Source organism: Bidens hawaiensis, unplaced genomic scaffold, assembly GCF_021521415.1.
Source record: "Bidens hawaiensis isolate Kalapana, Puna unplaced genomic scaffold, B.hawaiensis_p1.1 tig00018977_1, whole genome shotgun sequence".
Classification (NCBI taxonomy): Eukaryota; Viridiplantae; Streptophyta; class Magnoliopsida; order Asterales; family Asteraceae; genus Bidens; species Bidens hawaiensis.
In genome coordinates, this window is record NW_027492885.1 from 142,778 (window position 1) to 214,866 (window position 72,089).

General features: G+C 35.0%; 4 protein-coding genes across 8 annotated transcripts; 2 read left to right on the forward strand and 2 right to left on the reverse strand.

Annotated features, from left to right (window-relative positions):
* The first annotated feature begins 17,675 nt into the window (after nt 1-17,675).
* LOC143557461 (uncharacterized) lies at nt 17,676-20,337 on the forward strand. Of its 3 annotated transcripts, none has more exons than XM_077046524.1 (3): nt 17,676-17,763; nt 18,737-19,293; nt 20,068-20,337. In XM_077046524.1, the coding sequence occupies exons 2-3, from the start codon at nt 18,769-18,771 to the stop codon at nt 20,302-20,304; spliced, it is 762 nt and encodes a 253-aa protein (XP_076902639.1). In that variant the 5' UTR covers nt 17,676-17,763; nt 18,737-18,768; the 3' UTR covers nt 20,305-20,337. The 3 variants fall into 3 exon arrangements, with proteins under 3 accessions (XP_076902639.1, XP_076902641.1, XP_076902640.1); XM_077046526.1 differs by having other exon boundaries at nt 17,728-17,763; nt 18,741-19,293; XM_077046525.1 differs by lacking the exon at nt 17,676-17,763 and having other exon boundaries at nt 18,679-19,293.
* A 17,533-nt stretch (nt 20,338-37,870) lies between these two features.
* LOC143557472 (F-box/kelch-repeat protein At3g06240-like) lies at nt 37,871-38,884 on the reverse strand. Its single transcript, XM_077046533.1, has one exon. The coding sequence runs from the start codon at nt 38,882-38,884 to the stop codon at nt 37,871-37,873; it is 1,014 nt and encodes a 337-aa protein (XP_076902648.1).
* Nucleotides 38,885-40,354: 1,470 nt separating this feature from the next.
* Nucleotides 40,355-41,164, reverse strand: LOC143557473 (F-box/kelch-repeat protein At3g06240-like). Its single transcript, XM_077046534.1, has one exon. It carries the CDS (start codon nt 41,162-41,164, stop codon nt 40,355-40,357), a length of 810 nt encoding a protein of 269 aa, XP_076902649.1.
* Nucleotides 41,165-53,705: 12,541 nt separating this feature from the next.
* LOC143557488 (uncharacterized) lies at nt 53,706-65,590 on the forward strand. Of its 3 annotated transcripts, XR_013139587.1 has the most exons (9): nt 53,706-53,739; nt 54,713-55,269; nt 56,041-56,229; nt 62,626-62,717; nt 63,071-63,130; nt 63,257-63,326; nt 63,722-63,925; nt 64,044-64,548; nt 64,804-65,590. XR_013139587.1 is itself a non-coding variant. In XM_077046546.1 (8 exons), the coding sequence occupies exons 1-7, from the start codon at nt 54,745-54,747 to the stop codon at nt 64,437-64,439; spliced, it is 1,536 nt and encodes a 511-aa protein (XP_076902661.1). In that variant the 5' UTR covers nt 54,645-54,744; the 3' UTR covers nt 64,440-64,483; nt 64,809-65,590. The 3 variants fall into 3 exon arrangements, 1 of the variants encoding a protein (XP_076902661.1); XR_013139586.1 differs by lacking the exon at nt 53,706-53,739 and having other exon boundaries at nt 54,645-55,269; XM_077046546.1 differs by lacking the exon at nt 53,706-53,739 and having other exon boundaries at nt 54,645-55,269; nt 64,044-64,483; nt 64,809-65,590.
* Nucleotides 65,591-72,089: the final 6,499 nt, after the last annotated feature.

Below are 72,089 nucleotides of genomic sequence, written 5' to 3' on the forward strand. Positions count from 1 at the left end.
ACAAACGTTGTTGTATACTTTACTTGAATAATTGCTCGATTTGGTGTTCTATGCTTATATGCCTATGTGTTTATCGCTTTCGGTTGGTGGAATCTATAAATCCTAGATTACTTGGTTTCCCCTTGTAGCAAGGTGTCGTTAACGTAATGCAATTAACGATATTCTATTAAATCCTAGACTACTTGGTAATCCCTTGTAACTAGGTGGCGCTAACGTAATTCTATTAGCGATTGTCAATTTATCCAAGTAGTTAGCTATTATTTATGGTTTTGTATACTAGTTTTGTGGCTTTTCATACTATATATCTATTGTTCAAACTTATGAATTGCTCACCAACCTTTGTGTTGACAACTTTATTTTATGAAATGTTACAGGTTTGCATCTAGGTTGATTATGGAGTTCGGTGATGAAAATGACACAAATACCGTTAGGATATTAGTAAAAATGAACAATATTTGATTTGCTATATTTTGTTGTATTTGACTTATGAATATTTGGTTATGTGACATTTTCGATGTTGTGAAATGAAATGAGTTTGTTAAATATTGTCGCTTTAAATAGTGTCATGCGCTTATGGGCAATCGTTACACCTCGGCATGTTCCGCCGCCTTCGGTCGGGGTGTGACAACTGAAAGGATAATATGATACAATCAATACATCTTATTAATTAATATTTTCTAAACAATAAATTGTAATATGAATTCCTGATTCTATATTAGTTGTATGATGAAATCTTTTATTTCTATAATTATCCATGCATCAATATCATATTTATCAAAAGATTAAGAATTCCTAGAATTAAGAAATTAGAAACCCTAATAGGCTCGAATTAATTTGAATATAGTTACCCAGTATTCTCTTCTCAAATCCTGAAACAACTGTCTATCTTTTGGGATAAACCGTAGTTTTGTTATAGGTAGGATTATATATACTGAGTATGATTGATGGTGTTAACTTGTTATGTCTACGTAACAATACTAACAATAAGTAGAATAAAATTCAAACACATTGATACTAACAATCGATGTTAAGTATAAAATAATCACAAAAGTTAAGCAAATATGTTAGGTTTAATTACCTCTTCTCCAAGATGCTCTCTCACCCAATTTTTCTTTTTAGTGTTTTAGAGAACGAAATTATTTGATTTTAATAAGCTAATTAATGGGCTTACGTTCACATCATAACCCTCGGCGCTCCCACAAGCCCGTTTTCATTATTGTTGTTAAATTAATTACATTTTCCGTCCTCATATTTTCATAAAAATAATTGTATTATATCTCCGAAATTCATTTATTAGACCCAAGTGTAATGGACGGGCTTTCAATACTGTCACGTCAATGTCATATAGGAGGGGTATCTACTAATTAAACCATCAAATACGTATAATAGTTTAACTAATAATACAATTATTATCAAATGTTTTTTTAATATAAAAAATAGTGAATGTGATTAATTGGAGAAACATGTGGCCCCACATCCCCTTACCCTAACTCTCGTCACGACGTTGGCGCTGCAACTTAGGCGCCCTCCTTGTTGAGGGTTGTAACTTGTAACGGTGTATAACACTCAGAGTGTTAATGGCGCCTACAACTTTAAAGGCCACTACACTTGGTCTATAAAGTGTTTATGTATAGCATGCAAATGTTTTAACTGATTTGATCCTTTCCTTAAGACTAACATTAGTTTTCTATAAAAGGGGAAAAAAGAACACTTATATATAACTTTCTTAAAATCACTTTTAATTTATAAAGCTAATTTATGGCACAATTCTTAACAATTTAGATTTGAAAAGATTTAATAGTGACCTTAACTCCCTACAACATGTTGAATTTACCCAATAGACTCGTCATAAAGGTAAATCTACCTTTTCCACAAAGTTAGGGATGTGTTTCATAAAAAATGGGTTCATTTAGACACATGCTATACTTTTACTAATTTTTTTCTTTTTATAAATGCACTTTTGTTTCTTTTCTTTTTTTCTTTTTAGTGGATAACACGCCGTCTAATGTTACTTGGAATCTAAAGAAATAAAAACTTCACTCTTTAACAACTCCTCTTAATGAAAATTTAATTTTAATTGCTATGCAACTACTAAATCCATATATTTGTCCATATTTTGTTTTGTTATTCTCCTTTCAACTTCACGCTTGTATTGCGAGTCGTTTATAAACCCTCAACAAAAAAAAGTACTTTATTTAGGCTTGACAAGAAATTCATTTGTAATTCGAAAATTTGCTTATAGCAATACTCGCATTGAACCTACATATGTCTAAATGTATGTATATTTAAGCCACATCCAAGTCACTAAAACTTTCTCGTATAATTTGATCACTCATTCTCATGTTTTTACTTTTTCCTGTCAAATGGAACTTGAAATGTGTTTGTTATTAGAATTGTCATTATCACTTGCAATTTAACTATCAATACAAATTTCAAATGGATGATAACACTATCGCTGCAACTATTAATTTGATTATGAGTATCATTTGTGATCATGTGGATCCGCGGGCATTCTTATCATTATTCTATAGTTCACTAAAATCATTATTCATATAACTAGAATTCTGTTACAAAGATTTTCTTTAGTCACTAAAAAAGAATGATCATTGTCAATATTAAAAAAAAGGCAAATTGGATTTAAATAATCCAACATTTTCTTAATTGGCCGATAATAATCCCACCTACGTTATTTCCCACCAGTAGTCCCACATTTTCCATGTTTTTTGGTTTATGATCCCCCGTTTGAAATAGTTAACAGGGTTAGTTTTTTGCTAAGGTAGCGTGCTTTGTTGGCAACTAAAAATCTCACGTGGTTGTGACTTGGCTTTTTTATTTCTTATTCTAATTGTATTAACTCAATACTTAACCAATATAAGTCCATAGACCCTTCATATTTCCTAACACACCCTAATTCGAAGAAAACGATCTCCAGGCTTGCGATCAGGTAGGTATGTTCTCGAATGATTTGAACCCTAATTCGAAAAAGACAATCTCCTATCCCTGCTTGGAACTTCGTTTTCTAGCTACTCTTCGTATTGCAACCGGTTCATGGTTACAATAAACCTGTCCATTTGTGTCAAATCTAAAAATCTTGGGGTTCCGTGATTGATATGAGGAATACGAAGAGGATGAACTCATTTTGGATCCAATATTCTAGTTCTACAATTCTCAATTTTGTTGAATGTGTAAAATTTGGGCTCCATTTGGGGTTAAATAGGGGAGGGTTTTCACGTAATGACTAAAGTCAGAAAAAAAAGAAAAGCCAAGTCACAACCACATGGAATTTCTAATTGCCATCAAAGCACGCCACTTCAGCAAAAAACTAACCTCGTAAATCAAAAAACATGGAAAAGATGAGTATTCTCATCACAAGAAACACAAACTATTGAGGAAGTTTGGATACGTTTAGGTATCAACCAAAACTTAATCTCAAACGTAGTAATCATTAGCAAGATCAAACTTTTCTAAACATACAAATAAAACATATTAAACTCATAAATCCGACGCTGATATTGAACTCTTGACATATTCCACAACTTGCAGCCTCCCCACTCGCCCTAAACTCATCTAGGTGTTCACCTCCTTATATGAATCTTTAAGCATGTCGCTGATGACGAGTTGTTTTGACGAATTCAAATAAACCAAAACGCATGACGACCCAATAACTCATTTGAAAAAACATACCATGGACCGAGTTCACACATGCGCATGGCCCCTTAGTTATAAACTTTATATTGCGGATGAATATACCATTAGTCCATTAACAACAATTACAACTTTGATGTCAAATATGTGACTATCAAAACTAATAATAATATGAGGATCGATATGATTTGTGAAGTGGAAGCAAAATTATAAAAGCTGCGTTACGCACTTACGCGTTTAAGTTTGTATCACAATGATATAACAAATGATTAGAAAATAAAAATATAGCTAAGGATTAAAAAAATACTCAAATATTCATAACATTTTATCATGTGTAGCATACTCATTGTTTAAAGCAAAGAAAACATCTCTTCAAAATACCAACTTCATAATAAAATAAAAATAAAAATAAAAAACTACAGTCAAGGTCCTAAACTTTTCAATAATAATCAAACTTACTTTTTTTTTATTTGATTGTTTCTGCTGACATTTTGCTCCAGGTAGGTAACCTGTATCCAGAAAAATTTAGAAACATTAACCAAAGTTAAACTAACAAAGCAAAACATATGTCGGATTGCATAAAACGTATGTCGAATTGCAAAAAACGTTGATTAACGTTTAAAAAAAAGCCTCGGTGCATATTTATAAAAGGTATTGGAGATCTAGGTTCAAAAACAATCCGTTTTTGATCATAAAGTTTTCAGCTTTACTTAGGCCTGTAGACAAACCGAACGTTTAAAGAACCATTTTGCGAACTGTCAGTGAAAAGTTCATTTATGTTCGTTCATGTAGTAAATGAACGAACATAAATAAATTAAATTGTTCATATTACTAAACAAACGAACATAAGCACATGTCTGTTTATACCCATTCATTTATGTTTAGTTTATGTTTGTTTAAAAGTTCATGCAAATTATTTATTACTGCCATTAACTTCAAATCAATTTGGTTATTATATTTTTAAAACATTAACCCCAACTTTAGCTAGTGTCCGTTTGTCTTCATTTATGTTCACGAACCTTTCATTTATAATGTTAAGGAACATACATAACCGAACATAAACACATTCATTTTCTAAACAAACGAACATGAACAAGAAAATCTGTTCATTTAAGTGTCTGTGTTCGTTCGGTTAAAGTCACACGAACAACACAAACAATCTTTGTTGATGTTCATTCGACCTACTTGCACAAAGTAATAGTTCTTATATATGAAACAACGAAAACCAATAGTTCATTATTTAAAAATATGAAGTATACTGAATCTTCAATTGTGCATGCTAAAACAGAGCAAAATTCACCAGTTTCAGTTATGCACACACCAACACTATGTATTCAGCCTATTTTATATGGTTAAATACTAATGTTCTAATAAACCAGCTATACTTTTATATTCAGTTTTGGTTTACACAAACTGAAAATTTATAGACTTTCATTTCTTTATTTTATTTTATATAACTTACGAAAATTTAATAAACATGTTACTCAAATATTATATCCCAAATTTATAATGATCCCATTTAAGCCCAAATTTATTATTTTAGGCCAATCTAGAGGAGGCTCCGAGGGTGGGCAATGTGGGCGTCTGACCAGGGTACGTTTTTTCGTGGGCACAAAAATTTAAAAAAAAATCCCAATATTATTAAAATACCTGAAATCTAATGTTTGTTGCTATGTTAATTGCTATGTCATAAACTTATTCTAATACCATGATTTTGCTAATTGTTAAGTCTATTGATATGACTTTAATCGTCATTGCATATTTTTTGTGGCTACCGCCACGCCAAACTTTATTTCCGACTTCCTCTCCAAAATTTTTGAACTCAAATCGCAAAACCCAAACTGACACAAAAAAATATATGAAAAAAAAAACTAAAACCGAACGGTTTTAAAATTTAGGAAAATTAGATTTTAATAATCCCAAGTCCCAACTTAATACAATTGGCCCATAATAATCCTAACTTTGAAAATAGCTGTCGCTGGTCCCAACTTTCACACTATTTGTTTTCATTGGGCCTCCGTTAAAAATTATTAACGCGTTAAGTTTTTTTCAAATTTATGTTTTAAGGCTTTTGATCGGAATAAGAATACAAATCGATTTTTGTTAATTAAAAGTTTAAACACTAGAACTGAAGCATCAAAAGCCCTAAAAAATCAGTTTGAAATTTGGAAAAAACTTAACGTCGTTAATTTTTTTTAACAAATGTCCTATAAAAACAAATAGTGTGAAAGATGGTACCAGTTACAGCTATTAAAATCCAATCCGCCTAAAATTTAATAGTCGGTTAAGTTTTACCCCAAAACCGACACGAATCGAACCGAACATATAATTCCAATGCACAATACACATACTCAATCACCAACCTGAGCCTCTAGGCATTAGCCACCACCGGAGTACCAAGCAAACTAGCTTGTTGAAGCTCAAGCTCATTATACATAGCTTCACGGTCCATCTCAATGATTAACGGAACCACTAATATCAAAAAAGTGGTTCCGGCTATCCACGCCGCCTTGCCGGTGCTCTTGAGAAGTTTTTTTGCGACGAATCCGGCGTCGGCGGCGAGGGTTTTGCCTTTGTGAACGATCGGTGAGTCGGATATTGAAGATGATGAAACCCTGGTTTTGTTGCTTGATTTCCTTCTGGCCGCCATTGTTGTTTGCTAGGGTTTTAGGGGTTTTTCGATTTGTATTTGTATTTGTTTTGACTTTTGATTGTGAGGGTTTTGGGGATTATTTATTTATTTATTTGAGAGGAATGCTGTTTTGGTCCTTTTGGTTTTGATTTAGTTGATAAATTTTTAACGGTTTGAGTCGTTAAAGTTTCATATTGTAACAGTTTCAGTACGATTAATTAGCATAGTCGTAATTTTACATTAAACCTCGTTCAGATGAGAGGTATTTTCGTCAATTCATGATTCTTTTCAATCCCTATTTTTTATTCCCTTTCTCTTTCAACTTGATAAATAACTATAATAATTAGTAATTAATATTATAATATAATGTGATATATTATTTTAACATATAGTAAATGAATAATAATAATAATAATAATAATAATTGTTATATGTGTCCCTAATTTATTTCTAAGGGGTGTTCATCATAGGTTTTCTGGGTTTTTCAAGTCAAGTTGTTAAGATTTTTGGAGGGGAAAGTGATCTAGTAACCGGCCAATTTAAGGTTCGGGTTGGTCAGGTGCATGTTTATTAAGGTTCAAGTTTTTTGGTTGTTCATTAATTTAGTTTTGGATTCAGGTCGGGTTTCGGGTATTGAGAACACTATTTATTACTCAACTAGCACCGAATTTGTGCGGTGCTGGGGTATACGAGCTTACAGGCTTACAAGTATTACAAAGTAAAAACATTGGTTAAAATGATTAAACAGGTATTATAGTTGAACAAACAGGTGGAGACAAAGATACATACGACTTTAATAAGTGACATTGTACTATTGTTATGTGCTTTTATAATGACATTGCACTTTTATTATAGCGGTGTCTTTTATTAAATGACCCGACTGACTGAAAATTCTGAAACCTGGTTGTTAGAAATCCAAGCATCGAAAATTACTATCACCATAAGAAAAATATCCTCGCTCTAACACCGTTTACGCAATGTACAAACCTAATCTTGATCATCACAAACAACATATTGCATCAACTATTTCACGTTATCTGATAGTTATACATTACATCTTTTAGGTTATCTTCATTCTTGTATTCTACACACGGATTTGCAATAAAAGATATGTTGATATGACGATGAGCGCCTCAAACCATCCTTTCCAGTATGGAGCATGGGTTATAGCACCACCTTTGTGGTTTCTACGAGACCCTGCTGCACCGGCGGCATACACAGGAACCATCCCATTGCCGCCTCCTTGGGGAGAGGTGTTGACCTGACCACCATCTCTGCCTGACCGCCCACCACCTCCACTTCCTCTTAGAGTAGTTGTATACTTGCTTTCATTTACCATTGCGCCGCCACTACCAAATGTAGCATTGTTAGCGTCTTTTATGTTGTCTCCAATGTTTTTATTAGTATTCTCTACAAAAAGAAATGCTATTGATTGAGTGCATCTATGTGTTTTAATAGAGGTGGTAATATGGGTATGCTAGAATTTAGTTGAAAGAAGTCATATTTTTGCCATGTCTCAAAATGGACTATTTATATAATTCCTCAAAGACTAGAGAAATTCGGGGTTGGTATAACTAAACCAATATAAAACTAAAGCCAAAAGAACCTTTATGTATTCATGGTTACAAATCTTAGATAACAATAACTATCATCTTTAACATTGAGTCAGTGACAGACCCGTGATTTCTTGTTATGAGGGACGACCAAGGGGCTTAACCAAAATTTTAAGGGGGCAATCGGGTTTTAAGCGTATAAACAACACTATTTTTTTTGTGGAGGACACCCGCACCTTGCTTTAAATGTAACTACGCCCTTAGTATATTTAACCATAAAAGTAACAACATCTTAATTCAATATCAACTTTCCCAATATTTAAAAGATTTCTTTGAAAAATAAAAGACCTTTGAGGAGTCGTACGAGATGAAAATCTCGTGCACTCTTTCGCAATAGGGATGCTTTTCATTGTTCAGACAGAAAACTACGAGAACCACATGCACAATACAGACAATTATCGTTTTAAATGTGTGAAGAAACACTAACCGGACCCCGGGCAGATTACTGGTAACCTGGGGGTTAGATAGATGTTTCCCACGAGGGGTTAGACCCTTGGAAGATGGTTCTTCTGATAACCTGCAAAACAGACACCGTGAGCTCGTCACTGAGAAGGGGGGGGGGGGGTTCCTCCTTGTGACCACCCTCCGGCGTGAGAATCAGACTAGATTGCTCTTTAAATATAAAAGTATATTAAGAGATTGCTAGAGCAGATATCAGGTATAATATGATGATAATGTGGTAAGATATGATAGGATGAGATGGTCATACCATTTGTGGTATTTATAGCCGAAGGTAGGTTTCCAAAGAGGTATGGCCGGCTGCAACAGTGTTCCTGTTCCACCAACAGTAGCCTACGCACGTGCCCTGCTGGTAGTTGGTGGGTAGGTAGCGGCTGATAGCGACCAGGCCTGCTGTATACTATTCCTGTTCCACCAACTGACGGCTACGCACGTGGTATGGCAGTAGTTGGTGAGTAGGCAGCGGCTAATAGTGACATACAGTGCAGGAGCATGCTGCTCGCCATACTGTTGTCAATAAGCTGTCGTATCTTTAGTCAGATCTTTTTCCCATACCTCGTCAGGTACAGTACAGAAGATCTTCCTGTATCGTACGGACTGGCTTATTTGGGCGGGAGTATTCCCCCTCCCGCCCTTGTGCGGGATTGTTCCCGGCTTCGCTCATTCCTTCAGGTGACACTGAGTGAGAGCTAAGTGCCTTGTGCGTGTAGCCTTGCTGCGCGGGTGGCCTTCCCTGATGGCTTGTATCCGAGGCTGCGGGAACAGGCGGAGTCCTTCACCATCGGGAGGCATTTCCTGCGGGACCAGCTTGTGTACTGCGCGTAAGGACGTCACGTCTCTGAGCATGGTTGGTCCTGCGGATCCAGTTGGTTTTTGCGCAGACGTCCCTCTTTTAGGTGAGTCTTGCGGGTCCAACTGGGCTTTGCTGGGACCTACCTCTTCAAGTCCCCCCAGTCCAATGTTCTTCTCATGAGTGTTTAATAAAGTGAGGTGAACTTTTGGACTTAAGCAGAGGGTTTTGAAAAGGGTTTTTCTAAGGTTTTCCATGAGGATTCTTCCCGCGGAAGTCCTTGTCACTTGCAGAAATGCCCGAGTTTCCTGCTTGGTCTTTGGGTATGATGCGGGTAGGCTGTAATCTCCTCGCACGTCAGGAGCGTTGAGTCCTACTTGTGTGGATTCTCCTTGAGGTTTTGGTGGTTTTGAACATAGTGATCAATTATGTTAAGACCACCAATTCCATCCTGGAGCTTCGAACAACGTAGTTCTCGACGTTCCCGCTATGCGGGGATGTTATTTCCGTTTCCGCAAGCATTGCCCAGAAGATCCTTCTTGGTTTCAATTCCCAGCGGAGCGCTAGGTATGTGAAGGGTTTTGCCTTAACACTGTACCTGCGCTCGTCTTACGGTTATTTTACTTCCAAGGTATTCCTGGCGTCAATTCCCTGCGGGTGCTAGGTATGTGAAGGGTTTTGCCTTAACACTGTACCCGCACCCGTTTTATAGTTACTTGGTTGCCGAGGTACTTGGCTTCAATTCCCTGCGGGTGCTAGGTATGTGAAGGGTTTTGCCTTAACACTGTACCCGCATCCGTCTTACGGTTACTTGTTTGCCAAGGTTTTCTTGGCTTCAATTCCCTGCGGGTGCTAGGTATGTGAAGGGTTTTGCCTTAACATTGTACCCGCATCCGTCTTACGGTTACTTGTTTGCCAAGGTTTTCTTGGCTTCAATTCCCTGCGGGTGCTAGGTATGTGAAGGGTTTTGCCATAACACTGTACCCGCATCCGTCTTACGGTTACTTGTTTGCCAAGGTAAGGGGGGTATTTTCCCGCCTACTTTATGATCTTTTTAAATTTTGAATTTTGAAATTCGAAAGGTTGGTGAGGATAAGAACAGTCCCACGGATGGCGCCAATGAAGAAACACTAACCGGACCCCGGGCAGATTACTGGTAACCTGGGGGTTAGATAGATGTTTCCCACGAGGGGTTAGACCCTTGGAAGATGGTTCTTCTGATAACCTGCAAAACAGACACCGTGAGCTCGTCACTGAGAAGGGGGGGGGTTCCTCCTTGTGACCACCCTCCGGCGTGAGAATCAGACTAGATTGCTCTTTAAATATAAAAGTATATTAAGAGATTGCTAGAGCAGATATCAGGTATAATATGATGATAATGTGGTAAGATATGATAGGATGAGATGGTCATACCATTTGTGGTATTTATAGCCGAAGGTAGGTTTCCAAAGAGGTATGGCCGGCTGCAACAGTGTTCCTGTTCCACCAACAGTAGCCTACGTACGTGCCCTGCTGGTAGTTGGTGGGTAGGTAGCGGCTGATAGCGACCAGGCCTGCTGTATACTATTCCTGTTCCACCAACTGACGGCTACGCACGTGGTATGGCAGTAGTTGGTGAGTAGGCAGCGGCTAATAGTGACATACAGTGCAGGAGCATGCTGCTCGCCATACTGTTGTCAATAAGCTGTCGTATCTTTAGTCAGATCTTTTTCCCACACCTCGTCAGGTACAGTACAGAAGATCTTCCTGTATCGTACGGACTGGCTTATTTAGGCGGGAGTATTCCCCCTCCCGCCCTTGTGCGGGATTGTTCCCGGCTTCGCTCATTCCTTCAGGTGACACTGAGTGAGAGCTAAGTGCCTTGTGCGTGTAGCCTTGCTGCGCGGGTGGCCTTCCCTGATGGCTTGTATCCGAGGCTGCGGGAACAGGCGGAGTCCTTCACCATCGGGAGGCATTTCCTGCGGGACCAGCTTGCGTACTGCGCGTAAGGACGTCACGTCTCTGAGCATGGTTGGTCCTGCGGATCCAGTTGGTTTTTGCGCAGACGTCCCTCTTTTAGGTGAGTCTTGCGGGTCCAACTGGGCTTTGCTGGGACCTACCTCTTCAATGTGATACATAAGATTGGTGTTTTAGTCGTCTGTTTGTTATTTCTTTATGCATTATGATCAACATATGTGGTTCTATACTTAAAACTGGTTATGTATGAAACACACTCTGTGTGTTAGTGCACACGTTTGTGTAAATATATACATATATATATATATATGTGTGTGTGTGTGTGTATAGAGAGAGAGAGATAGAGAACCTGGAATCAAGTTCTTGCTAATAGGAGCAAATGATGCATGAGAACAAAAGGAAAACATGACTACTATCAACATAAGCTCTTGAAGACCCATTTTGTCTTTTAGGTTCTTCTTTTTGTTTGTGTTCTTAGATCCCACTTATATAACAACCACCACCTATTTACGTCTTCCAATCATCCTTAAACTCTATGATATATTCCTTTTGAGTTTTGACAAACCTTAAATTGCCTACAAATGTTGAAGAATTTATGTTGATCAACCTTTGCAAGCTTTCCAAGGAATCACGACACTTATGTCAAAAAGAAAATGATAACTGTGTGCCATGTAACATGTTAGTTAAACAAAGAAAAGACCCTCGTACACATTATATATGTGTTGCTGGTATATAACAGAAAACCTACAAACCACTTATTTGGAACCTAGTTTTCTTGGGTGTAAAGGCAAAAGAAAAATGCCCATGATTCTTATTCTACACTTCAACTAGAATAGATTAAAAGATATTGTTCTCCACTAATTAGTCATTCTAGTTGAATAGCGGGGTTCGGTAATTTAACGATTCGGTTTATGATTTGACCAACGGTTTGAAACTTATGTACGTGTATCGTTTTAATGGACCATCTTTATCGTTCTTAAAATTTGAATACAAACTAACAATTCAATTAAAAAGGAAAACTTCGGTTCACGCTGTCAAAACCAAATTGTTTTGGCCGGTTTGACCTGTTTGATTTTTTGTTTTTGAAAGCCATACTTAATGGTTTCAGTAATAGTTTTAATTAAAACTGGCTGAACTAGACCATAATCATACCACTATATTTTCGAACGCGATATCAATGATAGGATTATAAATTTATCAAACCTTTAAATCTTTTGAGTGTTAAGCGAATTAAAAAAGATTTTCTTTTAAAACTTTAAATTAAATCTATTCACTCTTAAACCATAGATGAACTGACTAATTTAGGTAAGTTTGAATCGTTTGAGTGGTTTTAAGTTTGAACTGTTTTTGTCCTTTTTGAACGCCCATATATAATGGGTTGATCAGAAAAGAAATCGAATAAAAAAGATAACTGAGAATTTCAACTCTATAAAAGTTGAGCCAATGCCTATTGTCTTTATATTCCATTTCATTAGTGGTAACCTTTATTGCTTTAGAATTTAAGGCGTTAGGTTACGTGGAGTGCAGGAGCTATGAAATGAGACATTTTGCATCATGTGATGCACAGTTAGTAAAAAGTTGGTTTTTATTTTAAGGGTGTAATGATGTTGTAGGCTTGTAGCCCATTATATATATAGGATTAGGTGAGAACTATTCTGAAATTGAAAACTATTTTGAATCACAAAAAAAAAATCTTTTATAAAAAATTATTAAACAAAAAAAACACGAAAATAAAAAAAAGTAAAAAACCAAAATTTTTTATTTTTCATCTCGGTTTTATAAAAAAAATATCGGTTTAGCAAAATTATACATACATGTATAATACGTATTTTTTAATTTTATATAAGTTTTTCTTTATACACATATGTACAATTAAGATAAATGATAATGTACATATGTGTACATTATGTAAATCGTTTTTAAATAAAAATATAAATATGTTTATAAATAGAGGGTTTTTTTTATAAAACCGGAATAAAAAATAAAAATTTTTGGTTTTTTTACTTTTTAAAAATTTTCGTTTTTTTTTTTGTTTTATAATTTTTTAAAGAAGTTTTTTTTGTGGCTTAAAATTTTTCTCAAAACTCTTAATTTTCAAAGAGTTCTCACCCTATACACACACACACACACACACACACAAATATATATATATATATATCTCACACACACAACATATATAATAATAATATTTCCCAAACACACCCATTGGACTAGAATTTGTCGCCCACTCCTCACCCTCAAACATTTTGCCCCTTTTGTAGCCCAGAGGGGCGGTGTTGTCGCCCCAAACCCTCATTATCGCCCCAATTCGTCGCCCAGTACACATACCTTATACCGAGGTTTGTACTGATTTATAATTTTATAATATGACCGATTATTATTTTAAAAGTATACGCTTTATATATGATGTATAATTAGCAATGCAATTTATATTTATAACTTATAATAACTGAAAAAAGTAAAATGGTCGTAAAATGTGTGTTAACAATATTATTAATCGATTAAAGTAGAAGAAACACTAAGCAAACAAACAAACTGATGGCGTTATTTGAAGTCAACTCGCTAAGAAAGAAAATCGACAAGGTAAAAGATCTCGAAAAATTAGTCGATTCGAATAAGCTGGATAACACTAAAGATTAATTTCTTCAGATGGAGAGTAGTGTTAAACGTGTTACCAAACTTGGAAACCCTCTAAACACACGATATCAATGCAAACTATTAACCTTTGTTGAATTTATGAGGATGTAAAGGAATCAATGGATATGTTTGGTTGGAGGTAATGGAATAAAGGATGAATGGAATGAGAGAAGGAATGGAATGAACAAGGTAATGAAATGGATCATTACCATTCCTTTGTCATGTTTGGTTAACTATGGGAATGAAATGACTTATTAGTTAATGTTGTTTGGTATCCAAAAAAAATTGTATGAATAAAATAGAAATAATAAAAACACTCTTATCTCAAAGTAATTTTTTTACCAAAAAAAATAAAAAATAAAAAATAATTGTAATGGCGACGGTGGTGGTGGTAACTCCGGCGACGAAAATGGTGGTAGTGGTTATCAGGTGGCAAGTGCGGTGGTTGTGGTGGTAGGAGGGGTGACTTTGGTCAAGAGATGGTAGCATTGGTAGTGATGGCGATGTTAGGATAGTGGAGGTCACGTGGTGGTGGCGGTGAAGGTCAGGCGGCGACGGAGACAATGGTTATGGTGGTTACGGTGAAAATGGTGGCGGCGACGGTGACAATGGTTGCAGTGGCAATGGTTGTGATGTTACGGTGACAATGGTTGCAGTGACAATGGTTGTGATGTTACGGTGACAATGGTGGTGGTGGCGGCGGTGGTGGTAGCGTTAGTGGTGGTGGCGGCAATGACAGTGGTGGTGGTGGCGGCAGCGACGTTGGTGGCGGAGGTGGTCGTGGAGACGACGACAATGGCGGCGGGGTGGTGGTGGTGGTAGTAGCTGTGCTTGATGTTGTTTGGTGGTGGTGGTGTTGAGAAAGTAGAGTGAATGAGGAATGGAACGAAAAAAAAGAAGGGGGGTGAGAATGAATGGTTTTGATGAAATGGGATTCCAAGTGTAATGGATGATTCCATTCCATTGAGCAACCAAACTCTACTTTTTTCATTCCCAAGCAATGAATCATTTTATTCCCCCTATAATTACTGCATACCAAACGCAACCTTAGTAATATTATTTAACTTTGCAAGAAATTTGTGGTCACATATTTGGAGTTGGTGTAACTTTATATCATATCCCTCTTTTATCGGTTAAGGAGTTGGTGGACATGCCTATTCAATTGCAATAGGGTGTCAACAGTAGGGGCGTGCATGAATAAGTTTTGATTAGTTTTAGTCTAAAACCAATACCATAACCGAGATATTTCTTAATGAATAATCGTCACGGGAAGTGATACAAAAGTAACTTTGGTATTTTAAAACATTGAGTCTCTTCTTTATCTTTTCCGGAAACCACCACCTTCCTCTCCAGCCGCACCACCGGCAAAAACAACCACCACCATTGCCAGAAACCCCTGCCGTCTCTCTCTTGTAAAACCCTGACGATAGAAAATTCATTAGAGTATGTAACAGAAGCAACAAATATTCAAACCAACCCACCACTGGCTAGTCTTAAAAACAAAGTTTGTGCTTATGTTTGGCATGTGATTATTGGTTCCAATTATCACTTGCAATAAATATAAGTTATAATACAAATAACATTGTGAAATCAAGTATAGTTAATCTATTTAAAGGTGGAATTAATCAATTAACAAAGGGTGTTTGTACTTTGTACCAACATTCTTATAATTTGGATGCATTAGAGTTGATCCCGCCGCCACCATTGCATAAACTTTGATATTCTAAAATGATTTTAATTTTTAAACATGTTTTTGAGCTTCGCCATGAATTTATTTCACAACTATTAGGGCACAAATGTCGTTTCAGTTGTTTTTTTTTTAAAACCTGCACCGTGACACAAACTTATATTAAATACAAACGTCGGGGCTAAAAAACGATTGTTTCAAACTTTTGTGTATTGATGTTGTCATTCTAAATCACTATGTTGTAAATATCCAAAGTAAAAAGTGTAATGTACACCTTCTAATAATTTCATTTCAAGTAATAACAATACAAAGATTTTGGATTATCCGACGATACACACATGTCACGGTTGCCAATTCTCTGGAAAAAAGAGAGAGAAAATAAAGTAAAAAGGAAAGGAAAAAAAGGACAAAGTAATAAATAAAGGATAAAAGACTATTAAGGGGTATCGTTTTATAGGGGAATACTTGAATTAAACTTTAAAGTCAGGCAAGTCATCGATTAAAACAACATAGTATGGTCAAAATAAGGTAATGATGTTCTCCTATTTGGAGAGTGCAGTGGCTAAACACAAGAAAATCACAATTCTAAAAAAATATTAATAAATTTATGTTGTCATAATTATTAGACGTCTCCAACAGTAGACGTTCACATTGTAACATAACTGGGTCTGATCAATCTATGCATCACGGGTCTCACAGATCTTTCTGCTCACACTAACTTTCACTTTTGAAATGGTGGGTATCGACACTGTCTTCCACGTCGGCACCCCACCCCACCATTTGGTCACCATACCACTTGGCCAAAAGTAAGACTATGTGTTGTGGGACTTCGTTGGTCCCGGATTCATACTTTAATATTATGCTCCATCATGTTGACTGGATGCTGACTATGCTTTGGATAAAAGTCATGCTCGCTCAGTTGACCCTGTTGTGGATATCGCCCATGCTCGCGAGCCATATATAACCAAACCTTCCCCTCCAACATCCCTTAGCGGCCACGAGCGGGACGAAACCCCCCGTTGAAGCCCATGTTCACTAGAAGGTGTTATGGTATTCGCGAGTGGCATGACTGAATGCCCCGTTGAAACCCCACAACACATTTTCTAAAAAGAATTACTTCATATAATAGCAACAAAGTTTTGGTTTTGTTTCAATCAGGTCACGTATAAAACTTTGTTCTATTTAAGATTAAAATAAAACTAAAACTAAACTTTGGCTTTATTATAATAAGCTTTCGAAACAATAGAAGCATTTGGATGATAAGGATGATGCCAATTCTCATTTATCGTAGTTGCTGCAACCGCCTGTGAAGAAACGTGGATCGACTCACTGGTAGACGATCAACTTTCCTCGGGTGTGATTATGCTATTTCACCGATGGTTCTCTGGGATCTGGATTCTTCCACCTAAAAAATGAACAGCACCGTAAACTTACCCCTCAGAAAGGGACAGAGGGGTCCTCTTTGGGGTAACCCTCCGGTGTGAGAATAAGAGTTTGTAGGAGATAATAATCTGAGAGTAAAGAAATTGGAGTGTATTGCTTAATATAGCTTAATACTGTGTAATAGGGCATACCTCTCCTTGTGGAGTTGATGTGGTATTTATAGTGCTAGGGTTTCCAATGATTGGGCTCAGACCCAATTAGGGCCTTTTTGGTGCTTTTTCATTGATTAATTGCACATGGGTTTTGCTGAGTTGTCCACCTTTCATTGGCAGCTGTCAACATCAGCATATTCTTATTTCCTTAAAAAGATACCTTCTGGAAGGTTGTCTGACGTGCACAATCAAGGTTGTCCTTATCCTGATTTGGGTAAGGACGAGGTTGATTATGTGCATGTGTGATATGCGCCTATCCTGAGAATGCGCGAGGTCTTCTCTTTATTCTCACGCGCAGATGTTTCATGCGCAGATGCGATATGCACGCGCGGATGCGCCACGCGCGGATGCGCCACGCGCAGATGTGATATGCGTGAGCATGTGATATGCGTCACGCGCGGATGCGTCACGCGCAGATGTGATATGCGTGAGCATGTGATACGCGTGAGCATATGTGATGCCTGAGCATATGTGATGCATGAGCATATGTGATGCCTGAGCATGTGATGCATGAGCATATGTGATATGCGCCATGCGCATAGGTTTTGGCTTTGTGCCTTCATAATGTCTTGATTTCAAGCCTCTTGTCTATATCTTGTGGGTGACCCGCCTCGCTTGGTGTTGAGGCGGGTACATACCTCTTCAGCCTGAAACAAACACACACACACATACTTGACGTCACCACTTCTTCACAATAATAATACTCTTTCTTTCTCTCTCTCTCTCCATTTTCATCCATCCTCAGTTCGGTAACTTCTACCTTCATTACTGATTTACTTCAATTCTCATTTATTATACAATACAATACAATACGTCTGTCTGTGTAATTCACGTTACTAAGCTATCGTGTGTTATTTGTAGAACCTAAATTACCATACAATTTTGTAATTACGCAATGCTAGGGCTAGAAATTGTATATTATTATTATTATTATTATTATTATGAATTGTTGTATTTAATGTTTATATCGACAGTTAGCACTATCTAGCTGACTGATCATACTAGCATCTAACCGAACTGGTACTCGTGTTACATGTTTTCAGTTTTGGTGGTAGATGTACGAATTCGTTTATTAATGTAGATCAAATGAGAAATTGTAGTATGCAAGCAGTTTTGTAGCTATTACATATTCTCTGTGCTAAGAACTTACTAACAGTTTTGTGGTTACGAGTTCACATGGTGAAGAATCGCAATGTTAGGGCTAGAAATTGTATATTATTGCTACCATAACGAATTGCTCGGTTTTTTGAAATTTGAGTTTAAATTGATTGCTTCTGTAGGTTTTCATAATTGTTTTCAGTATATTATCGATCAGTAACGAACCGAAAATATAGGTACAGGTATACGGTTTCACTTGTTTTCAGTATCGGTATTTTTCAGTTTGGTACCGATACTGTACTGATCTCATCCCTAGAAAGGTCTCCAGTCTCATGTTTATTCGGTATATGGTTTCATTCGTTTTGGTATCAGTATATTTCGGTTCGTTACTGTACCGATCTCATCCCTAGGCTGGAAGGTCTCCAGTCTTATGTTTATCCCCATATCAAATTTTGTTGGCCAAACTGGTTAACTTTTTACTGCTATTGTAAATAATTAATTATCCAAAACTTTACTAAAATCAATCATGAATCAGATATGATTTTAGTAAAACAGGACAACATCAACATATTGATCATAATTGTTAGTCTTTCGTTTATAATTTTTTGAACTTTTGATGATTAGATAGCTGGTGATGTATATGCACTAATGCACCCATGAACAATATGAAAAAGTTTAACAATCAGAAGCATCAGGCTGGTAAGGATGCCATGGTGGATTGTGCCATGTGGACCGATGGACTAATATGTGCTTTTGAAGCTAAACACAGCCATAAAAAGTATAGGCCGCAAGATACAATGGGATGGAAAAAGCAAGGATTTAAAAACGGGATCGATAATTTAGACGGTCATGCTAATGATAACACATATACTGCAAATTATTGGGTACCGATCGGGTGGTCTAGAATCAATCAACTTGTGGAGACAGTACAAGTGAATGACAGTTGGGAAACTCAACATTCAGAGTTTCAAATTAATGATAATGAAGTTACTGTTGCTGATATTGCGGTGCCTTATTGGGAACGACCCGGTGGGCCCACATGGTGGTGTCATGTTGATGCAGGACATCCTTCGGTTAATACTTGGTTAAGCAACTCAAAATGGTTACATCCTGCTATTAGTATTGCTTTAAGAGATGAAAGCAAGCTTATAAGCGAGCGTATGAAACATCTACTTTATGAGGTAATTTTCATATCTGTAAAGAGAAAGTTGCACTAATGTTCCATGTGGTTTTACCGTATTGTGACTTTGGTCTCCAGATTTTTAAAATTGCAAATTTAGTCCAAACATTTGTGAGGGGGTTGCACGCTTAGTCCCCACCGTTAATTCCCGTTATTTAATGGAAAAGTGATGTTATGTGCCATTCATGTGAGCGTAATCGTGTCTTTTCAAATTTGGAAGGTGATGTTGCTCCTTGAACTTCAATGCATAATTGATGGTGATGAAGTCGACGCTAGGAGACGCCAGGAGTTCTGGAGTTTAAAAGAGTATTTTATATGGATTCCAAATTTGAAAAGACAAAAATACCCTCACATGAATGGCATATGACATAACTTTTCTGTTAAAAGTTAACTAGAAAATGATAAGAGAGTTAGGCACTAAACGTCCAACCCTCTCACAAATGTTTGACCTAAGTTTGCAATCTTTAAATCTGAGGGACCAAACATGCAATATGGTCACAGGGCCGTCTCCGAGAATCGTGAATTTTTTTTTGGGCTGAAGGCGAAAAAAGTTTTGGGTCTTAATTTAGTTGAGTAATTGGGTTAAACATTAAGAATGCATATTTTAAAAAAAATATGAAAAAATTTCTGGCGTATCGGGGTGTCGGGGACCACCCGGCCCTGCCTCATAGCCGGATCTGTATGGACAAACCACAGGAAGCATTTGCGCAATATTCTCAATGTGTAATTTTCAAACTTTTGTGTTCATGTGGTTTTAAGGTTCTTTATTGCACAGGTTCCTGTTAGGGTTGCGGGTGGACTGTTATTTGAACTTTTGGGGCAGTCAGCAGGTGATCCAAATGTTGAAGAAGATGATATTCCAGTTGTGTTGAGATCATGGCAAGCACAAAACTTTTTAGTTACCACGTTACATGTCAAAGGTTATGCAGCAAACATCAATGTCCTAGGAGTTTCAGAAGTCCAGGTTTTTCTATGCGACTTTCCCTACATATGGTTTTATTGGAAGCGGTAACTTTGACTCATTTGGTTAAAATGAATCGAATGTGGTTGTGTTTTATCTCAAACATGTCAAAATGCAAATGCTTAAGCTAAAACGGGGAAAAGGTCAATGGATCAACCAAGTTGAAAGTAGGGGTGCAAACGAGCCAAGTCGCTCGCGAGCTACTCAAGCTTGGATCGATAAGAAGCTCGAACGAGCCAATCTTTTTCAGGCTCGAGCCTTGATTGGGAAGCTCGTTTAGGCTCATTGAGGTACTACACTAGCTCGAGCCAAGCTTAGGCTCGTTTAACTTTTTTTTTTCAAAATGTATAAATATAATTATATATATAGATGAAGGTTAACGTACAAATGAAGTTAATGTGCTAAACGTGAGAATCAAGTAGAGTAATTATATTTACAAGTAGAGTAATTATGTAATTACTGTAGGGGTATGGTACTAAACCCGGCTTACGACCTTAATTTATTATGTTTGGCTTATTTTATTATATGGACTAATACAATATTATTGGGCTGAGGGGGTTTTGTGGAGGTAACCCTAACTGGGCTAGGCCCATTAGGGTACCATGATGGTGGCCATGAGGCTCCCTATATAAGGAGGTCTCCACCTCCTTATTAAGGGGGTTTCTCAAGAAGAGCCACCACCATAACCATTTTTGTGTCTGTAAACAAGAGGAAACTCTTAGCAGTCACCTCCACACCCCCCATATTTCTATGGCAGATCTCGAACTACCGGAGAAGAAGATGAAGTCGTGGTTCGTTTATCTCGAACACCGAGGAACATCGTCTTGGATCAGGTCGGATTCATTTCGTGTTTCTTCATTGGCGCCATCCGTGGGACCGGCAACGAACCACACTTCGATTTTCGTATCGGTTCTCAGATCTGTTCATCAAAACTTCTAGATCTATGATTTTTTCCAGAGATCTGTGGTGAAAAACCACCAGATCTGTTAATGAAAGCTCAAAAAAGATCCTCAGATCTAGAAAATGCTTTCAGATCTGTTTGATTGAAACCCAAAAAATCCATAAAATACTTGCAGATCTGTTGGACTTAGTTATAAAAAATTCACAAATCTAGAAGATCCGTTCTAGATCTGTTCTTCTTTTTTCTTCTTCAGAATATGGGTTTCATGATTGGAAAGTCTACCATCAATGGATCTGGATCTAAAAGCAATAGAAATTCATAAAAAGAACAAGTACAACTTGCACAGGATAAGGTACAACCCTACCGTGCATTGTACCCATAAAAGAGAGCATCTCAATTAATGACAAGAGGTCAAGATATATGGCAGTTAGCATCTGCACATGCTTCACCTTGATTAAGAACTCGAGCAGAGCAACTCACGGCTGCTAACACGCCACTGCGGGTTGTATACACACCCCCGGAAGATCAACTCCAACCCCTGCGAGCCACATGTGTGCTTCCGAAGGTCAACTTCGACCACATCAAGGCGTGCGTGTTGTGGCAAGACAAATAAGGCGTGCCGCGTTCACTACGGACACCGTGCGCTCCCGGGCGGATAAGATAAAGCTCTGGTGGGTCATTCCATCATCCACGATTCACGAGCAAAAGCTCTAGCGGGCTATTCCATCATCCGCGGGTCACGAGCAAAAGCTCAAGTGGGTCAAGTTCCACAACCCGCGTAAGCTCAAGCAGGTCAGAGTTTCAACTACCGCGGGTCACAGGCAAGCTCAAGTCCAGCCCCCACGAGCAAGCCGACTCCAGCCACAGCGGGGCACATATGGGTTCAAGCGAAATAGTTCCGGCCACCACAGGTTATACGTGGGTTCAGGCGAGGTCAACTCTGGCTTTCAAGAGCTACATACTGGAGTGTTAGCCAAAAAGAATGATGAGGAAGGGTTTTATTCGCTTCCCGGTATACCGACTCCGATTACAGCGGGTCACATATGGTTTGGTTTTAGCCTAAAACCCCGCCGAATCGCACAACGCACACCTCTAATTAGAGTTGGAAAATTTGACTGGTTTACTTATATATAGAAAGATATAAATAATATTTGTGTTATGTTGAAGGTTATTAGGGTAAAATGGTCTTTACACGCTAGAGAAGAGATTGTTTTTGAGCTCCTTCAGCATTTGAGAGGCAATACAGCAAAGTGTTTGCTCGAAGGAATAACAAAGAGTACTAGACAAATGATTGAGGAACAAGAAGCCGTACGTGGACGTTTGTTTACTGTCCAAGATGTCATGCAGAGTACGGTCCGCGCCTGGTTACAGGTATTATTTTTGGTCATACCCATTAAAAGAAAATGGGTATATTATTTATAGCATAATGGTAAAACTTAAATAGCGTAATGGTAAACCTAAAATTAAAAAAATATGAAGAAGTAATGTGCTTATGTAATACCAGAAATAAGATCTTAATACAGGCTATTTTCAAGCACCCTTATTTGAAATATAAAAATATGAACAAGTTTAAAACCACAACTTGAGTTTCCACAGTTTATTTAACTCATTGTTTATATAGTGATTACATATATATATATATATATATATATATATATATATATATATTAATTTCGGGAGCCCGCTAGAAACGGGTGTGAGCAGCGGATCGGACGATCTTTTTTAACGACACTCCCATTTTCCATCAACTTTTCTACAATATTGGTTAACATTTTTTTTTCCCGAAAAATCGTTTGGTTTTTTATTACAATCTTCATCTTTCTGAGCACAACCAAGCAACTCATCAACTGCTAACAAATCAGTTTTAGGTTTCTTCGGTTGTTTCGACATGGTATCTTCATAATATCCACCCGATTTCACAAGTGCTTTCACCTCCACGGTCATTTCTTCTGCAAAATAATTTTAGTATCCCCTTAGTTTTTTTTATCATAAATAAGGGAAATCTTTTAAGTTTCCATTTTACTTTGTTAATATTTGTAAATATGAAAACTAAACCGTTTTATTACACTTAAATGTTCGTTTACTCTTTATGTTGGGGACTAAGAATTTGAATTACTTGGGTAATATGAGTCATATGCACTTTTAGATTGAAATTATTTGACGATTTTTCAAATACTCAATTAGATAAAACCAAATACGATTAAAACTTTGTATGGTGACTTGAGAGCAAAAATTTAAACCAAAGAGAATGACCAGTATTCGATAATCGGAATTTTACCGGATTAGGGTTCAAAAATTGCCTTAGGTAGTTATCTATAGGGATGAGCAGATTCGAAACTGCTACCCGTACTGAACTGGTATCGAACTTGGTACCAATTTGGCACAGTCGGTACCGATTCAGTACCAAGTTTTGAATATTTTGGTACCAAGCCAAATATTTTTAAATGTCGGTGCTGGTACCATATCGAGCTTATCCCTAGTTATGGAATTCATTGTGTAAAATGGGATTCATCGTGTAATCGTTGATTCCATTTCATTAACAAACCAAACACTCATTTTCTTCATTCTCTCGCAATGACTCATTTTATTCTTTCTTACCAAACGTTACCTTAAACTTCGAAGGATATTATATTTGGAATAAAAGGAAGGCATACCGGAAGCAAAGAGAAGTGTGACCAGCATGAACATGAACAAACATTTACCCATCTTGAAATTTTATTTCACAAGTATGATCAAAACACAGGTGGAAAACGAGTTTATATACACAAGTATTGGAAGCAGTTAATGGTTTCTTTACGTCTCTATAACATATATTAAAAAAAAGTAACAATAAATGTTTTAGTTTATTTATTAACAATAATTTTACTTTCAAATTTTTACCTTTTGTAAAATGCAATTTTTTTTTCTCTTTTGTCATACACGTAAATCTGATAAATTGCATATGTATAGATGGTCAAAAGGTTATTCTATGTGTATCATAGTGTATTGTGTATATGATCTTAATAATTAATATGGCATACATATACATATGTATACGATACAAAGTTTACGAAAGAATTTGGACCTTAGACTATGTATTCAATGGAAGGGATAAAGAAATAATGTCACGTCACAATTTTTCAAACGTGAGAGACTTCGACAGATACATTTAATATAAGTGATAGAGTGGTAAGAGAGAAACTTTGTGTTTCATGTGACTCAGGTTCGATTTATGCCTTGGTATTTAGTTTCAAAGACATCAGGGTGATGACGGGAGACTAGACGAGTATGCGGCTTCACTAGTTGGATCATTGAATTGAATGTGTTTTATCTCATCGCAGTGTCGTGCATTTGGTCGAGTGTTCACGGGTGTTGGGCTTAGGTGAGAGTTTTTTGAGGATCGAAATACGAGTGTATCCCGATATAATGAATTTAGTGGGTAGACATTTAGAGGATTCATTGGTCGTTCAACAAAAAAATATTGTTGACTCTTTTCGAATTGTCTCATCTTGTTAACTCCTATAATCTTTTTATATGACATTATTTTTTTTAAAGAATACAATATAAAATGAAACATTTAATTTTTCTTATATTTTAGGGGTTAGGTTAAAATAAAAAGAGAGACAACAATGAGAAATTGAGAATGATTTGTGATCTAAAAAAATACTCAAAAAATAATAAAAAGTCATAACTCAAAATACAAAAAAAAAAACTAAAATGTTTTCTCCGTCTTCCATGTTAAAAAAAAAGACACAATGACAAAAAATATTGTTGCATATTATCTATCATGTATTTTTGTATATTTTCGTCATTGATTGTACATTTTTTCCTAGACATTTGGTCAAACCCTTCCTTAGTTGTACAATAACGAACTGGGTGATTCATGGGAATTTGAGAACGATACGGATTGCTCGTTTCAAGTTAATTTTGTTTTAGTAATTTATTTATGGCTTAGTAATCTATGTGATATTTATTTTTATTTTATGTAATTTTTATAGTTTGTTTTTTAAAACTATTATATTTTTGTTTGTATATTTATTTTAAATAAATCCTTTGTTTTTAAAATTTGTACATATTTTATAAGGATAAACTCCCGTGGCAAAAGAGAACTTTTAGTTTTGTTAAATTCGTTAGTTATGTCATTTAAGTTAACGTAAATTACCCAAATGCCCTTGGTTACTCCAACTTAATGAGCATCACTGAAAGAGTTAATAATTTGTTAGACTAAGATTATTATTGGTAATAAAACTAAAAATTGGATCGTGATTAGTTACCATCTTAGTTGGGATAAAATAATGATAAATGGTAAATTAAATAATCGAACGTTCGATGAACTATTCGTGAACCGCTCGGCGGGAAATTCGTTTATTTAATAGACGAACGAATATGAACAAAAAATTTGTGTTCGTTTAATTAAACGAACGGACATGAACACATGTTTCATTCATTCATTTATGTCCGTGAACATTCGTTTATGTTTGTTTATTTATATATTTTTGTTTACTCCCATTTTTTATGTTCGTTTAAGTACTATAGAAAATATTTAAATATTATCTAGATAAGTACCTACTTAAAGTTTTTATATTTTTTCATTTGTGTTCATGTAAGTAGGTCAATTAATGTTCGTTTATGTTTGTTTATATTCATTTACATTTGTTTATACGTATTCGTTTATCTTTGTTCAATTATGTTCATTCATGTTCCTTTATGTTCGTGAATAGTTCGTTTATGTTCGTGAACAATTCGTTTAGAGATTAAACAAACGAACATAAACGAACACGAACATATTATTTTTTAAATAAACAAACAAGAACACGGTATTTGTTCGATTAAGTTTAGAGATGTCTAGAAAGATTTATCATATTAAAAAATTCCAAATTAAATTATCATCTAAAAAAGTATATGTGTACAGTGTACACCACTCATTTTGAAATCAATATTGCAACAAATTTAGGTGGCCGAATTTATGCCTAATTTAGGTTAGGGAAGCCCAGTGATCTTTCTATAAGAGAGAATAATTGAGGATGATAATTATTCGGGTAAGAATTGGGAAAAAAAGTTATAAAATGTAACTAATAGGAAATTAGGCCAGGGAGAATTTTAAGAAATAATATGTTTGACATAAGTTGCATTACATTATGAAACAACTTCGTGGAACATATATGTCACATTAGACATTCAGATGCAATAATTTTCTTAACAATTTACTAGTTTTATTGAAAACTGTAATTTTTTTTAAAAAGATTGCATTGTTAATACTTAAAAAACAATGTTTCTTTTTTCAGATTATGTAATTATTATGAGCTAAATTTTATATAAATATTATAATTATTTTTTATAATTTTGAGTAGCTTTGGAGTTGCTTTCATTAATATTGCTCCTAACTAGCTCATATTTATATTTTTAAAGCATTTAAGAATGTGTATTGGTTTAAACTAATCTCAACTATCATCTTTTGGTCGTTGTCAGTCTCAGCTAACGAACTGGGTGATAACGATAGTGTCATTGTGTTCATATCCAATCAAACATCTCGCCCTGGCATGCTCCGTCGCCTTTTGGTCGGGGTGTGACAAACAGTCCCACCTTTTATCATATTTGTTCCCAACGGTCCGCGACTAACAGATTCTAACGTCGTTAGTTGCTAGTTGTCGGAAAACATTTTTGGCCGGAAAACTCAACATTTCAGTGCCAAACATCTTTGTAACCTTGGATCAGACATTTAGGAACATTTTTTTAGTAAAAGCCCCAATTATTGAGTTCACTGGAACCCTATAACCATCGTCGAAATCGGTTGGTGGTGGTGGTAGCAGTGTTCAGGTTAAGTTTGCCGGCAAAAATGTGACTTTTCCGGCAAAATGCGTTTTTTCGGTGACATGTAAGTAACAACATTAGGATTCCGTTAGTTGCAGACTGTTGGGAACAAGTACGTTAAAAATGGGGCCATTAGCCGCCAATTCGTTGGTTGAGACCGGCAACGACCACAAGATGATAAATATGATTAATAAAAACGAATATAGCTTTTAAGAATGCTTTATTAACCATGAGACAACGAGGGTAACATGAAAATATTTTTACTAAATTTGAAATCGATGAGTGAAACTTCAAGCAAATTATTTAATGAAACTTATTTAAAAAAAATAATATCATGCTACATGATCAACGTTTGTAGATTCATTTAATAACGTTTTAATTTCATATTAATTCTTTTTGTGGCTTATATATCCAACGCAGGTTTGAAGTTGTCAAAAGAAATTTTGTGGCCATACACACAAAAGAGAGATTAATGTTGTCAAAAGAAATTTGTAGAATTCGATTTTGAACGACATATCAAGAAGCCCGAAAGTAATTCAGTTTAGTAGCCCAATCATAAATTAATAAAGAGTATATTTTATTAATTAATAGGGGTTATAGAGTAAGGAAAAAGAAAGGAGGTGGCTCGCAAGAATAGAAGGACGTTGGTTCGAATAGAGAACGTTTAAGATTAACAACTATTCTATCAAACGTTATTTTCTGGTTTAATTTATTATTATTGTTATTATGAATTTAGTTGTTGAATCGGTTTATTTTGTTTCATGAAGGAGTATGAGTATCTAATTCTTCCTAGTTACCTAGGTTAGAGGTTTAATCTTAAATCAAATATGGTGATTTTTATTTTAGGGTTCATGTAGAATTAGGGGTTTTCATGCATGTTTTATTAATATTTTCTAAACCAATTTATAATCAAATCAGAAGCTAGTCTAGTTCCTAGACTTGGGTTCGAGTCTCACCATTTCTTTATTTATTATTTCAATAGAGGTTGGATGTTACAAATAAGCCAATTTATTAATTTTTTTATATAATGATTATTTATACATAAGGTAAGTTTAACAAGTATTAGAACTCCAGTAGCAAACACATACGTGACTCTCACATCTTCCCTTATAGCCTGAGTAACTCTCGCATGGTTTGTGACAAACCTCATCCACTTTACAAAGGTTATTAATTAAAGTAATATCACCGCAACCATTTGAACGTGAGTAACTTCATACCCTGTTTTCTATCTTTTGTTTTGGGGTGACATTTCATACTTATTCAAATCACATGCTTTATACTTGAGTCTTAAACCACAAACGTTGTTGTATACTTTACTTGAATAATTGCTCGATTTGGTGTTCTATGCTTATATGCCTATGTGTTTATCGCTTTCGGTTGGTGGAATCTATAAATCCTAGATTACTTGGCATCCCCTTGTAGCAAGGTGTCGTTAACGTAATGCAATTAACGATATTCTATTAAATCCTAGACTACTTGGTAATCCCTTGTAACTAGGTGGCGCTAACGTAATTCTATTAGCGATTGTCAATTTATCCAAGTAGTTAGCTATTATTTATGGTTTTGTATACTAGTTTTGTGGCTTTTCATACTATATATCTATTGTTCAAACTTATGAATTGCTCACCAACCTTTGTGTTGACAACTTTATTTTATGAAATGTTACAGGTTTGCATCTAGGTTGATTATGGAGTTCGGTGATGAAAATGACACAAATACCGTTAGGATATTAGCAAAAATGAACAATATTTGATTTGCTATATTTTGTTGTATTTGACTTATGAATATTTGGTTATGTGACATTTTCGATGTTGTGAAATGAAATGAGTTTGTTAAATATTGTCGCTTTAAATAGTGTCATGCGCTTATGGGCAATCGTTACACCTCGGCATGTTCCGCCGCCTTCGGTCGGGGTGTGACAACTGAAAGGATAATATGATACAATCAATACATCTTATTAATTAATATTTTCTAAACAATAAATTGTAATATGAATTCCTGATTCTATATTAGTTGTATGATGAAATCTTTTATTTCTATAATTATCCATGCATCAATATCATATTTATCAAAAGATTAAGAATTCCTAGAATTAAGAAATTAGAAACCCTAATAGGCTCGAATTAATTTGAATATAGTTACCCAGTATTCGCTTCTCAAATCCTGAAACAACTGTCTATCTTTTGGAATAAACCGTAGTTTTGTTATAGGTAGGATTATATATACTGAGTATGATTGATGGTGTTAACTTGTTATGTCTACGTAACAATACTAACAATAAGTAGAATAAAATTCAAACACATTGATACTAACAATCGATGTTAAGTATAAAATAATCACAAAAGTTAAGCAAATATGTTAGGTTTAATTACCTCTTCTCCAAGATGCTCTCTCACCCAATTTTTCTTTTTAGTGTTTTAGAGAACGAAATTATTTGATTTTAATAAGCTAATTAATGGGCTTACGTTCACATCATAACCCTCGGCGCTCCCACAAGCCCGTTTTCATTATTGTTGTTAAATTAATTACATTTTCCGTCCTCATATTTTCATTAAAATAATTGTATTATATCTCCGAAATTCATTTATTAGACCCAAGTGTAATGGACGGGCTTTCAATATTGTCACGTCAATGTCATATAGGAGGGGTATCTACTAATTAAACCATCAAATACGTATAATAGTTTAACTAATAATACAATTATTATCAAATGTTTTTTTAATATAAAACAATAGTGAATGTGATTAATTGGAGAAACATGTGGCCCCACATCCCCTTACCCTAACTCTCGTCACGACGTTGGCGCTGCAACTTAGGCGCCCTCCTTGTTGAGGGTTGTAACTTGTAACGGTGTATAACAACACTTAGAGTGTTTATGGCGCCTACAACTTTAAAGGCCACTACACTTGGTCTATAAAGTGTTTATGTATAGCATGCAAATGTTTTAACTGATTTGATCCTTTCCTTAAGACTAACATTAGTTTTCTATACAAGGGGAAAAAAAGAACACTTATATATAACTTTCTTAAAATCACTTTTAATTTATAAAGCTAATTTATGGCACAATTCTTAACAATTTAGATTTGAAAAGATTTAATAGTGACCTTAACTCCCTGCAACATGTTGAATTTACCCAATAGACTCGTTTATAAACCTGTCCATTTGTGTCAAATCTAAAAATCTTGGGGTTCCATGATTGATATGAGGAATACGAAGAGGATGAACTCATTTTGGATCCAATATTCTAGTTCTACAATTCTCAATTTTGTTGAATGTGTAAAATTTGGGCTCCATTTGGGGTTAAATAGGGGAGGGTTTTCACGTAATGACTAAAGTCAGAAAAAAAAGGAAAGCCAAGTCACAGCCACATGGAATTTCTAATTGCCATCAAAGCACGCCACTTCAGCAAAAAACTAACCTCGTAAATCAAAAAACATGGAAAAGATGAGTATTCTCATCACAAGAAACACAAACTATTGAGGAAGTTTGGATACGTTTAGATATCAACCAAAACTTAATCTCAAACGTAGTAATCATTAGCAAGATCAAACTTTTCTAAACATACAAATAAAACATATTAAACTCATAAATCCGACGCTGATATTGAACTCTTGACATATTCCACAACTTGCAGCCTCCCCACTCGCCCTAAACTCATCTAGGTGTTCACCTCCTTATATGAATCTTTAAGCATGTCGCTGATGACGAGTTGTTTTGACGAATTCAAATAAACCAAAACGCATGACGACCCAATAACTCATTTGAAAAAACATACCATGGACCGAGTTCACACATGCGCATGGCCCCTTAGTTATAAACTTTATATTGCGGATGAATATACCATTAGTCCATTAACAACAATTACAACTTTGATGTCAAATATGTGACTATCAAAACTAATAATAATATGAGGATCGATATGATTTGTGAAGTGGAAAGACAATTAAAAAGCAAAATTATAAAAGCTGCGTTACGCACTTACGCGTTTAAGTTTGTATCACAATGATATAACAAATGATTAGAAAATAAAAATATAGCTAAGGATAAAAAAAATACTCAAATATTCATAACATTTTATCATGTGTAGCATACTCATTGTTTAAAGCGAAGAAAACATCTCTTCAAAATACCAACTTCATAATAAAATAAAAATAAAAATAAAAAAAATAAAAAACTACAGTCAAGGTCCTAAACTTTTCAATAATAATCAAACTTACTTTTTTTTTATTTGATTGTTTCTGCTGACATTTTGCTCCAGGTAGGTAACCTGTATCCAGAAAAATTTAGAAACATTAGCCAAAGTTAAACTAACAAAGCAAAACATATGTCGGATTGCATAAAACGTATGTCGAATTGCAAAAAACGTTGATTAACGTTTAAAAAAAGCCTCGGTGCATATTTATAAAAGGTATTGGAGATCTAGGTTCAAAAACAATCCGTTTTTGATCATAAAGTTTTCAGCTTTACTTAGGCCTGTAGACAAACCGAACGTTTAAAGAACCATTTTGCGAACTGTTCAGTGAAAAGTTCATTTGTGTTCGTTCATGTAGTAAATGAACGAACATAAATAAATTAAATTGTTCATATTACTAAACAAACGAACATAAGCACATGTCTGTTTATACCCATTCGTTTATGTTTAGTTTATGTTTGTTTAAAAGTTCATGCAAATTATTTATTACTGCCATTAACTTCAAATCAATTTGGTTATTATATTTTTAAAACATTAACCCCAACTTTAGCTAGTGTCCGTTTGTCTTCATTTATGTTCACGAACCTTTCATTTATAATGTTAAGGAACATACATAACCGAACATAAACACATTCATTTTCTAAACAAACGAACATGAACAAGAAAATCTGTTCATTTAAGTGTCTGTGTTCGTTCGGTTAAAGTCACACGAACAACACAAACAATCTTTGTTGATGTTCATTCGACCTACTTGCACAAAGTAATAGTTCTTATATATGAAACAACGAAAACCAATAGTTCATTATTTAAAAATATGAAGTATACTGAATCTTCAATTGTGCATGCTAAAACAGAGCAAAATTCACCAGTTTCAGTTATGCACACACCAACACTATGTATTCAGCCTATTTTATATGGTTAAATACTAATGTTCTAATAAACCAGCTATACTTTTATATTCAGTTTTGGTTTACACAAACTGAAAATTTATAGACTTTCATTTCTTTATTTTATTTTATATAACTTACGAAAATTTAATAAACATGTTACTCAAATATTATATCCCAAATTTATAATGATCCCATTTAAGCCCAAATTTATTATTTTAGGCCAATCTAGAGGAGGCTCCGAGGGTGGGCAATGTGGGCGTCTGACCAGGGTACGTTTTTTCGTGGGCACAAAAATTTAAAAAAAATCCCAATATTATTAAAATACCTGAAATCTAATGTTTGTTGCTATGTTAATTGCTATGTCATAAACTTATTCTAATACCATGATTTTGATAATTGTTAAGTCTATTGATATGACTTTAATCGTCATTGCATATTTTTTGTGGCTACCGCCACGCCAAACTTTATTTCCGACTTCCTCTCCAAAATTTTTGAACTCAAATCGCAAAACCCAAACTGACACAAAAAAATATATGAAAAAAAAAAACTAAAACCGAACGGTTTTAAAATTTAGGAAAATTAGATTTTAATAATCCCAAGTCCCAACTTAATACAATTGGCCCATAATAATCCTAACTTTGAAAATAGCTGTCGCTGGTCCCAACTTTCACACTATTTGTTTTCATTGGGCCTCCGTTAAAAATTATTAACGCGTTAAGTTTTTTTCAAATTTATGTTTTAAGGCTTTTGATCCGAATAAGAATACAAATCGATTTTTGTTAATTAAAAGTTTAAACACTAGAACTGAAGCATCAAAAGCCCTAAAAAATCAGTTTGAAATTTGGAAAAAACTTATAGAATTAAAAAAGATCTCACCACTGCACCTAGAATGAATAAACAATTTTTAATAAAAGTTTTTAACACTATTGTATAAAATATAAACATATACAAACAGAAATAATTAAAATATGATTTTTTTTATAATTTAATTCATTAATCAATTAATATTTTGGTTTTTACCTCTTTAACCATATAAAAACGTGAAATTTTCAAAATCCCTTCACATTGTACATATTAACAATAAGTAATTTGTAATCATATAAAATCGAATCACATACCATTTTTATTGAGTTTGTAAAACGTGTAATGCTTTGATAACATGCCTTTTAATTTGTGTGGAGTCATGTCTTCTATCTTTGTTATTTTTTAAATAACCTTTTTAATTTTAAAAATACTGTTTTATAGTTTTATATTTAAACATGAGCGTAGTCGAAATACAAAATAATAATAATAATAATAATAATAACAAAAATAATAATTTTATTAGTATTATTATTATAGAAAAACCAATTATAAATGAGATAGGAAAACATTTAATCAAAATAAATTGAAATTTTCATATGAATATATGTCACATTAAATATTATTATTATTATTAGGAAAATTGGATTTTAATAATCCCTATTAAATGGTATTGGCTGATAATAATCCCTATTCGTTTTATCGTCACTGGCGGTCCCAAATTCAAAAAAGTTGGCCCCCAATGGTCCCCCGTTAAAAATGACTTAACGGCGTTATAGTTTTTTCTGAATTTCAAACCAATGTTTTAGGGCTTTTGATCGTTAGGAGGATACGAGTTGATTGGTGTAAAACTTAGCTCGAAACAATGATCAAAACGACTCGATTTTGGTTAATTGTAAGTTCAAACACCCGAATTGAAGCATTGTTTCGTCATTTTGAAGCACTATTCAAACTAAGTTTTACACCAATCGACTCGTATCCTCCTAACGATCAAAAGCCCTAAAACATTGATTTGAAATTTAGAAAAAACTATAACGTTGTTAAGTCATTCTTAACGGGGGACCATTGGGGGCCAACTTTTTTGAATTTGAGACCGCCAGTGGCGATAAAACGAATACGAATTATTATCGGCCAATACCATCTAATAGGGATTATTAAAATCCAATTTTCCTTATTACTGTTATTGTTATTATTCAAGATAATGCAACCTTGTATTATTGTTCTGTCATTTGTATTCAATATGTCTTCATTATAAAACATTTATAACAATTAAGAAAAACATCTTTATTGTGATAATAGTTATATAGAAAATGGTTCAAATAAGAATAAGGAGTTTCCTAAGAATGGTAAGAACCAATCAATTTTTGACATTTGGCATTACAAATGATGATGAAAGAATAATTCTAGGAAACTATGTCGGTTATAATTATTAAAGAGTAATTCTAGGAAACTATGTCGGTTATTGGTGATTTTAAATCTCAACCATTGATTAACATGATCCAATGGCTATGATTTATTCTTAGTATTCATAGGAAACTATTTCTTTTTATTTTAACCTACCCCTAGTTATATAAATACCGATCGAAAAAAAATAGTTATATAAATGTTACTAGTGGCATCTGCCTATCCGGGTGGTGTTTAAATTCCTAAGAGATTTAAGGTTTGAGTCTTATGGTGTACATTAATGGTACCGGAAGATATTAGATTGTTTTTAAAAAAATGGTATCACTCAATCATTTTCGTTTAAAAACTCATATTTATAAAACAGAGCGAGAAAATGATGTGTTAATGAATAATATGGTACTTAAAAAAATATGTGAATAGAATTACCTTTTTCTAGAACCGCAAATAATGCTAGACTCATAGAGGAACACCATTTAACCCACCAAAATATAAATATCATGAGGATTCAATCTAATAATACAACAATCCATGTATAATAAACCACAAAATAAATAAAAAAAAAGTAAGAAAATGAAAGAAGGAAAATTCCATCCTACATTGGTAGAGGAAAAGAAATGAGAGACTTCCACCTTAGTATAAATAGAAGTGTAAGTATCTTGTCCAACATCGCTATATTATAAAACTAGTGAGCTCTTTATAAGAAAGTAAATTTCTATGTTAATTTCTTATAAGACATATCACACCCAGTGGTCCTAACAGAGGGTGCGAGCACCCGAACGCACACGGGCACGGGCGAAGTGCGATGGGCGCAATGTGGCGCTTTGATGGCGCACTTTGCACTGCTGCGAGCTGCTTAAGGGCCGCCGCCTTAGTATTTTTGTTGGGAATTAAGATTTTTTTTTAAAAAATAAAATAAAATAAAAATCCTTCCATCGCGATACACGACGGGTTTAGACTACCCATCGTGTCGCGACGTGGAGGTTACGCAGACGAGACACGTGGCATGCCACGTAGCAGGCCTAGGGCTGACTCGACGTGGCTACGAGATTCTTCGCGATACGCGACGGCCCTGTGTATGATCATCGCGTACCACGATGGAGTCCATAATTGACTATAAATATATTGGAAACGAGACGTTCATTCTTGCTCAAAATTTTCATTCTCTCTGAATTCTCTCACACATATACATGGATATATATATATTAAGTATAATAGCCAAGTTATCGTAGCGATACTCTATCCGATCGAAAGAAATATACACGAATCCAAAAGCTCTGCCTGTTAAGGTATGAATTGTGCCATAGTGTAAAGTTTCTACTCTCGTGATTATCGTTATGATTATTGGTTCTATACTAACCTAGGTATACTCATGGCAAATGTTTTCAAGTATTTTAAATACATTACAGTGATTAAGTCTCTGTAGACTTACCGGATGGTTACTACTGGTATTGTGGGGTTTTGTATACAAGGCTTGCCTATTGGGCTATTACACGTTACTTATTGGACAAGTGTTAGCCAATAAGTAATATGACCACAGTCATAGATACGGTCGAGTGACAAGTATCTTTCGGTAATTTGTAAGCAGGCAGATGTAAAAACATCTTAATGTTGTAACTGTAAACTGTGTTATTTTCAAATGAATGTACTCACCAGTATTTCTTGCTGATCAAATATTTTAAACATGTTTCAGGTGACTTGTTAGAGACAAAGGAATGATGCCTGCGGGCTTCCAGCTTAAATAAGTGGCTTGTCACCAGAATAAAGAAACTTGTTTTGTAAATTAGGGTTTAACTCTATAAAACTTACGTTTGTATCAAAAAGGGATTTAAATCCTGGTTTATTCATAATAATAATCATGGTGTTTTTATAACTCTGATCATTTTTTCTAACTACGGTTCTGATGAAATTTTCCGCTGCAAAATAATTTAATAAACACCGATACCACCAATCAATGTTCACGACGGGTCGGGGGCCGTGACACCATGCATCAGCGATTTCAATTATTTCATTGTTTTTTCTTCGGTTGATCAGATAAAATTTCCTATTCTTACTTGTTAAAGGACGACTAGCCATTTACCTAAAAGATCTTTTAAACAAGTAATTATACAACTATAAATAACATCGTATTTATGGATCTCAATCAACTTACAATTACGATAATATTCTAATAAATTTTATGAATTATTAGAAACTTACCTGTCATGTTCACATTTTACATTATCCCTGGTTAATAGCCTTAACTAGACAAACAAGTGATTACTTTAATATCAATTATTTTCTTTTGAATGTGATATTATTTTACATCAAATAACAAGTAAAAAAGATATTATTTAACACCTCTTTTAAAAATTGATTAAAAGGGTATTATTGTGTTGAGAAGGAATATGACTTCATTGATTTGGTTAAGGTTGCAAAAGTCGCAAGGCGGATCCTAGGCCATCGACTGAGGAGTTGGGAGTACTCGGCTTTAGTCGGTGAGTACCCGGCCTTAGTCGGAGAGTACTCGGGGATGGTTCAACGAGAACTCGGCCTAGGCGAGGATTACTCGTTGAGTACTCGACGTCTAGGCGCAATTTTTATAACCATGGATTTGGTATACTCTAAAAGACGCCCTAGGTACAACGTTGTGATGCTCAACATGTCCGGCATAGTCCCATTTTGACTATACACGAATATATATTTTAGCTCGGCATATCTCGAATCACAAGAGCACATTTACGTTGTTAATCATAGCATTACTCTATATCTTATAAGTTCTATATTCATTAAGTTGGCCATTTGTTGTCACATGTTTTGTTTACGATGCGTATAAAAACAATCGACCAAACAAGTATTTCATAGAGAATTGACAACGAGTTTGTTCTCGTGTTTTGATAATGGTTTCTTTGCAAGTTCTATATTCGCCGAATCAATCAACAGTCTCCATGACATCACATGTTTAAATCAACTAGTCAATAAATTTTACACATATTAGTGTTTACAATATATTAAATAGCAAATTCCAACTTCCAATAGTTCAAACAAATAAACAAACATATAAATATATAATCATTATTATATGTTTAGACCGAAATTGACTTGGGATGAGAGGATTAGGCATGATTTGATAGACCTAAACCTCTCCGAGGACATGGTTGAGGATAGGAATTCGTGGAGAAGTAGAATTAAAGTTAAGGATTTTTAGAGAGAATTGAATACCTTAGGGCTTAGACTTAACTTATTTAGGTCACATACCATAATGGTATTTCCCTTACATATATTATCATTATTATTATAATTATTATTAGCTTTTATATAGCTGTTAAACTGTGATCTTATTATTAATATTACTATAATTAGTAGTAGTTTTTATATAACTGTTAAATTTTGATTTCCTTTATTTTGCTTCATACACATGTACTTAGAGCCGAGGGTCTCTCTGGAAGCCACCTCTTTATTCCTTTGGATAGAGGTACGGTGTGCCTACTTCCCACCCTCCCCAGACCCTACTTATAGCTTTGCTGTCGGTGGGATTTTACTGGGCATGATTGATTGATTTTATATATATATATAAATATATAATATGACCATAACTGAAATTTAAGTGAACGTATTAATCATTAGCAAGATCAAACTTGTCTAAAACACTAATCAAACATATTAAATAGAACATATATCCGATGGTGATAACGAACTCTCAACATATTCCACAGCTTGCAGCCTCCCTACTAGTCCAAAACTCATCAAGGTGTTCACCTCCTTATATGAATCTTCAAACATGTCGTAGATGATGAGTTGTTTTGACGATTTCAAAATAAGCAGTTTCCCATCATCTAAAATACATGACCACCGCTCGTAATCCAAAAAATGACTATATAGCCCGAAATCCAATTTGAGCAAACATGCCATCGACCATGATTTCCTGATCCCATGTTCTTTCATTACCCATAACTCGTATTTATCCATATTATTTTCGCACATCATGCAAAGCCGGCTGTTGTATGTACCCAAATTAATCATCCATTTATTTGGACAGTCTATCTCTGAAAATACCATCTTTTTCATATCAAGAAACAATATCTTTATCCCCGCAATCCAGTACAAAAATTCATTTACAAACGTACCTGGATCGATATTAATATTAAATATGTCCTTGTTTAAATTTGAAGGCATGCTCCATGACCATGCTTTAAGACTAAAGACCTCAATGGTATTGCAATATCTATTCAATCTAACAATCTTTAAATCATCTGCGGTTGTACCATAACCAAATCCATACACACAAGTAAGGGATTGTGTTATTGGATCAGGCACTTCCTTGAACTTTCCCAAGAACGGGTTGTAAAGGATAAAATGATCATATAAACTATAGCTTAGGACTAAAATGAGTATCCCATTAAATGACCCCAAAATGGTCATCTCTCTATAACTTTCTCGGCTAAAAGGAGAGCAAAGCTTAATCATTGTTCGTGCCATGTCATTAGTGTTGTCTATTGTGTGAAAAGGTAGACTTGGGAGAAAGATCATCCGTCGTGATCTTGATTTCATAAAGTAAGGATCTGAAATCAGACGATTCCAATGCTTTGATAAGCATTTCAACCGCACCAAGGGTTTAGTAGGCATTCTGGTAAATATTTCGTGAAGAATATGTTCAGGTAGACACGCATCCGCCATTGATGATTGACTGTCAACTGAAAGAATAATATTATACAATCAGTTTATGATTGTTTTCAAGTGAAAAGTACTAACTATTTTGTATTGTTTTATTATGATCTGGTGAATATAAGCAGATATCTTGTTAATATTTTCTAAACAAATTAATTGTAATATGAAATCTTGATTCTATATTAGTTGCATGATTGAAATCTTTGATTTCTATAATATCATATATATCAAAAGATTAACAATTCCTAGCTAGAATTAAGAAACCCTAACAGGCTATAATTAATTTGAATTTAGTTACCCGGTATTCGCTACTCAAATCCTGAAACAACTATCTATCTTTTGGGATTTGGGATAAACCATAGTTTTGTTACAGGTAGGATTTCACTGAAGATGATTGATGTTTTTATGCCTACGTAAAATAAAATAAGTAGAATAAAATCCAAAAACATAGGTACTAACAATCGATGTTAAGTTCAAAATAATATAATCACAAAAGCAAAGCAAAGATGTTAAGTTTACTTACCTCTTTCACCAAGATACTCTCACGCCCAATTTTTCTTTTTAATGTTTTGGTGAGCGAAATTATTCTTTTTAATAAGCTAATTAAAATGGGCTTTACGTTCACATCATAATCCTCGGCCCACAAGCCCATTTTGATCCTCCATCAAAGGGTTAGGGCAACACATGTTAGAAGCGGAGTACCGGGAAATTAATGAGCCATGCCCGATTTGCCGCAAAGTTTGTTCGGATGATTTTTGTGAACATGTCGTTCATTGCAAGGAGCTTCCGGGGATATGGACATGATTTGGTTAGAAATGTCCTTTGTGATGTGTTAAAATGAGCGGGGATCTCGACAAATAAGAAGCTCCTGTGAATTTCCTGTCGGATCCACTTGAAGAGAGGTCTTCTCTCCGGCCAGAAGACGTTGTTGTGTTTGGATAGGCAGGGAAGCACAATTGTGTAGACCTTACTAGAGTACCCCCCCCCCCCCCCGCCCCGGGTTGGGCTTAGGGATACCGTTTTTTGTTAAGCAGGTTGTGTTGAAAGCGGAATAAAGAAAAATTGTTAAGCATGAGAAAACATGTACCGAGAATCAACACGTCTTCATTCTTTTTGCTTTTGATACATTTGGGTTTATTGCCCCCGAAGCTATTACGTTTCTGAGAAGAGTTCAACAGTCGTGCATAGTAACTTATCGACGCCAAAGAACTTTAAGTTTGTTTTCGGTAGCATCGGGTATGCCATCAAAAGGGGTGGCGCAGCTTGTTGCCCACTTAACCACTTATCTATTGTAATTGGATTATTTTGTTCAATATATGAATCATATGTATTGATTTGATTATTTTTGTTAAAATAAATTACATTTTTCGTCCTTGTATATTCATTTAAAAAAATGAATTACAATATATTAAATAGCAAGTTCCAACTTCCAATAGTTCAACAAATTAACAAACTTGTCTAAAATACAAATCTAACATATTAAATCGAACATATATCCCACGGTGATACCAAACTCTCAACATATGCCACAGCTTGCTTCCCCCCTACTAGTCTAAAACTCGTCAAGGTGTTCACCTCCTTATATGAATCTTTAAACATTTCGTAGATGATGAGTTGCATTGACGATTTCAAAACACGCAGTTTCTCATCATCCAAAATGCATGACGACCACCTGATATCCAAAACATGTCTATAAGCTAGCCCGAAATCCAATTTGAACAAACATGACATCGACCATGATTTCCCGGACCCTTGTTCTTTCATTACCCATAACTCGTATTTATTCGCATTATTATTTGCGCACCTCATGCAAAGCTGGCTGTTGCATGTACCCAAATTAATCATCCGTTTATTTGGAGAGTCTATCTCTGAAAATACCATCTTTTTCATATCAAGAACCAATATCATTTTCCCCGCAATCCAGTACAAAAATCCATTTACAAACGTACTTGGATCAATACCAATAGAAGCAATGTCCTTGGTTAAATTTGAAGGCTTGCTCCATGACCATGTTTTAAGACTAAAGACCTCAATAGTTTTGATATATCTACTTAATCTAACGATCTTTAAATCATCTGCGGTTGTACCATAACCAAACCCATACACATTAGTACGGGATTGTACTACTGGATCAGGCACTTTCTTGAACTTTCCCGAGAACGGGTTGTAAAGGATCATATGATCATAGAAATGATAGCCTAGGACTAAAAGGAGTATCCCATTAAATGACCCAACAATGGTCATATGTTCATAACTTTCTGGCCTAAATGGATAGCAAAGCTTAATCATTGTTCGTTGCATGTCATTAGTGTTGTCTATCGCGTGAAAAGGTAGACTTGGGAGAAAGATCATCCGTCGTGATCTTGACTTCATAAAGTAAGGATCTGAAATCAGACGATACCATTGCTTTGATACGCATTTCAACCGCACCAAGGGTTTTTGTAGGCATTCGGATAAATATTTCGTGAATAATATGTTCAGCCATTGATGATTGATTGTCAACTGATGTGATATTCGTCAATTTCGGGTCTCGTTTGTATTCGTTTTTGTATTCGTTTATAATGTAAACCGACCCATTTTGTAAACCAAAGCTTATGATATAATCAAAATGATGGATTTTATGTTACAATATTGTTTTACACTTGTTGGGTCTTGAAAATATTCTTTTTGGTCCTTAAAACTTCTTAAAATGACTTAAACCAAACTTTGGGGACTATTATTGCCATTTACCAAAAACTTGTTTGACCATTTCAACCATCACATGCATCTTTACCCTATTTGTATGAACTATACTCTTACCATTATAAAAGCAAGGTTCCATACACCATTTTGGTTGTTCATCTTCTCCAAAATCTCTCTCAAATCCAAGTATTCATCTTCAACATTTTGTTATTTTGATTTCTTAAGGTCAACTAACTATAGTCTTTCATTTTAACTTGTTTATCTAATATTACTAACACTTGAATATGGTGGTACAACATATATATAATACACACCCCTTGTTTCCTTTATTTGTTACTTCACCGACTCCGGTTGGTTAAGTTTCGAATGTCATAAGGCAAGGCTTCATGGAGGACTTCGTGTTCTTGATATATATACACACACATAACTTATTATACATATCACTTATGACTAACTTCTAACCCTTTTAGTTTGTTCATCTTATTTACAAGTTCCATGGTGTGGGTTTGTATAAGACTAACCTCGGTTTAACCGAAACTAGTCCAAACCGGAAACCGAACTTTTATTTACTAGTTTTGTTAAAATAGTTGTTTAAACATGTTTATTGCTAGATTTGAGTTTCAAAAATCATTTTTACAAGTTCTTTGATATTAAGCATATGGAATCCATCTATGAACTCGTTGGGAGATGGAAACCGAACTAAACCGAAACTTTTGCTTAAAAGACTTGTAGTTAACTTTTTAGTTGTAAAATTTAAGTTTTCTTCATTTATAAACCAATATACAAGTTCTATGATATTTGGGCATGTAGAAACCATCTATGAACTATTTGTGAGATGGAGACCGAACCAAACCCAACTATGCCGACTTTTACTCGCTTAAGACACACAAGTGTGTTTTTAGCTATCAAGACTTGTATATTTCTTTAAAAATAGTTTACAAACTGATTTTAATTATTTTCTTAAGTACTTGGAATTGTTGGATCCAACTTGATCTCATAACATAGTTTGGACCGACAAAACCCAACACTCGCTTAACGTGTGTTGTTAGTTCTAAACAATAGATCTACATACTTGGTTAAGTGTTAGTATATTTTAATGAGTTATCTCATAACAATTAATATGTTGGAAAGTTGACTTTGGGTTTGACCATTTGTCAAGACCCGAATCGACAACCCGAACACTCGTTAAAAACCCGTTTTAGTATCTTTGTCCCAAAGGAACTTGCATTTTAGCATTTTTCCCACCTTATTACTTAACGTTGGTTAAGTAAATATTAAGGTTAGATACTTTAACCCGGTTTCGAGCAAACTTACATTTTTAAAGGATTGTTATTATAAATTCTTAAATAGTTACATTTTAAACCTTGAACTTTAATTGTTTACTTTTTGCAACAATTATTTTATTTAAAGATCTTCAAGACAACCATTCTAAATCCAAGATTTTATTGTCATTTAAGCCTTGCTCTTTAAACTTTATCCATCCGGTTATTCATCTTTTACCGATCAAGTTTTATACTTGAACGTGAGTAACTTCATACCCTGTTTTCTATCTTTTGTTTTGGGGTGACATTTCATACTTATTCAAATCACATGCTTTATACTTGAGTCTTAAACCACAAACGTTGTTGTATACTTTACTTGAATAATTGCTCGATTTGGTGTTCTATGCTTATATGCCTATGTGTTTATCGCTTTCGGTTGGTGGAATCTATAAATCCTAGATTACTTGGCATCCCCTTGTAGCAAGGTGTCGTTAACGTAATGCAATTAACGATATTCTATTAAATCCTAGACTACTTGGTAATCCCTTGTAACTAGGTGGCGCTAACGTAATTCTATTAGCGATTGTCAATTTATCCAAGTAGTTAGCTATTATTTATGGTTTTGTATACTAGTTTTGTGGCTTTTCATACTATATATCTATTGTTCAAACTTATGAATTGCTCACCAACCTTTGTGTTGACAACTTTATTTTATGAAATGTTACAGGTTTGCATCTAGGTTGATTATGGAGTTCGGTGATGAAAATGACACAAATACCGTTAGGATATTAGCAAAAATGAACAATATTTGATTTGCTATATTTTGTTGTATTTGACTTATGAATATTTGGTTATGTGACATTTTCGATGTTGTGAAATGAAATGAGTTTGTTAAATATTGTCGCTTTAAATAGTGTCATGCGCTTATGGGCAATCGTTACACCTCGGCATGTTCCGCCGCCTTCGGTCGGGGTGTGACAACTGAAAGGATAATATGATACAATCAATACATCTTATTAATTAATATTTTCTAAACAATAAATTGTAATATGAATTCCTGATTCTATATTAGTTGTATGATGAAATCTTTTATGTCTATAATTATCCATGCATCAATATCATATTTATCAAAAGATTAAGAATTCCTAGAATTAAGAAATTAGAAACCCTAATAGGCTCGAATTAATTTGAATATAGTTACCCAGTATTCGCTTCTCAAATCCTGAAACAACTGTCTATCTTTTGGGATAAACCGTAGTTTTGTTATAGGTAGGATTATATATACTGAGTATGATTGATGGTGTTAACTTGTTATGTCTACGTAACAATACTAACAATAAGTAGAATAAAATTCAAACACATTGATACTAACAATCGATGTTAAGTATAAAATAATCACAAAAGTTAAGCAAATATGTTAGGTTTAATTACCTCTTCTCCAAGATGCTCTCTCACCCAATTTTTCTTTTTAGTGTTTTAGAGAACGAAATTATTTGATTTTAATAAGCTAATTAATGGGCTTACGTTCACATCATAACCCTCGGCGCTCCCACAAGCCCGTTTTCATTATTGTTGTTAAATTAATTACATTTTCCGTCCTCATATTTTCATTAAAATAATTGTATTATATCTCCGAAATTCATTTATTAGACCCAAGTGTAATGGACGGGCTTTCAATATTGTCACGTCAATGTCATATAGGAGGGGTATCTACTAATTAAACCATCAAATACGTATAATAGTTTAACTAATAATACAATTATTATCAAATGTTTTTTTAATATAAAACAATAGTGAATGTGATTAATTGGAGAAACATGTGGCCCCACATCCCCTTACCCTAACTCTCGTCACGACGTTGGCGCTGCAACTTAGGCGCCCTCCTTGTTGAGGGTTGTAACTTGTAACGGTGTATAACAACACTCAGAGTGTTTATGGCGCCTACAACTTTAAAGGCCACTACACTTGGTCTATAAAGTGTTTATGTATAGCATGCAAATGTTTTAACTGATTTGATCCTTTCCTTAAGACTAACATTAGTTTTCTATAAAAGGGGAAAAAAGAACACTTATATATAACTTTCTTAAAATCACTTTTAATTTATAAAGCTAATTTATGGCACAATTCTTAACAATTTAGATTTGAAAAGATTTAATAGTGACCTTAACTCCCTACAACATATTGAATTTACCCAATAGACTCGTCATAAAGGTAAATCTACCTTTTCCACAAAGTTAGGGATGTGTTTCATAAAAAATGGGTTCATTTAGACACATGCTATACTTTTACTAATTTTTTTCTTTTTATAAATGCACTTTTGTTTCTTTTCTTTTTTTCTTTTTAGTGGATAACACGCCGTCTAATGTTACTTGGAATCTAAAGAAATAAAAACTTCACTCTTTAACAACTCCTCTTAATGAAAATTTAATTTTAATTGCTATGCAACTACTAAATCCATATATTTGTCCATATTTTGTTTTGTTATTCTCCTTTCAACTTCACGCTTGTATTGCGAGTCGTTTAAAAACCCTCAACAAAAAAAAGTACTTTATTTAGGCTTGACAAGAAATTCATTTGTAATTCGAAAATTTGCTTATAGCAATACTCGCATTGAACCTACATATGTCTAAATGTATGTATATTTAAGCCACATCCAAGTCACTAAAACTTTCTCGTATAATTTGATCACTCATTCTCATGTTTTTTACCTTTTCCTGTCAAATGGAACTTGAAATGTGTTTGTTATTAGAATTGTCATTATCACTTGCAATTTAACTATCAATACAAATTTCAAATGGATGATAACACTATCGCTGCAACTATTAATTTGATTATGAGTATCATTCGTGATCATGTGGATCCGCGGGCATTCTTATCATTATTCTATAGTTCACTAAAATCATTATTCATATAACTAGAATTCTGTTACAAAGATTTTCTTTAGTCACTAAAAAAGAATGATCATTGTCAATATTAAAAAAAAGGCAAATTGGATTTAAATAATCCAACATTTTCTTAATTGGCCGATAATAATCCCACCTACGTTATTTCCCACCAGTAGTCCCACATTTTCCATGTTTTTTGGTTTATGATCCCCCGTTTGAAATAGTTAACAGGGTTAGTTTTTTGCTAAGGTAGCGTGCTTTGTTGGCAACTAAAAATCTCACGTGGTTGTGACTTGGCTTTTTTATTTCTTATTCTAATTGTATTAACTCAATACTTAACCAATATAAGTCCATAGACCCTTCATATTTCCTAACACACCCTAATTCGAAGAAAACGATCTCCAGGCTTGCGATCAGGTAGGTATGTTCTCGAATGATTTGAACCCTAATTCGAAAAAGACAATCTCCTACCCCTGCTTGGAACTTCGTTTTCTAGCTACTCTTCGTATTGCAACCGGTTCATGGTTACAATAAACCTGTCCATTTGTGTCAAATCTAAAAATCTTGGGGTTCCATGATTGATATGAGGAATACGAAGAGGATGAACTCATTTTGGATCCAATATTCTAGTTCTACAATTCTCAATTTTGTTAAATGTGTAAAATTTGGGCTCCATTTGGGGTTAAATAGGGGAGGGTTTTCACGTAATGACTAAAGTCAGAAAAAAAAGGAAAGCCAAGTCACAGCCACATGGAATTTCTAATTGCCATCAAAGCACGCCACTTCAGCAAAAAACTAACCTCGTAAATCAAAAAACATGGAAAAGATGAGTATTCTCATCACAAGAAACACAAACTATTGAGGAAGTTTGGATACGTTTAGATATCAACCAAAACTTAATCTCAAACGTAGTAATCATTAGCAAGATCAAACTTTTCTAAACATACAAATAAAACATATTAAACTCATAAATCCGACGCTGATATTGAACTCTTGACATATTCCACAACTTGCAGCCTCCCCACTCGCCCTAAACTCATCTAGGTGTTCACCTCCTTATATGAATCTTTAAGCATGTCGCTGATGACGAGTTGTTTTGACGAATTCAAATAAACCAAAACGCATGACGACCCAATAACTCATTTGAAAAAACATACCATGGACCGAGTTCACACATGCGCATGGCCCCTTAGTTATAAACTTTATATTGCGGATGAATATACCATTAGTCCATTAACAACAATTACAACTTTGATGTCAAATATGTGACTATCAAAACTAATAATAATATGAGGATCGATATGATTTGTGAAGTGGAAAGACAATTAAAAAGCAAAATTATAAAAGCTGCGTTACGCACTTACGCGTTTAAGTTTGTATCACAATGATATAACAAATGATTAGAAAATAAAAATATAGCTAAGGATAAAAAAAATACTCAAATATTCATAACATTTTATCATGTGTAGCATACTCATTGTTTGAAGCAAAGAAAACATCTCTTCAAAATACCAACTTCATAATAAAATAAAAATAAAAATAAAAAAAATAAAAAACTACAGTCAAGGTCCTAAACTTTTCAATAATAATCAAACTTACTTTTTTTTTATTTGATTGTTTCTGCTGACATTTTGCTCCAGGTAGGTAACCTGTATCCAGAAAAATTTAGAAACATTAACCAAAGTTAAACTAACAAAGCAAAACATATGTCGGATTGCATAAAACGTATGTCGAATTGCAAAAAACGTTGATTAACGTTTAAAAAAAAGCCTCGGTGCATATTTATAAAAGGTATTGGAGATCTAGGTTCAAAAACAATCCGTTTTTGATCATAAAGTTTTCAGCTTTACTTAGGCCTGTAGACAAACCGAACGTTTAAAGAACCATTTTGCGAATTGTTCAGTGAAAAGTTCATTTATGTTCGTTCATGTAGTAAATGAACGAACATAAATAAATTAAATTGTTCATATTACTAAACAAACGAACATAAGCACATGTCTGTTTATACCCATTCGTTTATGTTTAGTTTATGTTTGTTTAAAAGTTCATGCAAATTATTTATTACTGCCGTTAACTTCAAATCAATTTGGTTATTATATTTTTAAAACATTAACCCCAACTTTAGCTAGTGTCCGTTTGTCTTCATTTATGTTCACGAACCTTTCATTTATAATGTTAAGGAACATATATAACCGAACATAAACACATTCATTTTCTAAACAAACGAACATGAACAAGAAAATCTGTTCATTTAAGTGTCTGTATTCGTTCGGTTAAAGTCACACGAACAACACAAACAATCTTTGTTGATGTTCATTCGACCTACTTGCACAAAGTAATAGTTCTTATATATGAAACAACGAAAACCAATAGTTCATTATTTAAAAATACGAAGTATACTGAATCTTCAATTGTGCATGCTAAAACAGAGCAAAATTCACCAGTTTCAGTTATGCACACACCAACACTATGTATTCAGCCTATTTTATATGGTTAAATACTAATGTTCTAATAAACCAGCTATACTTTTATATTCAGTTTTGGTTTACACAAACTGAAAATTTATAGACTTTCATTTCTTTATTTTATTTTATATAACTTACGAAAATTTAATAAACATGTTACTCAAATATTATATCCCAAATTTATAATGATCCCATTTAAGCCCAAATTTATTATTTTAGGCCAATCTAGAGGAGGCTCCGAGGGTGGGCAATGTGGGCGTCTGACCAGGGTACGTTTTTTCGTGGGCACAAAAATTTAAAAAAAAATCCCAATATTATTAAAATACCTGAAATCTAATGTTTGTTGCTATGTTAATTGCTATGTCATAAACTTATTCTAATACCATGATTTTGCTAATTGTTAAGTCTATTGATATGACTTTAATCGTCATTGCATATTTTTTGTGGCTACCGCCACGCCAAACTTTATTTCCGACTTCCTCTCCAAAATTTTTGAACTCAAATCGCAAAACCCAAACTGACACAAAAAAATATATGAAAAAAAAAAACTAAAACCGAACGGTTTTAAAATTTAGGAAAATTAGATTTTAATAATCCCAAGTCCCAACTTAATACAATTGGCCCATAATAATCCTAACTTTGAAAATAGCTGTCGCTGGTCTCAACTTTCACACTATTTGTTTTCATTGGGCCTCCGTTAAAAATTATTAACGCGTTAAGTTTTTTTCAAATTTATGTTTTAAGGCTTTTGATCGGAATAAGAATACAAATCGATTTTTGTTAATTAAAAGTTTAAACACTAGAACTGAAGCATCAAAAGCCCTAAAAAATCAGTTTGAAATTTGGAAAAAACTTAACGTCGTTAATTTTTTTTAACAAATGTCCTATAAAAACAAATAGTGTGAAAGATGGTACCAGTTACAGCTATTAAAATCCAATCCGCCTAAAATTTAATAGTCGGTTAAGTTTTACCCCAAAACCGACACGAATCGAACCGAACATATAATTCCAATGCACAATACACATACTCAATCACCAACCTGAGCCTCTAGGCATTAGCCACCACCGGAGTACCAAGCAAACTAGCTTGTTGAAGCTCAAGCTCATTATACATAGCTTCACGGTCCATCTCAATGATTAACGGAACCACTAATATCAAAAAAGTGGTTCCGGCTATCCACGCCGCCTTGCCGGTGCTCTTGAGAAGTTTTTTTGCGACGAATCCGGCGTCGGCGGCGAGGGTTTTGCCTTTGTGAACGATCGGTGAGTCGGATATTGAAGATGATGAAACCCTGGTTTTGTTGCTTGATTTCCTTCTGGCCGCCATTGTTGTTTGCTAGGGTTTTAGGGGTTTTTCGATTTGTATTTGTATTTGTTTTGACTTTTGATTGTGAGGGTTTTGGGGATTATTTATTTATTTATTTGAGAGGAATGCTGTTTTGGTCCTTTTGGTTTTGATTTAGTTGATAAATTTTTAACGGTTTGAGTCGTTAAAGTTTCATATTGTAACAGTTTCAGTACGATTAATTAGCATAGTCGTAATTTTACATTAAACCTCGTTCAGATGAGAGGTATTTTCGTCAATTCATGATTCTTTTCAATCCCTATTTTTTATTCCCTTTCTCTTTCAACTTGATAAATAACTATAATAATTAGTAATTAATATTATAATATAATGTGATATATTATTTTAACATATAGTAAATGAATAATAATAATAATAATAATAATAATAATTGTTATATGTGTCCCTAATTTATTTCTAAGGGGTGTTCATCATAGGTTTTCTGGGTTTTTCAAGTCAAGTTGTTAAGATTTTTGGAGGGGAAAGTGATCTAGTAACCGGCCAATTTAAGGTTCGGGTTGGTCAGGTGCATGTTTATTAAGGTTCAAGTTTTTTGGTTGTTCATTAATTTAGTTTTGGATTCAGGTCGGGTTTCGGGTATTGAGAACACTATTTATTACTCAACTAGCACCGAATTTGTGCGGTGCTGGGGTATACGAGCTTACAGGCTTACAAGTATTACAAAGTAAAAACATTGGTTAAAATGATTAAACAGGTATTATAGTTGAACAAACAGGTGGAGACAAAGATACATACGACTTTAATAAGTGACATTGTACTATTGTTATGTGCTTTTATAATGACATTGCACTTTTATTATAGCGGTGTCTTTTATTAAATGACCCGACTGACTGAAAATTCTGAAACCTGGTTGTTAGAAATCCAAGCATCGAAAATTACTATCATCATAAGAAAAATATCCTCGCTCTAACACCGTTTACGCAATGTACAAACCTAATCTTGATCATCACAAACAACATATTGCATCAACTATTTCACGTTATCTGATAGTTATACATTACATCTTTTAGGTTATCTTCATTCTTGTATTCTACACACGGATTTGCAATAAAAGATATGTTGATATGACGATGAGCGCCTCAAACCATCCTTTCCAATATGGAGCATAGGTTATAGCACCACCTTTGTGGTTTCTACGAGACCCTGCTGCACCGGCGGCATACACAGGAACCATCCCATTGCCGCCTCCTTGGGGAGAGGTGTTGACCTGACCACCATCTCCGCCTGACCGCCCACCACCTCCACTTCCTCTTAGAGTAGTTGTATACTTGCTTTCATTTACCATTGCGCCGCCACTACCAAATGTAGCATTGTTAGCATCTTTTATGTTGTCTCCAATGTTTTTATTAGTATTCTCTACAAAAAGAAATGCTATTGATTGAGTGCATCTATGTGTTTTAATAGAGGTGGTAATATGGGTATGCTAGAATTTAGTTGAAAGAAGTCATATTTTTGCCATGTCTCAAAATGGACTATTTATATAATTCCTCAAAGACTAGAGAAATTCGGGGTTGGTATAACTAAACCAATATAAAACTAAAGCCAAAAGAACCTTTATGTATTCATGGTTACAAATCTTAGATAACAATAACTATCATCTTTAACATTGAGCCAGTGACAGACCCGTGATTTCTTGTTATGAGGGACGACCAAGGGGCTTAACCAAAATTTTAAGGGGGCAATCGGGTTTTAAGCGTATAAACAACACTATTTTTTTTGTGGAGGACACCCGCACCTTGCTTTAAATGTAACTACGCCCTTAGTATATTTAACCATAAAAGTAACAACATCTTAATTCAATATCAACTTTCCCAATATTTAAAAGATTTCTTTGAAAAATAAAAGACCTTTGAGGAGTCGTACGAGATGAAAATCTCGTGCACTCTTTCGCAATAGGGATGCTTTTCATTGTTCAGACAGAAAACTACGAGAACCACATGCACAATACAGACAATTATCGTTTTAAATGTGATACATAAGATTGGTGTTTTAGTCGTCTGTTTGTTATTTCTTTATGCATTATGATCAACAGATGTGGTTCTATACTTAAAACTGGTTATGTATGAAACACACTCTGTGTGTTAGTGCACACGTTTGTGTAAATATATACATATATATATGTGTGTGTGTGTGTATAGAGAGAGAGAGATAGAGAACCTGGAATCAAGTTCTTGCTAATAGGAGCAAATGATGCATGAGAACAAAAGGAAAACATGACTACTATCAACATAAGCTCTTGAAGACCCATTTTGTCTTTCAAGTTCTTCTTTTTGTTTGTGTTCTTAGATCCCACTTATATAACAACCACCACCTATGTACGTCTTCCAATCATCCTTAAACTCTATGATATATTCCTTTTGAGTTTTGACAAACCTTAAATTGCCTACAAATGTTGAAGAATTTATGTTGATCAACCTTTGCAAGCTTTCCAAGGAATCACGACACTTATGTCAAAAAGAAAATGATAACTGTGTGCCATGTTACATGTTAGTTAAACAAAGAAAAGAACCTCTATATATGTGTTGCTGGTATATAACAGAAAACCTACAAACCACTTATTTGGAACCTAGTTTTCTTGGGTGTAAAGGCAAAAGAAAAATGCCCATGATTCTTATTCTACACTTCAACTAGAATAGATTAAAAGATATTGTTCTCCACTAATTAGTCATTCTAGTTGAATAGCGGGGTTCGGTAATTTAACGATTCGGTTTATGATTTGACCAACGGTTTGAAACTTATGTACGTGTATCGTTTTAATGGACCATCTTTATCGTTCTTAAAATTTGAATACAAACTAACAATTCAATTAAAAAGGAAAACTTCGGTTCACGCTGTCAAAACCAAATTGTTTTGGCCGGTTTGACCTGTTTGATTTTTTGTTTTTGAAAGCCATACTTAACGGTTTCAGTAATAGTTTTAATTAAAACTGGCTGAACTAGACCATAATCATACCACTATATTTTCGAACGCGATATCAATGATAGGATTATAAATTTATCAAACCTTTAAATCTTTTGAGTGTTAAGCGAATTAAAAAAGATTTTCTTTTAAAACTTTAAATTAAATCTATTCACTCTTAAACCATAGATGAACTGACTAATTTAGGTAAGTTTGAATCGTTTGAGTGGTTTTAAGTTTGAACTGTTTTTGTCCTTTTTGAACGCCCATATATAATGGGTTGATCAGAAAAGAAATCGAATAAAAAAGATAACTGAGAATTTCAACTCTATAAAAGTTGAGCCAATGCCTATTGTCTTTATATTCCATTTCATTAGTGGTAACCTTTATTGCTTTAGAATTTAAGGCGTTAGGTTACGTGGAGTGCAGGAGCTATGAAATGAGGCATTTTGCATCATGTGATGCACAGTTAGTAAAAAGTTGGTTTTTGTTTTAAGGGTGTAATGGTGTTGTAGGCTTGTAGCCCATTATATATATAGGATTAGGTGAGAACTATTATGAAATTGAAAACTATTTTGAATCACAAAAAAAAAATCTTTTATAAAAAATTATTAAACAAAAAAAACACGAAAATAAAAAAAAGTAAAAAACCAAAATTTTTTATTTTTCATCCCGGTTTTATAAAAAAAATATCGGTTTAGCAAAATTATACATACATGTATAATACGTATTTTTTAATTTTATATAAGTTTTTCTTTATACACATATGTACAATTAAGATAAATGATAATGTACATATGTGTACATTATGTAAATCGTTTTTAAATAAAAATATAAATATGTTTATAAATAGAGGGTTTTTTTTTATAAAACCGGAATAAAAAATAAAAATTTTTGGTTTTTTTACTTTTTAAAAATTTTCGTTTTTTTTTTGTTTTATAATTTTTTAAAGAAGTTTTTTTTGTGGCTTAAAATTTTTCTCAAAACTCTTAATTTTCAAAGAGTTCTCACCCTATACACACACACACACACATACTTGACGTATATTATTATAAAACTTTGTTGTATTTAAGATTAAAATAAAACTAAAACTAAACTTTGGCTTTATTATAATAAGCTTTCTAAACAATAGAAGCATTTGGATGATAAGGATGATGCCAGTTCTCATTTATCGTAGTTGCTGCAACCGCCTGAAACAAACACACACACACACACTTACTTGACGTCACCACTTCTTCACAATAATAATACTCTTTCTCTCTCTCTCTCTCTCTCTCTCTCTCCATTTTCATCCATCCTCAGTTCGGTAACTTCTACCTTCATTACTGATTTACTTCAATTCTCATTTATTATACAATACAATACAATACGTCTGTCTGTGTAATTCACGTTACTAAGCTATCGTGTGTTATTTGTAGAACCTAAATTACCATACAATTTTGTAATTACGCAATGCTAGGGCTAGAAATTGTATATTATTATTATTATTATTATTATTATGAATTGTTGTATTTAATGTTTATGTCGACAGTTAGCACTATCTAGCTGACTGATCATACTAGCATCTAACCGAACTGGTACTCGTGTTACATGTTTTCAGTTTTGGTGGTAGATGTACGAATTCGTTTATTAATGTAGATCAAATGAGAAATTGTAGTATGCAAGCAGTTTTGTAGCTATTACATATTCTCTGTGCTAAGAACTTACTAACAGTTTTGTGGTTACGAGTTCACATGGTGAAGAATCGCAATGTTAGGGCTAGAAATTGTATATTATTGCTACCATAACGAATTGCTCGGTTTTTTGAAATTTGAGTTTAAATTGATTGCATCTGTAGGTTTTCATAATTGTTTTCAGTATATTATCGATCAGTAACGAACCGAAAATATAGGTACAGGTATACGGTTTCACTTGTTTTCAGTATCGGTATTTTTCAGTTTGGTACCGATACTGTACTGATCTCATCCCTAGAAAGGTCTCCAGTCTCATGTTTATTCGGTATATGGTTTCATTCGTTTTGGTATCAGTATATTTCGGTTCGTTACTGTACCGATCTCATCCCTAGGCTGGAAGGTCTCCAGTCTTATGTTTATCCCCATATCAAATTTTGTTGGCCAAACTGGGTAACTTTTTACTGCTATTGTAAATAATTAATTATCCAAAACTTTACTAAAATCAATCATGAATCAGATATGATTTTAGTAAAACAGGACAACATCAACATATTGATCATAATTGTTAGTCTTTCGTTTATAATTTTTTGAACTTTTGATGATTAGATAGCTGGTGATGTATATGCACTAATGCACCCATGAACAATATGAAAAAGTTTAACAATCAGAAGCATCAGGCTGGTAAGGATGCCATGGTGGATTGTGCCATGTGGACCGATGGACTAATATGTGCTTTTGAAGCTAAACACAGCCATAAAAAGTATAGGCCGCAAGATACAATGGGATGGAAAAAGCAAGGATTTAAAAACGGGATCGATAATTTAGACGGTCATGCTAATGATAACACATATACTGCAAATTATTGGGTACCGATCGGGTGGTCTAGAATCAATCAACTTGTGGAGACAGTACAAGTGAATGACAGTTGGGAAACTCAACATTCAGAGTTTCAAATTAATGATAATGAAGTTACTGTTGCTGATATTGCGGTGCCTTATTGGGAACGACCCGGTGGGCCCACATGGTGGTGTCATGTTGATGCAGGACATCCTTCGGTTAATACTTGGTTAAGCAACTCAAAATGGTTACATCCTGCTATTAGTATTGCTTTAAGAGATGAAAGCAAGCTTATAAGCGAGCGTATGAAACATCTACTTTATGAGGTAATTTTCATCTGTAAAGAGAAAATTGCACTAATGTTCCATGTGGTTTTACCGTATTGTGACTTTGGTCTCCAGATTTTTAAAATTGCAAATTTAGTCCAAACATTTGTGAGGGGGTTGCACGCTTAGTCCCCACCGTTAATTCCCGTTATTTAATGGAAAAGTGATGTTATGTGCCATTCATGTGAGCGTAATCGTGTCTTTTCAAATTTGGAAGGTGATGTTGCTCCTTAAACTTCAATGCATAATTGATGGTGATGAAGTCGACGCTAGGAGACGCCAGGAGTTCTGGAGTTTAAAAGAGTATTTTATATGGATTCCAAATTTGAAAAGACAAAAATACCCTCACATGAATGGCATATGACATAACTTTTCTGTTAAAAGTTAACTAGAAAATGATAGAGAGTTAGGCACTAAACGTCCAACCCTCTCACAAATGTTTGACCTAAGTTTGCAATCTTTAAATCTGAGGGACCAAACATGCAATATGGTCACAGGGCCGTCTCCGAGAATCGTGAATTTTTTTTTGGGCTGAAGGCGAAAAAAGTTTTGGGTCTTAATTTAGTTGAGTAATTGGGTTAAACATTAAGAATGCATATTTTAAAAAAAATATGAAAAAATTTCTGGCGTATCGGGGTGTCGGGGACCACCCGGCCCTGCCTCATAGCCAGATCTGTATGGACAAACCACAGGAAGCATTTGCGCAATATTCTCAATGTGTAATTTTCAAACTTTTGTGTTCATGTGGTTTTAAGGTTCTTTATTGCACAGGTTCCTGTTAGGGTTGCCGGTGGACTGTTATTTGAACTTTTGGGGCAGTCAGCAGGTGATCCAAATGTTGAAGAAGATGATATTCCAGTTGTGTTGAGATCATGGCAAGCACAAAACTTTTTAGTTACCACGTTACATGTCAAAGGTTATGCAGCAAACATCAATGTCCTAGGAGTTTCAGAAGTCCAGGTTTTTCTATGCGACTTTCCCTACATATGGTTTTATTGGAAGCGGTAACTTTGACTCATTTGGTTAAAATGAATCGAATGTGGTTGTGTTTTATCTCAAACATGTCAAAATGCAAATGCTTAAGCTAAAACGGGGAAAAGGTCAATGGATCAACCAAGTTGAAAGTAGGGGTGCAAACGAGCCAAGTCGCTCGCGAGCTACTCAAGCTTGGATCGATAAGAAGCTCGAACGAGCCAATCTTTTTCAGGCTCGAGCCTTGATTGGGAAGCTCGTTTAGGCTCATTGAGGTACTACACTAGCTCGAGCCAAGCTTAGGCTCGTTTAACTTTTTTTTTTTCAAAATGTATAAATATAATTATATATATAGATGAAGGTTAACGTACAAATGAAGTTAATGTGCTAAACGTGAGAATCAAGTAGAGTAATTATATTTACAAGTAGAGTAATTATGTAATTACTGTAGGGGTATGGTACTAAACCCGGCTTACGACCTTAATTTATTATGTTTGGCTTATTTTATTATATGGACTAATACAATATTATTGGGCTAAGGGGGTTTTGTGGAGGTAACCCTAACTGGGCTAGGCCCATTAGGGTACCATGATGGTGGCCATGAGGCTCCCTATATAAGGAGGTCTCCACCTCTTTATTAAGGGGGTTTCTCAAGAAGAGCCACCACCATAACCATTTTTGTGTCTGTAAACAAGAGGAAACTCTTAGCAGTCACCTCCACACCCCCCATATTTCTATGGCAGATCTCGAACTACCGGAGAAGAAGATGAAGTCGTGGTTCGTTTATCTCGAACACCGAGGAACATCGTCTTGGATCAGGTCGGATTCATTTCGTGTTTCTTCATTGGCGCCATCCGTGGGACCGGCAACTAACCACACTTCGATTTTCGTATCGGTTCTCAGATCTGTTCATCAAAACTTCTAGATCTATGATTTTTTCCAGAGATCTGTGGTGAAAAACCACCAGATCTGTTAATGAAAGCTCAAAAAAGATCCTCAGATCTAGAAAATGCTTTCAGATCTGTTTGATTGAAACCCAAAAAATCCATAAAATACTTGCAGATCTGTTGGACTTAGTTATAAAAAATTCACAAATCTAGAAGATCCGTTCTAGATCTGTTCTTCTTTTTTCTTCTTCAGAATATGGGTTTCATGATTGGAAAGTCTACCATCAATGGATCTGGATCTAAAAGAAATAGAAATTCATAAAAAGAACAAGTACAACTTGCACAGGATAAGGTACAACCCTACCGTGCATTGTACCCATAAAAGAGAGCATCTCAATTAATGACAAGAGGTCAAGATATATGGCAGTTAGCATCCGCACATGCTTCACCTTGATTAAGAACTCGAGCAGAGCAACTCACGGCTGCTAACACGCCACTGCGGGTTGTATACACACCCCCGGAAGATCAACTCGAACCCCTGCGAGCCGCATGTGTGCTTCCGAAGGTCAACTTCGACCACATCAAGTCATGCAAACACCGCACCAGACCGCGTGCGTGTTGTGGCAAGACAAATAAGGCGTGCCGCGTTCACTACGGACACCGTGCGCTCCCGGGCGGATAAGATAAAGCTCTGGTGGGTCATTCCATCATCCGCGGTTCACGAGCAAAAGCTCTGGCGGGCTATTCCATCATCCGCGGGTCACGAGCAAAAGCTCAAGTGGGTCAAGTTCCACAACCCGCGTAAGCTCAAGCAGGTCAGAGTTTCAACTACCGCGGGTCACAGGCAAGCTCAAGTCCAGCCCCCACGAGCAAGCCGACTCCAGCCACAGCGGGGCACATATGGGTTCAAGCGAAATAGTTCCGGCCACCACAGGTTATACGTGGGTTCAGGCGAGGTCAACTCTGGCTTTCAAGAGCTACATACTGGAGTGTTAGCCAAAAAGAATGATGAGGAAGGGTTTTATTCGCTTCCCGGTATACCGACTCCGATTACAACGGGTCACAGACGCGCTCAAATGTACTAACTCTCCATGCATCAACACTCCCGCATGATTAATTTACACATGCATGCATGCCTATGCGGGTCAACAATTTCGCCGACATGCATGCGCACTTCTGACGAGGATCAAGACTTCGCCGCCATGCATGCGCGCCCGCGAGTCACCACTCCACCACCATGCATGCACGCTCGCGAGTCACCACTCTGCCGCCATGCATGCGCGCCCGCAAGCCACCACTCCGCCGTCATGCATGCGCGCCCGAGAGCCATCACTTCACCGCCGTGCATGCGCCGCCTCGGAGGAACCCTCCGACGCCATGCATGCAGCCGCGGATGAACTCCCCTTGCCATGCATGCGCCGTCGCGGATGCCTATGCGGGTCAACAACCCGCCGCCATGCATGCACTCGCCAAGGATCAACAACTTCGCTGCCATGCATGCGCCGTCGCGGATGCCTATGCAGGTCAACAACTTCGCCGCCGTGACGCGCACCGCCACTTATCAACACCTGTGGGTTGGCAATGCCACCCGGGGGTCGTAACCACGATCCGCGTATCAACACCTGCGGGTTGGCAATGCTATCTGTGGGTAGTAACCGCGATCCGACGCATAAATGATGTTCGTGGCGGGTCATCTCACATTCCGGTGAGTTACAGTTTCGCCGAGTTGCAAGCTTCCTTTACTAGTGTATTAATGCACTTAAGCGAGCCAACACTAATTACCTTGGGTCAAGTGTAAACACTACCTTCACGAGTCACGTGCGCGCCGCGGGTCTCTTATGAACGCCATGGGTCACTCACTTACGCCGGTGAATTAAAACTAGTAAAAGCGGTCAAAAGCCGCGGGTCACTATCTCGCAACGGTAGGTCAACATCAGTCTCCGTAGTCACATACACACTCCGACGGGTCCCGATCAACAACGCGGGTCTATACCGCGCGTGGGCGCGGTAGCACCCGCTACCGCGGGCTTTATTCGTGCTCAGCGGGACGAGCGGGCTTCATTCCGCCGTGCTACACCACCCTCTCCAAGCAATCTCTGTCACAATAACGAACTCAGATTTGTTGCTTTGTTTATAGTGCATTGCAGTATATATACATAGAGGTATATATATATATGCATGGAAATGAAAATGTCATTCAAAGGTGGTTGAGCTTTTTCAAAGTGAAACGGGAGTTAATATCCAATTTGCACAAAGAACCCTCATCTTTCATTCTTATTTATTTCAAGAATAAACAATCAAAAGAAAGTTTACAATAACTAGATGTTACCACCTCGCATCAAGAACCGTGGGACATGAAAACGAACCTCATCTTTGACTCTCTCTTTTTGACTTCTAGATCTGTTTTTGGAAGAACAAGTGGGTGAAATAAATTTGAAAACCTTTTCAGATCTGATAATTTTTCATATACCATCCGAATCTAGTAGTTTTTCTGAACTAGATCTGTGACGTTTTTAACTAGATCTCACAATAACGTCCAGATCTACTTTATTTTGGTGGCCTAAAATTCTCACGGTGCGAGATCTGCATTTTTCCGGCAATACAGCCAAGATCCAGCTCAGAAATCTTCATATAAGAGTTCATCCGGCAAAAAATCGAAGCTTTTAGATCTGCTACGTTTTTTATAAAAAAAAAAAAAAAAATTTTGATGAAAAAATGGGTGGTTCACGTTTGACAGTGTACAATAGTACATAAAAGATGATGACATTGTCTTTTGTCCAGCATGAGGAGGCATTAATATTAATGTCACAGGTGGGTCCAGTTTCCAATTTTCTTATCATCATCCAAGAATTTCATTGAAAAACCTATCACCGGAAAAAACAAAACATGGCGGGCAATTAGAGTCCACGCCGCCTCCTGCTCCGGCAAGCAAGCCGCAAGTTGTGATGATCACCGTGGCACAATGCTCTGACACCGCGCATGCGCTCGCCGTGGTTCAATACAATGCCAACATTCATGCGCGCCACGACAAGTGAACCTCGCCACCGCGTAATGTCATTGCGCCACCACGCGTACACGCCACCGCGGATAACCATCTGGTCGCCATGGTGCATGCCACCATGCATGAGTTCCACCGCTATGAAGCAGCAGCGCGCCATCACGCATGCGCGCTAGCGCCGAGCACCGCACCACCGCGATCCAACACCTCGCCACCGTGCATGCGCATCGCTAAACAACACACCGCCATCATACTTGCGGATCACCACTACGCAATCACGTCACAAAAGAACACTGCGCCACATGCGTGGGCGCCGTCGCGGAACAACACCGCGTCATTATGGATGGGCGCCTCCAAAAATTTGGTTTCTTGCATCCGCATCACTGTTCAAGTGGGAAGACATGAAGGCCGCCATCACGAAGATTACCATGCTTGTTATTTGTAATCCGTTCACGGCTTGTCAACCGCTTTCTCATGCGCGTAGGCGGACAAAAACAGGCACGGCGGATTAACACCCGCCACCGCGGATCACGTACACACTAGCATACCAACAGCGCCACTGTAACGCAACAGCGCCACTATAGCAGGGTGGAATACAAGCCACGTCGCATGCGCGCCACCGCGGATCAACATTCTGCCACCGCAGTCGTAGATCAACCCTTCCGCCACTCTACATGCGCACCGCCATGATGCTTGCGCGCAGTCGCGTATAACATTCCACCAACTTGATCCGGTGGGTAAAACTCCGCCGTCACGGAACGCATGCGACCTTCTTGAAGTTCAACGCTAACTCCGGCAATTACGAACTCCATGCAACCGTCCCAAATGTTCAAAATGGTGGCAGGAACGTGCAGAGGCAAAAAGATTTAAAAGAGGAAGGAATTATTTCCAATTTTTCATAACAGCCCCTCATCCGCCCATGTGATTAAAACTTTATTAACAAGTTTATTATTACAAGTTCAATGCTCCTAACATTATTTAGCAGCAATGAACTGGGGGACTATCGTGGTATACCACAACTACATTATCGCGATGGAAGACATCCGAATCTTAGGTCGGGAGCCTAATAATATCCCACATGGCCACGCGCCAAACATAAAGGTCGGGAGCCTAATAATATCCCAAACGGCCACGCGCCAACGTAGGTTGGGCACACCTCATAATTTGCCCGAGGATGGGAACCTTGTAATACATCCACTTTTAGTTGATATGTTTTTGCAGGTTCGGCTACGAGTCGCACAAGCACCTATGACATTATTATTATTATCTGGTCGTTTGTGCCTCCATTATTATTTTGAAGACAAACCGGGATAGTCATCCTGCGTAGAAGAGGCCCTTGTGGGCCAGTCATTATCATCATATTATAGCTCATAAGCCGCAACTCGCGCATGCTTCATTATTTTATAGCTCGTAAGTCGCCTCGCGCGCAAGCTTCATTATTTTTATAGCTCATAAGCTGCCTCGCGCTCAAGTTGCATTACATTATTATCGAGATGAGCACTCTATCTTTTATCAGGCCCCGCGCCACTATTGTTATGATGCGTGCTATATCTTATTCATGCCAGTGCACCATTATTATCATAAGGATCACAACATGTCACCATCATGGAGAAAACCTCTCAAAACTCAAAGACAATAAAGACAAGGCCGAAGAAAGGGGAAAAAACCGCCTCATATCCTAACACACCTTATGAAGTCCAGCGCTCCACCTAAACGTTTGCACGCCTAGGAGCAACACTGGACTTGGGGGGCTTGTAGGGGTATGGTACTAAACCCGGCTTACGACCTTAATTTATTATGTTTGGCTTATTTTATTATATGGACTAATACAATATTATTGGGCTGAGGGGGTTTTGTGGAGGTAACCCTAACTGGGCTAGGCCCATTAGGGTACCATGATGGTGGCCACGAGGCTCCCTATATAAGGAGGTCTCCACCTCCTTATTATGGGGGTTTCTCAAGAAGAGCCACCACCATAACCATTTTTGTGTCTGTAAACAAGAGGAAACTCTTAGCAGTCACCTCCACACCCCCCATATTTCTATGGCAGATCTCGAACTACCGGAGAAGAAGATGAAGTCGTGGTTCGTTTATCTCGAACACCGAGGAACATCGTCTTGGATCAGGTCGGATTCATTTCATGTTTCTTCAGTTACGTCATAGAGTAATTACATAATTACTCTACTTGTAATTATAATTACTCTACTTGATTCTCACGTTTAGCACGTTAATTTCATTTGTATTTGATCCAAACCCTATATGTATATAAGCATTTAATATATAATAAGCGAATCAAGCACGAGCATGAAAAAATAAATCACTAGCCAAGCTCGAGCTCGGGCTCGGCTGGGCTTGGCTCGTTTACACCCCTAGTTGAAAGTCACCAAAAGTCTTTTTTTATGCCTTTGTGTAACTCATTTTATTGAGAGAATCAGATTGTTGTTTGTTATAATATTATCTAATAATAAAAATTATAAACATTATGGATTACTTCAACAGGAGCTGCTTGCTGCAGGAGGAAGTAGCCTACCACAAACTATTCATGAAGTTATAGCACTCTTAGCATGCCGCCTTGCTCGGTGGGATGATAGGTGAATTTTCTTTGTTCTTAAAAAGTTGTTCTTCAATTTTGTTAGGTCATTTCTTTTTAATACTTAATATATGTGTAATATAATCTTCATGGGCTTGAATCAAATACAAATTAAATTAACGTGCTAACTGTGAGAAACAGGTAGTGTAATTATATATACAAGTACAACATAGTGGAATTGTAATGTAGTGTAATTACAACATAGTGTAATGCGATGTAATTACATAATTACACTACTTGATTCTCACAATTAGCACCTTAATTTAACTTGTACATTAACTTTCCCCTAATCTTCATAATTTTCAAGTTCTTGATTCTAAATTTATTGTAATCTTCACTTTTTAACTTTGGTAGACTGTTCCGGAAATACATCTTTGGAGCAGCAGATGAAGTTGAGCTGAAGTTTATGAACAGGTTCTTAATATATAGTGCTAATCATTTCCTACAATTGAAAAAAAAAATAAAAAATTATAAAATTGGTCCACCTCAGCATTGTGTGATACTTGGTTTTAACAACTATAGCTTCTTACCTTTTGTTAGGAGAAACCACGAGGATTTACATCTATTCAGCATAATATTAAACCAAGAAATCAGAAGATTATCTTCACAGGTGTTCTACTTTCATCCAAAGTTTATTTTTATGTATCACCATTAGAGTTAGGGGTGTGCAAGAAACCGGAAAAACCGATCCGAAACCAAAAAATTCCAAACCGAAAAAACCGAACCGAAACAAAAACCGATGGTTCAAGACTTGTGGTTCGGTTTTGCATGAAATAGAAACCGAAAAAACCGAACCGAAATCAAAATGAAAACCGGAAAACCGAAACCGAAAAAACTGAAACTAAACGGTTTCAAAAATCCAAAAACCGAAATGCTGGTTTTTGGTTTGGTTTTAGCCTAAAACCCCGCCGAATCGCACAACGCACACCTCTAATTAGAGTTGGAAAATTTGACTGGTTTACTTATATATAGAAAGATATAAATAATATTTGTGTTATGTTGAAGGTTATTAGGGTAAAATGGTCTTTACACGCTAGAGAAGAGATTGTTTTTGAGCTCCTTCAGCATTTGAGAGGCAATACAGCAAAGTGTTTGCTCGAAGGAATAACAAAGAGTACTAGACAAATGATTGAGGAACAAGAAGCCGTACGTGGACGTTTGTTTACTGTCCAAGATGTCATGCAGAGTACGGTCCGCGCCTGGTTACAGGTATTATTTTTGGTCATACCCATTAAAAGAAAATGGGTATATTATTTATAGCATAATGGTAAAACTTAAATAGCGTAATGGTAAACCTAAAATTAAAAAAAAAAAAAAAACTTTTCAGGACAAGAGCTTGCACGTGACACACAACCTAGGAGTCTTTGGTGGTTGCGGTCTTGTTCTTTCAATAATCACCGGTCTCTTTGGTATAAACGTGGACGGAATCCCGGGATCAGAAAATTCGCCATATGCATTTCTTTTATTTTCTTGTGTTCTCACGCTTTTAGGCGTCATATTAATATTCATAGGATTACTTTACCTCGGACTAAAGAATCCCACCATTGAAGAGAAAGTCGAGGTTAGAAAACTCGAGCTGCAAGAAATCGTGAAAATGTTTCAACAAGAAGCTGAATCTCATGCGCAACTTAGAAAATCTGATTCAAAAAACCAAATGTCTTCTGTTTCTGCCATTCCGGGTGGGAATGACAGTTATGTTCTTATGCAGTCGGAACATAATTAGCGGAGATTATTTCCTTAATCAAATGCAGAATCTGAGGTAATAGTGTGATTACGATGATTTTCTTTTTGTTTAAATACTCGTGAAATATAAATTTGTTTGTTTCAGGAAGGTTAGAATTGGGTACTTGTTTAAGACACGATAAGACCTGTTAATCAAAAAAGTGAGGTATGTGATTTTTCTATATTCTTAAATAATTGAAATTAGTAGGTTAGTCTCCATCATTTTCCCTTATTGGTAAACAAAACTTAAAATTGTCTTATAGTCATGACATATAAAGTAGAACGATTCATATTCATGTTTGATATTTGTGTTACGCGCGTCGCGTCTCACCTGTTAAACCTGTTACACGAATTGCCAGCCCTAGGTTAGACCATTTAGTTGGAGGACTAATTTTGACAATTTGGTATAGACAAGGTTGAGGATGCAATATAAATTTCAATTTTATGTTTTAGTTTCTAATATAAAAAGTCGTGTTGAGACGTGGAAGGAATTTGGTCGGTATTAGTTCGGTTTGTTAAAAATAAAGTTGTGACTGACTAAAAGGATATCGGCACGTGTTTTACATCGAACCAAACCCATAAAAACGAATACATTTACTAGTTTTGATAATACCGATGTTCCGGTTACATTGGTTCGGTTAGTCACGGTAGCACCCGTACAAGAATCTATTTTATGACTTTCTACCGTGTACAAGAATCTATTTTATGACCGACAAAGCTAAAATTTGGACTTACCACTGACCTATTATAAAGACTTTCTTATTTCACCTTTGTTTTTAAATCACCATGTAGTTAGTTTTCGTCTATTAACGCGTTTACTTGATATCATATTAAAAGATCCATCTTTGGGACTTACATTGCCCGACGGTTGCTTCCGTCGTCCGTGGACGCCCAATCCACTTCATATTGGATTTACTAATATAAACGTTGTGTGCGGTGATGTCTTGAGGTTTTGGCTTCTTACGTTGACCAACACATGTGAGAACATGTCCTAGTGACTTCTCAGTTCTCAATACTACTTAGTATTTCACCCAGTTGGTTAAACATACTTTATAATCTTCATCCAAAGCTTCAACCTATTACTCATTTGAGTTTCACTTGCCCTTTTGGTAGATTTGATTGTTCAATGTATGATGGCAATGGCAGACTTACCAAGAGTGGAATAAGTCTTAATATTTGATGCATTTAAACAATTATGTTTAAATATTTAATTTTATAAACTTATCATTAGTTTATAAAAATTCACGGCCTATCTTGAGTAAGTTGTTAACTAGTCTTCAATGAATTAGTCTAGTGATTTCTTCATTTTCATGTTGTATAAATCTTAACTTTAACCTTGTAGACATAAACTTGGTAATCTTGATCTTTAGATGAGTATAGTCTTGATTAAGTTGTGTTGCTTAATTGTGACTAATGCTAATCAATCAAGTATTAAGGAACATGTGTATGACATATAATTATCATTGATGAATTAGAATTTCACTGCCTTAATTAAGTCATTATCAAAATATTAAGATTAATTAAAGTTTATGCCATTGTTTTCCGGTACTAACATCAAATTTAGCACATTAGTTCACATGATTATTTTTAAATAAATCACTTTGTATAAGTGTAGCGTACACATAGACTTACAACTAAGAAAAAGGTGGAACACAAGTGCACAACTCAAACAAACAAACAAACGGTACCAAGTACAACAAAGTTGATAATTAAAATATGTTGTGGCGACAGACACAAATTCTGTTGGTATCGGTTAATTTCATACATGTACATGCGTTAAACTCAACACACAAATTAGTAAACACCTAGAATAACATATTTAAAACAAATATTTAACATATTTAAAACAAATGTTTACTCTGTCGATAAAACACATACATTGCATTTGGCTGTATCAGCTATGTTTGTTACGTTTCGAAACTAAACCCAAAAAATAGTTTCATCGAGTTAACATATTTTAAAAATAAAACATTGGCGTTACGGCGATGACTCGATGCGAATTCGATCGGTATCAATTAGGTTCATTACATGTACAAGACGTAAACTTAAAAAATATTTTCGTCATATTTAAAACAAATAAAACATACTTAACATATTTGAAACAAATGTTTATTCTGCGGTAAAACAAAGTCATTGCATTTGGTTGTATGAGCTATGTTTGAAACATCTCGGACCTAAACCCAAAATATAGTTTCGTCAGGTTAACATATTTAAAACAAAGACATTAGCGTTACGGCGATGACTCTGCGTGAATTCGCTCGGTATCAATTAAGTTCATTACGTGTACGATAACCTAAACCTAAAAAATAATTTCGTCATACTTAAAATAAAAAATAAACAAATTAAACATACTTAAAAATACCTCATTAAAAAAACCTTATACAACAATTGATACATAGAGGACTCGAATAAAACAAATAAAACATACTTAAAAAACCTAATAAAACATACTAAACAAAACTAAAAAAACTACAACCATGAGGACTCGAACTTAGGTTGATTAGTAACCAGTATACCAAAAGTCAGTAAGCATTCTTTCAACCATAAGATCAACGGATGATTCGAACTTAGGCTAACTAGTAATTAGTATACCATACCAAAAGTTTGGAAGCATTCCTTTAATCATTAGACTAACTCAACAATTTGAATAAATTTTGAAAGTAATTATACACCAAAGCTCTCAATTATACTAATTTATAATATCCAACATGTTTATATATTTAAATGTTATTTTCTACCAAATAGGCTAACTGAAGAAGTAATGTGCTTATGTAATACCAGAAATAAGATCTTAATACAGGCTATTTTCAAGCACCCTTATTTGAAATATAAAAATATGAACAAGTTTAAAACCACAACTTGAGTTTCCACAGTTTATTTAACTCATTGTTTATATAGTGATTATATATATATATATATATATATATATATATATATATATATATATATATATATATATATATATATAAATTTCGGGAGCCCGCTAGAAACGGGTGAGCAGCGGATCGGACGATCTTTTTTAACGACACTCCCATTTTCCATCAACTTTTCTACAATATTGGTTAACATTTTTTTTTCCCGAAAAATCGTTTGGTTTTTTATTACAATCTTCATCTTTCTGAGCACAACCAAGCAACTCATCAACTGCTAACAAATCAGTTTTAGGTTTCTTCGGTTGTTTCGACATGGTATCTTCATAATATCCACCCGATTTCACAAGTGCTTTCACCTCCACGGTCATTTCTTCTGCAAAATAATTTTAGTATCCCCTTAGTTTTTTTTATCATAAATAAGGGAAATCTTTTAAGTTTCCATTTTACTTTGTTAATATTTGTAAATATGAAAACTAAACCGTTTTATTACACTTAAATGTTCGTTTACTCTTATGTTGGGGACTAAGAATTTGAATTACTTGGGTAATATGAGTCGTATGCACTTTTAGATTGAAATTATTTGACGATTTTTCAAATACTCAATTAGATAAAACCAAATACGATTAAAACTTTGTATGGTGACTTGAGAGCAAAAATTTAAACCAAAGAGAATGACCAGTATTCGATAATCGGAATTTTACCGGATTAGGGTTCAAAAATTGCCTTAGGTAGTTATCTATAGGGATGAGCAGATTCGAAACTGCTACCCGTACTGAACTGGTATCGAACTTGGTACCAATTTGGCACAGTCGGTACCGATTCAGTACCAAGTTTTGAATATTTTGGTACCAAGCCAAATATTTTTAAATGTCGGTGCTGGTACCATATCGAGCTTATCCCTAGTTATTGAATTCATTGTGTAAAATGGGATTCATCGTGTAATCGTTGATTCCATTTCATTAACAAACCAAACACTCATTTTCTTCATTCTCTCGCAATGACTCATTTTATTCTTTCTTACCAAACGTTACCTTAAACTTCGAAGGATATTATATTTGGAATAAAAGGAAGGCATACCGGAAGCAAAGAGAAGTGTGACCAGCATGAACATGAACAAACATTTACCCATCTTGAAATTTTATTTCACAAGTATGATCAAAACACAGGTGGAAAACGAGTTTATATACACAAGTATTGGAAGCAGTTAATGGTTTCTTTACGTCTCTATAACATATATTAAAAAAAAGTAACAATAAATGTTTTAGTTTATTTATTAACAATAATTTTACTTTCAAATTTTTACCTTTTGTAAAATGCAATTTTTTTTTCTCTTTTGTCATACACGTAAATCTGATAAATTGCATATGTATAGATGGTCAAAAGGTTATTCTATGTGTATCATAGTGTATTGTGTATATGATCTTAATAATTAATATGGCATACATATACATATGTATACGATACAAAGTTTACGAAAGAATTTGGACCTTAGACTATGTATTCAATGGAAGGGATAAAGAAATAATGTCACGTCACAATTTTTCAAACGTGAGAGACTTCGACAGATACATTTAATATAAGTGATAGAGTGGTAAGAGAGAAACTTTGTGTTTCATGTGACTCAGGTTCGATTTATGCCTTGGTATTTAGTTTCAAAGACATCAGGGTGATGACGGGAGACTAGACGAGTATGCGGCTTCACTAGTTGGATCATTGAATTGAATGTGTTTTATCTCATCGCAGTGTCGTGCATTTGGTCGAGTGTTCACGGGTGTTGGGCTTAGGTGAGAGTTTTTTGAGGATCGAAATACGAGTGTATCCCGATATAATGAATTTAGTGGGTAGACATTTAGAGGATTCATTGGTCGTTCAACAAAAAAATATTGTTGACTCTTTTCGAATTGTCTCATCTTGTTAACTCCTATAATCTTTTTATATGACATTATTTTTTTTAAAGAATACAATATAAAATGAAACATTTAATTTTTCTTATATTTTAGGGGTTAGGTTAAAATAAAAAGAGAGACAACAATGAGAAATTGAGAATGATTTGTGATCTAAAAAAATACTCAAAAAATAATAAAAAGTCATAACTCAAAATACAAAAAAAAAAAAAAAAAACTAAAATGTTTTCTCCGTCTTCCATGTTAAAAAAAAAGACACAATGACAAAAAATATTGTTGCGTATTATCTATCATGTATTTTTGTATATTTTCGTCATTGATTGTGCATTTTTTCCTAGACATTTGGTCAAACCCTTCCTTAGTTGTACAATAACGAACTGGGTGATTCATGGGAATTTGAGAACGATACGGATTGCTCGTTTCAAGTTAATTTTGTTTTAGTAATTTATTTATGGCTTAGTAATCTATGTGATATTTATTTTTATTTTATGTAATTTTTATAGTTTGTTTTTTAAAACTATTATATTTTTGTTTGTATATTTATTTTAAATAAATCCTTTGTTTTTAAAATTTGTACATATTTTATAAGGATAACCTCCCGTGGCAAAAGAGAACTTTTAGTTTTGTTAAATTCGTTAGTTATGTCATTTAAGTTAACGTAAATTATCCAAATGCCCTTGGTTACTCCAACTTAATGAGCATCACTGAAAGAGTTAATAATTTGTTAGACTAAGATTATTATTGGTAATAAAACTAAAAATTGGATCGTGATTAGTTACCATCTTAGTTGGGATAAAATAATGATAAATGGTAAATTAAATAATCGAACGTTCGATGAACTATTCGTGAACCGCTCGGCGGGAAATTCGTTTATTTAATAGACGAACGAATATGAACAAAAAATTTGTGTTCGTTTAATTAAACGAACGGACATGAACACATGTTTCATTCATTCATTTATGTCCGTGAACATTCGTTTATGTTTGTTTATTTATATATTTTTGTTTACTCCCATTTATTTATGTTCGTTTAAGTACTATAGAAAATATTTAAATATTATCTAGATAAGTACCTACTTAAAGTTTTTATATTTTTTCATTTGTGTTCATGTAAGTAGGTCAATTAATGTTCGTTTATGTTTGTTTGTATTCATTTACATTTGTTTATACGTATTCGTTTATCTTTGCTCAATTATGTTCATTCATGTTCCTTTATGTTCGTGAATAGTTCTTTTATGTTCGTGAACAATTCGTTTAGAGATTAAACAAACGAACATAAACGAACACGAACGTATTATTTTTTAAATAAACAAACAAGAACACGGTATTTGTTCGATTAAGTTTAGAGATGTCTAGAAAGATTTATCATATTAAAAAATTCCAAATTAAATTATCATCTAAAAAAGTATATGTGTACAGTGTACACCACTCATTTTGAAATCAATATTGCAACAAATTTAGGTGGCCGAATTTATGCCTAATTTAGGTTAGGGAAGCCCAGTGATCTTTCTATAAGAGAGAATAATTGAGGATGATAATTATTCGGGTAAGAATTGGGAAAAAAAGTTATAAAATGTAACTAATAGGAAATTAGGCCAGGGAGAATTTTAAGAAATAATATGTTTGACATAAGTTGCATTACATTATGAAACAACTTCGTGGAACATATATGTCACATTAGACATTCAGATGCAATAATTTTCTTAACAATTTACTAGTTTTATTGAAAACTGTAATTTTTTTTAAAAAGATTGCATTGTTAATACTTAAAAAACAATGTTTCTTTTTTCAGATTATGTAATTATTATGAGCTAAATTTTATATAAATATTATAATTATTTCTTATAATTTTGAGTAGCTTTGGAGTTGCTTTCATTAATATTGCTCCTAACTAGCTCATATTTATATTTTTAAAGCATTTAAGAATGTGTATTGGTTTAAACTAATCTCAACTATCATCTTTTGGTCGTTGTCAGTCTCAGCTAACGAACTGGGTGATAACGATAGTGTCATTGTGTTCATATCCAATCAAACATCTCGCCCTGGCATGCTCCGTCGCCTTTTGGTCGGGGTGTGACAAACAGTCCCACCTTTTATCATATTTGTTCCCAACGGTCCGCGACTAACAGATTCTAACGTCGTTAGTTGCTAGTTGTCGGAAAACATTTTTGGCCGGAAAACTCAACATTTCAGTGCCAAACATCTTTGTAACCTTGGATCAGACATTTAGGAACATTTTTTTAGTAAAAGCCCCAATTATTGAGTTCACTGGAACCCTATAACCATCGTCGAAATCGGTTGGTGGTGGTGGTAGCAGTGTTCAGGTTAAGTTTGCCGGCAAAAATGTGACTTTTCCGGCAAAATGCGTTTTTTCGGTGACATGTAAGTAACAACATTAGGATTCCGTTAGTTGCAGACTGTTGGGAACAAGTACGTTAAAAATGGGGCCATTAGCCGCCAATTCGTTGGTTGAGACCGGCAACGACCACAAGATGATAAATATGATTAATAAAAACGAATATAGCTTTTAAGAATGCTTTATTAACCATGAGACAACGAGGTAACATGAAAATATTTTTACTAAATTTGAAATCGATGAGTGAAACTTCAAGCAAATTATTTAATGAAACTTATTTAAAAAAAATAATATCATGCTACATGATCAACGTTTGTAGATTCATTTAATAACGTTTTAATTTCATATTAATTCTTTTTGTGGCTTATATATCCAACGCAGGTTTGAAGTTGTCAAAAGAAATTTTGTGGCCATACACACAAAAGAGAGATTAATGTTGTCAAAAGAAATTTGTAGAATTCGATTTTGAACGACATATCAAGAAGCCCGAAAGTAATTCAGTTTAGTAGCCCAATCATA

Bases quoted from the DNA above. Each gene is read 5' to 3' on its own strand.
- LOC143557461 (XM_077046524.1), top strand. From the start codon at position 18,769: ATGAACAATATGAAAAAGTTTAACAATCAGAAGCATCAGGCTGGTAAG. The intron at 19,294-20,067 runs GTAATTTTCATA...TTTATTGCACAG, and splicing joins TGAAACATCTACTTTATGAG to GTTCCTGTTAGGGTTGCGGG.
- LOC143557472 (XM_077046533.1), bottom strand. From the start codon at position 38,884: ATGGCGGATGCGTGTCTACCTGAACATATTCTTCACGAAATATTTACC.
- LOC143557473 (XM_077046534.1), bottom strand. From the start codon at position 41,164: ATGATTAAGCTTTGCTATCCATTTAGGCCAGAAAGTTATGAACATATG.
- LOC143557488 (XM_077046546.1), top strand. From the start codon at position 54,745: ATGAACAATATGAAAAAGTTTAACAATCAGAAGCATCAGGCTGGTAAG. The intron at 63,131-63,256 runs GTTCTTAATATA...ACCTTTTGTTAG, and splicing joins GAGCTGAAGTTTATGAACAG to GAGAAACCACGAGGATTTAC. The intron at 63,327-63,721 runs GTGTTCTACTTT...GTTATGTTGAAG, and splicing joins TCAGAAGATTATCTTCACAG to GTTATTAGGGTAAAATGGTC.